Raw genomic sequence first — 71461 nt, 5'->3', positions numbered from 1 at the left:
TGCTGAACCTGCAAGAGAGTGGCCCCCAGGGCCTGGCTGGGTCAGGAAGGTGTGGTGGGCTCCCTGGGACCTTACCTGGGAGAGAGGCTGGGGGAATAGGGTGCCAGGTGGAGAGACAGCAAGTACAAAAGTTTGATGACCAGAAGGAAGCTGATGTTTTACAGGGTCTGGTGAATTTCTGGTTCCTGCCTGGCCATGAGTGTGGGAACTATAGATGGGGGAGGGTTTTGTTTCTTTTGTTTTGCTTCTTAACTCAGATTTTCTGTCTCTCTGGGCCCTGATAGGCTGCTCATTTGGAGATCTGATCCCAGGAGACAGCAGGTCAAAGACAATTTTAGTTTAGTTTAGTTTCAGGTGCTTGACGTTTTATTGAAGTCTAGTTGGTTTACATTCTTGTGTCAGTTTCAGGTGTGCAGCAAAGTGATTCAGTCATGTGTTTTTTTCAGATTAGTTTCCATTATACGCTATTGCCAGCTGTGAATGTGGTTCCCTGTGCTCTACAGTAGGTCCTTGTTGTTTATCGTCTACAGTGGCGTGTATCTGTTAATCCCAAACTCCTAATTTATCCCTCCCTCTTTCCCCCTTGGTAACCATAAATTTGTTTTCAATGTCCATTCATCTGTTTCTGTTTTGTAAATAAGTTGATTTGTATCATTTTTCAGAATTCCACATGTAAGTGATACGGTATATATTTGTCTTTCTCTGTCTGACTTCACTTTACATGAAAATCTCTAGGTCTATCCACACGGCTGCAAATAACATTATTTCATTCTTTTTTTGGGATGAGTAATATTCCATAGTATATACGGACCACATCTTTATCCATTCATCTGTCAACGGACGTTTAAGTTACTTCCGTGTCTGTGCTATTGCACATAGTGCTGCTGCTGTGAACACTGGGGTGCATATATCTTTATTTTGAATTAGAGTTTTCATTCAAGGGCAATTTTAATTTAATGTCGTTGTCCCCTTTACCTGGGATCGGGGGCAGGGAATATGAGTTTGCTTTGATGATTAAGAACACAGTGTGGACCAGTTGAAGAAGGCATGGAAAGGGCCAATGAGGCACTTTGTTCTGCAGTGGCAAGGATGGGATGACTCAGATCAGCTCATCAGGGTGACCACCCCTCTCAGGTGCCCTTAGTCATCAAATGTGGGGAAGGGGCTCAGAGTCTGGGACCAGTCCATCCTGTTTCTGACTTCCACCATTTGCTTATTCCTCATCTTGTTCCACTAAGGGTATGAGGCAGCAACACGTTAAAGGGAACAGGATAAAAAATAATAAGAGAAATCTGAAAGATAGGAAAACAAGAATAGAAAATGAGCTGAATTTGGTGCGAAAGTCGTCCACAGGATGCACTGTACCAAAAGGTCTATCCATTTCGTAGGTGGTGGGGCACTGGTTTGCTTCTGAAAGAGGTAAAGGCAGCCACCTGAGGACTGTCTCTGCTGTCTTAAAGGACATTCTCATCGTCAGTATGAGCAATCAGCAGCAAGTTTCATGGAGATTTTCTTACGAAATACCTCAAGGCTAGAAGGTTTCCCCAAAGCGCAGTTCAGGGAAAGCAGTTCTTCAGGATTCAAAGCAAATTAATGTCTGTGAGAGATATTTATAAATGGCTGGATATAATTAGTGTTTCAGCAGGGATTTATGTATCAGAGGATTAGGTCTTGCTAAGTCTGGTTTCTAAAGTCAGAAATACTGTTAAAAGCTGGGCTTCTCGACAAAGATTTCCCCTAACTGCCTTCAGGAACTGCCTAGTCCTCTGAAATGAAGCGATGGGGGCAATGTGCTTAGAACAGTGTCTGGCACATGGTCAATGTTTGTTTTAAGTCTGTTTGTTTTAAGTTGAAGTACGGTTGGTTTACAACGTGTGTTAATTTCTGCTGCACAGCAAGGTGATTCAGTTATATATATATACACACACACATATATATATGCACATTCTCCTAATCTTTTCCATATGGTTTATCACAGCATGTTGAATACAGTTCCTTGTACTCTACAGTGGGACCCTGGTGCTTACCCTTCCTATGTGATCGTCTGCATCTGCTCACCCTACACTCTCGCGGCATCCTTCTCCCACCTCCCTTCTCCTGGGCGACCACAAGTCTGTCCTCTGTGTGGGAGACTATTTCCGTCTCATAAATACGTTCATTTGTGTCATAGCTCAGCTTCCACACATAAAAGTGATGGAATGTGGCATTTGTCTTTCTCTGTCTGACCTACCTCGCTTAGCAGGATAAACTCTAGGTCCCTCCGTGCTGCTGCAAGTGGCGCTTTTTCACCCCTTCTTCTGGCCGAGCAGTGGTCCAGTGTGCATATGCCCCGCATCTTCTTCATCCATTCATCTGCTGATGGGCAGTTAGCTTGTCTCCTTGTCTTGTCTATTGTGAATAGTGCTGCTGTGAACTAAGGGGTACGTGTATCTTTTTGAATTACAGTTGGATTATAGTTTTCTCCTGTTAAGTTTGTTTCTGATGCTGTGGGGTGAGAGCTAGTGTGCTGAGATGAAGTCCATTTGCTATATAACAAGAAATTCCTTGCTAAAAAGAAGCCCATCTTAGGAGCATCGTGTGGAGGGTATGGTGCTGCCAGCAGGTAGATTATGGAGAGGTTTGCTGCAGAGCAAACATGGAACCTAAGACGTCCTAACATGTTTGAGGGTCAATAAAAAGTCATAGTTAAGAAAAAGGCAGGACTCTGACAGCAATGCGTAGAAAAAAGAGAACCAGGTGACTGAGTGACAAGCCGGTGCCTGCATGGCTGTACTTTTTCAGTGGTGAAGGCAAAGCTGCTTTCCTATGTGTTCCCAGCCCTGGTGTCCTGGAAAGTCACCTTCTAGTCACCCTGCAGATCAGGATAGAGGTACCGCTTAAGCCTGCCTGGTATTTGAGGGCTTTCACAGTATCATTTGAGAAAGGAACACTCTTCTTAGCTGTGCCATATATTCTAAATGACACCAGTCACTTCCTATCCTTGAAAAATCGGTTGCCACCTCAAGAGATCACAGAATGCTACTGCTGGAGACATCCCAGGGTCCTCCCCAATGTCCCTGCATCCTTATCTTACAAAGGAAAAAGGAGGCTGAGGCCCAGCCAGGGATAGTGAACTAACAGTAAATAAGACCGCTAGCCTGGAGGCTGACTCCCACCCAGTGCAGCCCACTCACAGATGGCGATAATCACTGAGTGAAATATTGCAAACTGCCTCAGTGTGCGTCAGTAGGGGATTGGTTAAATAAATAACAGTACATTCTTACAGCCAGATGTATGGATGGAAAAATTTTAATGCAGACCATTAAAAGGGAATGAGGTAGACAGACTTTTATTGATGTGTAAGGATGTCTGTGACATATTGATGAGAGAAAGAAGCTGTTTGCAAGCCTGCATTTTGTGTTTGTTATTGTACAACAAAATGTAACAGGTGATTCCCTTGATTTTAGATTATATTTACTTTCTTCTAAAGTTTTGTGCAGCATTCAACTTTTGTTTCTTTCAATATGTGGATTTGTTGTGATAAAAAAGATGCATACGTTCATTTTGAAAACAGCTAATTGCTCTTGTAAAATCAACGTTTAAAGTTACCAAGAAATACATGTTCATAGCAGAAAACTTGGAAAACTGTTTTAAAACTAGAAAGATCAAAGCCAATCCCATCCACTCCTACCATCCAGAGTATCACAGGTGATTGTTTGCTGTGTATCTTGCTGGGATTTATAAGAAGAATCACTTCTGAAAACTGCATACCATTCAATCTGATCTGCATACCAGAATTCACTCATTGGTTTTTCCAGATGTCGGATATTTAGTTCTAGTTTTTCCTCATAACACACATGGTGAAGGGCATCCTGGTGCATATATGCTCATTGTCTCTGCTATATTCTTAGCAGTTCTTAAATGTGGGTCTCCTCGTTTCTGGGATCTAAAAAGTACAGGTGTTGGTGCAACCTCAGTACCTATTTCCTTTTTAAAGTTATTGCTTTGAAAAGCAACCTATCCATTTACACTCCAGTTCAAAGTAAGGAGGAGTTTGATCCCAGTCTCATCGACATGGCAACTCTTTTAAAATTATGTACTAAACTAAGTGGGCTTCCCAGATGGCCCAGTGGTAAAGAACCCTCCTGCCAATGCAGGAGACGTGGGTTGAATCCCTGGGTCGGGAATATCCCCTAGAGGAGGAAATGGCAACCCACTCTAGTATTCTTGCCTGGAAAATCCCATGGACAGAGGAGCCTGGTGGGCTACAGTCCATAGGGTCGCAAAGAGACAGACCCCATTGAAACGACTGAATATGTACACACGCACACACTAAACTAATCATCTGAGCTACTAGAGGTCTGTAAATCAGGAGGCTGGTGCAAAGCTCTGAGGCACTGTGGGGATCATCTAAAATTAGCTTCATAACTTCTGCAACCCTTCCTTTACAAAGGCATCCCAATATTTCAGATGTCTTTGCACTCCAGTGCAAAGGCATCCGGAAGCACTGGAGGGAAAAGCCAAGTACTGTAACTTAGAGACCAAGGCAATTCTTCCTAAACCCATATGGTATTGGTGTGTGTGGTAAAAGGGAGGGTGGATTTAAGTAGTTTTAAAGTTTACCTAAAGGATGAGCTGATAAGAACTACCAAGAAATTTTTGAAAAATAGGAGAGGTGAAAGAAAACTTGTCTTCCCAGATATTAAGCTCTCAGCGTTGCATAAAAATAGAACTAAAGATAATGTAGGCCAGTGTTTATCTGATTTAAGGATGAAAGAAGGACTTAATAAACCCAAGATAATGAAGGGAAGCTACAAAAGAAAAGTAGATTTTAAAGTTATATAAATCAGAAAGCATCACGAGCAAAAATTTAATGTCTTTGGTAAGTTAGAGCACATATTTTTATCATATAGGAAGAAGAGTTAATATTCCTAGTTATTCATTCATTTAACGTGTACTGAATGCTTGCAACTGTTGGGCACTGTTATAAATGCTGGGAATTCTGTTAAGTATTAAATACTTTTATATTTCTGTAAAAAAAAAAAAAGATAAGACCCTAGTAGAAAAATAGGCACAAACATAAGCAATTTACAAAAGAAAAGATAGAAATAGCCAATAAGTATATTCAAAAAAAAAAAACCCCTACCTCCCTAATAGTCATGAGCAGGCAGATTAATTCAACAATGAGAAATAACTTTTCCTTCTAAAATAACTTAAACATTTTAGAATAGTTCAGCTGTGTTTTGGCCCATTGAAGGAAAAAGTAGCTGAAACATTTTGGAGGAAAAAAAAATTTTTTTGAAGTTTTTTTCATGTGGGCCATTTTAAAAGACTTTATTGAATTTGTCACATTACTTCTGTTTTATGTTTTGGTTTTTTGGCCACAAGGCATGTGGGATCTTAGCCTCCCGACCAGGAATGGAACCTGAAACCCCTGCATTGGAAAGTGAAGTCTTAACCACTGAACCGCCAAGAAAGTCCCAATAATTTGATAGTATTTTTTTTAATGATTAAAAAAATTCATGTAATTTGATCTAGAAATCCTAGGTCTTTATCCTAAGCAATGAATCTGAGACGCAGCCAAGTTTAAACTGACAAGGATGTTTATCATAGCCCTGTCATCACACACACATGCACACAGATACAAATGAGAATCAGTGTACAACCTTAGTAAATTAAGGTGCATCTATATTACATAGTCATAGAATATGACATATTACATAGAGCATTACATGGACATCAGAAACTTTGTTTTCTAAAAATATTTAATGACATATTACTAGGCATAAAAAGCAAGTTGTAATACACCGTGAATGTTTAAATTCTGTTTTTAAAAGTGCACAGTGTTCTTATATATGTGTGTATTTAAAGGACTGAACAGATGTGGAAAAAATTTGGAAAGATGCACAGCAACATGATGACTTTGGGGAAGAGCCTCTTATTCCTGTTTTACAACCAATATTCTATTTTAAAATTTTTGCTATGAGGAAGTAATGCTTTTGTAAATAGCAGCTGTTTTAGGATGTTAACATAAGATAAAAATTGCAACTAACATGATACATAGGCAGGTATACTGACTAGCATTATGATGATTTAAATTTTGAACTATATTTTTATTCTTGTCCGTATTCTCTAAATTTTATACAACAAATAAGTAACTTTTTTAGTCAGGAAGTAAACCACCACCACTATTATAAAATGCCTGAAAATTTTAGGTGACCCTTTCAGTTATTTTTGCATTTTGGTGCCCCCAAACTCAGGAAACAGGATAAACTTACTTCAAACCATGGTTAGTTATTTCCAAACTGTTCTCTTTGACCTCTAGACACTTTTTCTCATGAAATACTTCTAGATTTGAGCAATGGGTCCAATTGTTAATCTGAAAAAAAGTGCAAAACATTATCACTCTTTCACATGCATTTCTAGACGTTTTTGAATACTCTGTAATATATTTGTTGCACTGGAGGATAAAGGATAACATATGAACATAGTATTTGAAATTTTAACATGTTTAAAATTTTTAAATTCTTTTTAATTGGAGGATAATTGCTTTACAATATTGTGTTGGCTTCTGCCATACAACGATGTGAAGCAACCATAAATATACATATGTTCCCTCCCTCTTGAACCTTGCCCTTACCCTCCATCCCATTTCACCCCTCTAGGTTTGGCAGAGTTATAAACAGAGGACAAGCAGGTTGGAAACTGGTTTGACAATTTCTTATCCAGTTAAACAAGCATCTAACTCAACTCAAGAATTACATTTCTAGGTATTTACTCAAGAGAAATGAAAGCATATGTCCAGACATAGCTTGAGCACAAATCTTCACAGCAGTGGTGCTCATAAATCCCCAAACTGGAAACGACATCAACAAGAGACAAACTGGGGTGTATCCATATTTCACAACAGCAAAAAAAGAACCGAAAAAATTCAGCAGTACAACAACCTGATGAGTCTCCAAATATGGCACTGAGGAAAGAGAGGAGAAACACAAATGCGTGCTGTACAATTTCATTTTTGTAGAATTCTGGAAATGACAAAATAAGTCAGCAACAGAAAGTTGATCAGAGGTTGCCTGGGGCTGGGGTGCAGGGTGTGACTGCGCAATGCAGGAGGGAGCTTTCTGGGGCAAGGGATATGTTCTGTAACTTTTTTTTTTTTTTTTTTTAGACATTCTATATCTTGATTGTGGTGGTGATTACATTTGTTAAAACTCAACTGTCCATTACAACAGGTACGTTTTGCTGTCTGCAAATTTTACCTCTACAAAGTTGTTGTTTACACGAGTTTATTTTGTGCAAAGGGGCTTTCTGAGCGTGGGGTCCTGCAGGGGTCCCATGCACCCATAAAGCTGGCCCTGATTCTGTTTCCTGACTGTTTCAGATACCTTCACATTGTGTGTGTGTGTGTTATGATATATAAATGGGGCCTCCTTACAAATACTTTTTAAAATTCATTTTCTTTTTATTTATTTATTTTTACTTTACAATACTGTATTGGTTTTGCCATAAAATTCATTTTCTAACTCACTAATATGCTGGGATCATCTCCCCACTCCCATAACTCTAGCTGAACCTCCTTCCCCTGAGAGCCCGCCCTTTTGATAGCATTTAGGATGTTTTCTGTTTCGCACGAGTATCATCACCCAGCCCCCACACGGTATGAGCCTCTATGCACAGACATTTCTAGACCTTTTCCCAGCAACCCAGCCTCTCCCCGCACAGGACACCATCTCGTCAAATAAACCTGAAGATTATTTGCCTTTTGCATTTCTTTTCCCACTTTCTTTTTCTTGAGCTTTAAATAGAGTGAGACAGTCTCTATAATCAGCTTTCTTCAGCTCAGAGGCTTTTACCCCACCCTTCCCCCAGGGGCCCATGAGATCTGATCCCTTGCACCCAAATTATGCATAATTTGAAGGGTTTCAAAGGAAGTCCCCAGGCTAGAAATCAAGGCTCCAGTGGGGTTCCTAGGGTCAAGTGGTCCATGCCCCTGCCTTGGTAGGATTGTCACTGAACATTTGCTGCATTTCCCACAGGCTTATCACATCTGGGAAGGGTTCCCAGCCTCAGGATTTCCAGAATCTACAGCAAGACAGCCTTAGATCTTCATTGGAGAGGGACACAGCCACGTTTCAAAAGAGGGGAAGTCTCAGCCTATATTTTTACCATATACAGCTTTTTTTTTTCAGCTGTGCCCCTCAGCATTCGGGATCCTAACACCCCACCCAGGGATGGAGCCTGTGCCCCTGCATGGGGAGCACAGAGTCATAACTACTGGACCAACAGCAAAGTCCCAACTGTATACAGTTTGTTGCTGGCTTGCACTGGCAATAACCTCCTGGGCCTCCTACCACTGGTTTTGAGGATCTGCTGAGACAAACCGATGGGCTTAGAGAGTAGATGGGGGCTCACTGTTAGGTCAGTCAACATTTGTCTGCAGTGGTCAGGGCCATTTGAGATGGAAGTGACTGATGGCCTCTGACTAGCTTCATGGCCCCTGCAAAGCCTCCAGGTCCCACATTTCCACCTTTGCTAAACAGTGACGTTTCTGCACTAGGTGATCTTAAAGGCTCTCTGAGGTTTGCTCCAGGTCCCAAAATGTCAGGGTGCTTGCTCCTCCCCTCCAAAATGGGAGGCAATTTCCACAACATACAGGGACTTCCATCTGTCTTGCTGAGAAGTAAAGGGGGCTCCCATGGGAGCAACTGATCAGTGAAACCCAGTGTCTGATCTGGGCTGGATGGGCGGGTCAGGGTCCATCGGCCCAGAACACTCTGGAGAAAGGATCTCAGGCCCCATCTGGACTCAGGTCCCTAGAAGAACAATTGATCAGTGTTGATCACAGTAGTGGATCAGTGGTTCTGCCGGGGAAAGGGACATAAACACTGTCAGTCATAAGAAAAGCCAGACACTGGTGGTGATACAGATTTTGTTCAGTGATGACTGCTGCACTAGGAAGGGAGTCCAGTGTTGACTGGGTTCCACGTGGATTTGCTCAAGGGTACTGAGTGGTTCACAGAATGATTTTAGGGGTTCAAGGGGCTATAGCAGAATCTAGGAAGTGAAAAAATACCTGCAGCAAGTAAGAGGGTCAGTCAGCATCCTATGATTAGACTGGCTGTCTGAAAGCTGGCAGTTACAGTGTTGGGCTTCTACCTTCCCAGAGACAGGGACAGAGGCCTCCTCCTTCCTAAGATCACACCTGAAGGAATGGCCCTCGGTCCTTGAGAGAGACTGCCAGGTAGTGGGAGATACATGCACATCTCAAAGGGATGGAGAAAGGATTTACAATTGTAGCTTTTTAAAATAGATGCTCTGTGGAATGAACTTATGATTACCAAGGGAAAGGAGGGGGAGAAGAGATAGTTAGGAAGTTTGGGGTGTACACACCGCTGTATTTAAAATAGATACCAGTAAGGACCTACTGTATAGCACACGAACTCTGCTCAGTGCTATGTGGCAGCCTGGGTGGAAGGGGAGTTTGAGGCAGAATGGATACCTGTATATATATGGTTGAGTCCCTTCCCTATTCTCCTGAAATTATCTCAACATTGTTAATCGGTTATACTCCACTAGAAAATAAAAAGTTTAAATTAAAAAAAAATACTGTATGGAAGGGAAGGTTGTGGTCTATTCTCAGGTGTTGACTGGAGCCAACAGTAAATTATTTTCCAGACAGAAAGTCAAATTGGGGCTTGATCATCTAGAAAGTCATGCTAGAGCCTGCTCCAATATCCTAAGGCTTTTGGATGAGCAGTTCATGCTGAGAGTTTTTGAAGTTCTCAACACAGAGGATTTGCCTTCCTTCACCTTTTCTCTAGATTGTGTCCTTCAGATGGGAAGAGGCTCAGGTGGCTATAGGGGAATCAGTTTCCAGGGCCTGTGATGTCCCTCTGTACCCCTCCCAGTCCGGGTCCTTCCCATCCCCTTTCATAATTAATTTTCTTCTGCTTTACTAAAACCATGCAATCCCTCCTGTCCAGATCTTCTTGGGGGGCAAAAAAACCACTGAGGCAGCAGCAAAGGGCAATGTGAAATGCTTGTGCTGGTGGCAAGGAAGTAAATGACTCTAAAATAACACATCATCTTGCAAGTCGTGCGGTTTCTAGTTTTTATTTTCAACAGTATCTTAGAAATTAAGAAGTAATCTGATGCTAGGTGGCTTTGTGACATTTGGAATCTAATGTGGACACAGTTGACAAAAATTGAGCGGTGTCACTAAAAAATTTCCCTATAGTCCCATCCAGTCAATGCTCATATCTGTAAAAATGAAAAGTAGAATGATAATACCCTTCTTGTTTGAGCAATAAATAATATCCATCCAAGGATACATTAACTAAATGAGAGGGAAAAAAAATGTAAACACTCCATTAAGCAAGAGATGCATTTCTAATAACATTTAGCTCTTTGTGGCTAATAATTTAGTCAAAATTATTTTGTTATTTTGATTTGGGTGCTAATAATAATTGTGACCACAAAATCTAAGGGGAAACTTTTTATCAGAGCTTTATGACCACAGGAAATAGTAAAATTTTAATATTTTAATTTATATACATTTTTGTTTCAAAGAATGGTAGGGTGACTACTTAAAAGCAATGAAACTGTATGGAAAGAGTAGAGTTCAAGGAGAAAATAGGGAGATGTGAAAGTAATATTTAAGTGAAAGAATGGCTTACTCATATATTTTAAAGTTAGAAGGTGGCCCATAAACCATAATGGAAAAGAATAATTTGTAATTTTTTTAAATGTTGTGTTTTAAATGCAACATTAAAAAAATAATGTATATATATAGTATGCATAACTGAATCACTTTGCTGTACAGCAGAAATTAACACATTATAAATCAACTATACTTCAATTAAAAAAAATTAGATGGTGGTTGAACACTGAAAGGGAGGTAAATTTTTACCTCTACTCTCTCAGTTTTTCAGCTGGGCTCTGAAACAGATTAAGAGAAAAAAGTATACACTTTCACATACATGTTATTTGACCTGGGAGTCTTCATAAGGAATGAAGAACCCAAAAAGATGGTGGAACCATCTATATTATACATGCTTTTATGGTAGTTTGACCAAAGGGAGGTAATTATGGAAAAGGGGCTAAAATATACAGGATGTGAAGGAAGGTAAGAAATATTTTAACATGGTCTGTTCATATAGAATTTGTTTGGTCTCAGCTCCTTGTCCTTAAAGATAAGAATCTTGCTTTCCTTCTGGACTAGGAGGACCTCTTTCATATGGGAATTTCATCTCTCGAGTTTAAGAAAAAGAAGGAGAGTTGGATTTTTTTTTAATTTGTTGGTTTTCAAGTGCCTTTAACTCCACAAGTAATTCTTATGCCAAAATGGTATATTTGAGGGTGGCATATTCTGCCACCCTTCACCCTCCACGTTAATGATGACTAAAATGGAGAAGCAATCCACCGATGGATGTGAACAGGTAAGCAAAATGTGGTCCATCCAAATGATGGATTATTATCAGCCTTAAAATCAAAGGAGGTTCTGTTGCATGCTACAGCATAGATGAACCCTGGGGACCTTATAGTGACTGAAATAAGCTGGTCAGAAAAAGACCGATGCTGTATGGTACCCCTTACGTGAGGCATTTAGGGTAGTTAAAAATCATAGAGACACAAAGTAGAATGGTGGTTTCCAGGCGCTGGAGGAAGAGGGGGATGGAGAGTCATTGTTTAGTGGGTTTTAAGGGTCTCAGTTTTACAAGATGAAAAGAACTATGAAGAGGGAAGGTCATGATGGCTGTGTAATGTGATGAATATATTTAATACCGTGAAACTGTGCACTGAAAAATGCATAAGACAGTAAATTTTATGTTGAGTCTATTTTACCACAATTAAAAATTTGAAAAGGAAAAAGGATGATGGTGGATAGCAAAGTTCTTTTTCATTCGGTTCATTCAAAAGGACAGTTTTCTTTTAAAATGTCAGTGTTTAAAATGTGACATTGAAATGTGAATCACATCCTGCTTCATCAGGCTTTGGGTGCAGCATTTTAAATGACTTAAAAATGTGTGTGAGCCTGTGATGCAGTTTTCTTAAAAGCATTCCATGAGGCCAGGGGTAGAGAGTAAGGAGGGCGGGGACAGTTGCGGGAGGCGGGGGGGGGGGGGGGGGGGGGGGGGGAGGGGGGCCAGGAATTGGATGGCGAGCAAACTCCCACCCTCAGACTAAATCTGGCCTCGCACTTGTTTTTGTAAGGCCTGCATGCTAAGGATGGTTTTTACATCTTTAAGTGGTTGAAAAAACGTTAAAAAAAAAAAAAAGAATATTTCTTAATACGTGAAAATGATATGAAATTCAAATCTTAGCATCTAAAAACAGAGTTTGATTAGAGTACAACCGTACTCATTCATTTCCATCTTATCTATGGTTGCTTTCCTATTCCTTGGCAGAGTAGGATGGGAAATTAGAAACATCGGGCTGGCCTCAATAAGCACATCTGTAGACTTAGAGAATGAACTTATAGTTGCCAAGGGGAAGGATGGAGGAAGGAATAGTTAGGGAGTAGGGGATGGACATATACACACACTGCTGTATTTAAATTGGGTAACCAACAAGGGCCTACTGTATAGCACATGGAACTCTGCTCAGTGTTATCTGGCAGCCTGGATCGGAGGGGAGATTGGGGAAGAATGGGTGCAGGGATATGTATGGCTGAGTTCCTTGGCTGTTTACCCGAAACTATCACAACATTGTTAACCTGCTGTGAAAGTGAAAATGTTAGTTACTTAGTCATGTCTGACTCTTTGTGACCCCTGGACTGTAGCCCGCCAGGCTCCTCTGTCCATGGAATTCTCCAGGCAAAAGTACTGAAGTGGATAGCCATTCCCTTCTCTAGGGCATCTTCCCGACCCAGGGATGGAACCCAAGTGTCCTGCATTGCAGGCAGATTCTTTACCACTAAGCCAACAGGGCAGCCCTAATTGACTACACCCCAGTACAAAATAAAAATTTCAAAAATAAATAAATAAATTTTGGGGAAAACAAACAAACACATCTTTGGGGTTGAATGTGGGCTCCAGGCTCCTGATTTGAGAATGAAAGTGAAAGTGAAGTGATTTGAGAATATAAGAAGGAAGATCCAAAGTTTTAGACTCAGAAACTGGGACTCCCGTCTCCGCCTTGGCACTGATAGTGCGGCCCACAGGCCTGTCACTGAAGCATAATCTTCCTCATCTCCAAAGCAGGATGATGGTCCTGGACTTTGCAGGCCTCTCCCGAAGTAAGACCACCCCCAGTGGGAGGGTCACGCGGACGTGTGGAAGTCCTCAGGACTGCCCTTCCTTTCCCGACTGGGAAACTTGGCAGGATTTCCTAAAGACAGAGAAGTGAAGTTGGGACTGGCTGGTGTGGGTCTGGCAGGTTTGAGGCTCCGCGCACCACTCTGTTTCTGGAAGGAAGGGCTAGACTGGCATGGGCAAGATGCCAACTGGCCATCTCATTTTGCCCTGGCAGGGGTTGCCAAAGGCAACCGGCCCCACCCCCGCTCCCGCCCAAGGAAGCCTCTCAGACCAGAGACGCTCTAGGCCCCACTGACGGAGCCCCTGAGGAGGGGGCGGCTGCTGAGATGGCATGATAACCTCCTCACAGGCACACAGACTGCTTTCTGGTTTTCACGTGGGCGTTTTCCCCTTAGAGGAGCATTCGATGCCTTTGAATCGCCTCTTCCCTGCCGAGGGCGCTGTGCCCAGTGTGAGGCCATCAGGAAGGAAGGCTTGCAGCCCTGTCTCAGGGCCCAATCACGGGAACCTGGGAGGTTTGGGAGCAGAGCAAGGTCTTGGACCCCATGATCAGGTTTGAATTTATTCTGCTGCTCATCGTTGGTTGTTCCCCAAGCTTCTATTTCCCATCATAGAAAGGAGATCATAACAGTAGCTGCCCTATGGGCTGTTAGGATTAAATGCAATCATGTAGGTAAAATGCCTGCACAGACTTGCTTTCTAATTGTTTCGTCTTTTCATCTTGCTTAATTAAGAAGTAAGACACTGAGGGCCTTGGTGTTCCGTTGTCATTCTCACTCCATGCAGGGTTCTGTGCCCGAATGAGGAGTCTCCTTGCCCCTCAGATGGGGCCTGAGCTTACTAACGAGCAGAGACACCCCAGGGTGGGGCTGGGACCCTCAGAAGACCTAGGCAGTTCTGATGGCCAGGGGAAGGGGGACGGTGAGGGAGTGTGTGCTGGGGTAAGCGGAGCAGGAGGGAGTTTTCCATTGTTTTAAATTAGGGCAGAAATGAAGGATGATGGTGACAACCTTTTACAACTTAAGAAAAAAAAATAAACCTATTTGGGACACAGATGCTCAGGTTGCCATATAATCTATTTATAGAAACTCACATGAGAGAAACAAGCAAGAATTCTCAAACAGAGATGAACCAAAGACCTGCTGATGCTGTGTAAAAGCTGCCAGGGCAACTTTTCCAAGGGCCAGAAGCCAGGCTGGGCCTCTTTATTTGACCCCCTTCCCTGAGGCGGGAGAAACTGTGCCATGAGGGGCAGGAGGCTCAGGACCCATTTCAGGGATCTTCCTAGAATGAGGGAGCCAGGTGGTTTCCACTTTGCCTTAAGTGTACTGGGTTAGTGAGACCTACTCTTCTCACTGCGACTCACCCTAGTGTGTTTCCATTCTTCTTGACAGAATAACACTTTATCAAGAATCAAAAGAACAACATAAGCCCATGACACTAGGAAGGTGGATGGCAGGCCGTGGTAGCTCTCGCACTCAGTCATCCACTGACGTGGGTGACTCAGATTCGGCATCAGATGGGGATATTTAGAGGTGTCTGTGGACAAGGAAGCAAAGTGCAGGGGGCCTGAGAGGCACTCAGACAAAAGTAGAGGACGGCCCTCCCCTCCCTCCCTTCCTCAAACATTTATTGAGCAGCTGTTACATGCCAGACTGTTCTGAATACCCAGGATACGACAGCGAACCAAGTAGGCAAAAAAATCCTTGCCCACATGGAGCAGCCATTCCAGGCTCCCCCTTCTCTCTCTGTTATCCTCTCCTTGTGATGAATGTCTCATCATTCCAGGCAGGTGCCACGATCTTTCATTTAATGTTCAACAAATGGTTATTGGCACCAGGAACAACTGGAGAATCAGTACCAGGTGTTATCCATCTTGGCATCCCTGGAGACAAGCACAGAAAATGACCCATAGTGGACACTCATAAAATTTTATATATATATATATATAATTTATAATTTAAGGACATTCTGCTAGCATTTGGTTGGGGAGTGGGGCAGTGAAGATGGAAAAAAAAAATGTTCAAGCTTTTCCCCTGAGGAACTTATAATCTTGATGGACAAAATATGAAAAATAGAAGAAGGTGAAATAATACATAGACTGGAATGATTAAGTAAATGGATGGTGGGTGGTAGGGCCAGGTTTCTTCCTGTTGGAGAGGCAGATAACAGGTGAATAGAAGGAGGCTGGAAGGATTCGTGTGGTACTGGATTAGAGCTGGAGGCATCAGTATGAGCTTGTGTTTACCTTAATATGCACGCAGGTGGCTGAAGGCAGATGTGTTTATGGTTGACATATACACAGAGTTTAGTGCACACACTTGCATTTCCTGGCTCTGCCAGCTGAGTGGGTCTAGAGACATCTCTGCTCCAGGGGCAAAGAGTATACTCTACTTAACACCCAGTGCCTATCTTGGTTTCTAATATTACTTTCCAACAAGAGGAACCAGGGCTCCTTAGCGATATGGCTGATTCAAAGACTGGCACAGGGATTATACCAGCTAGAACCTGGAGCATCTTTTAGTGCCAGAAAGTGAGGAAGGGTTCAACAGACAAAGTAACACACCATGACGGGGTTGGTGAAGTGGTCCCAGAGCCAATGGCCAAAGATGACAAGTTGACCAACGAAATAAAGCCATGTTAGACTTCACAGTAAAACTCCCAGAGCACACACCAATATAAATACATGATTCAATAAATAAATAGAGGAAAACACTCAAACCTTCATGCAGAAAAATTCCACGTAATTTATGTGGATTTGGACAATTACTTCCTTTTCCTCAAGTGTGGGCTGTGCATAGCGACTTCCTTCCAAAGAGGACACGATGAAAAGGAGGGAAAGATCTTCACTTGGAGAAAGCTGACAAACACTGTTGCAGCCAGGTGATCAAGGTCAATATCAGCAGTGATAACGATCATGGTGAGAGATGGACCCTGGATGGCCTGGAATGCAAATGGCCCTTTACCTCTGCGGTCTTCTTCCCCAAAACCCATAACCCTACTCTAAGTATGAGGGGGAAGAAAAAAACACAGTTGAGGGTCATTTTGCAAAGCACAGGCCAGTACTCAAAACTGTCATCATTATCAAAAACAAGGACTAGGAAACTGAGAGTCAGGAGGATTCAAAGGAGACATGATGAGTCCATGTAATCTGGTATCCTTCATGGGGTCCTAGAGCAGAATAAGGACCTTAGGTAAAAATTAAAGAGACTTGAGTAGCATACAACTTTAGCTTCCCTGGTGGCTCGGACGGTAAAGAATCTGCCTGCATTGCAAGAGACCTGGATTCGATCCCTGGGTCGAAAAGATCCCCTGGAGGAGGAAATGGCTACCCACCCCACTATTCTTGCCTGGAGAATTCCATGGACAGAGGAGCTTGGCAGGTACAGTCCATGGGGTTGTAAAGAGTCAGACACAACCGAGTGACTAATGCTTTCACTTTTCTGTAGTTAATAATCATGTATCAATATCAGCTCATTAATTGTGACCCGTTTGCCATATTGATGTAGGGGGTTAATAACGGGGGAAGCTGAGGGTGGGGTGTGGAATTCTGTACTACAGTTTTCCTGTAAATCTAAACTATTCTAAAATTAAAAGTTAATTTTAAAAATAAAGTAAGAAAAGTGGGGAGAAGCCTCGCTTGCAATCTGAGCAGGGACAGGAAGAGCATGAGGATCAGGAAGAATCAGCACAGATGCTAAGTTTGAGTCGGCTCCGTCTTCCTGGGTGTGATAGATGCAGGCTGGGTCCTACCATCTCCTTTCCCACCCTCTGATGATGTTCTGTTCTCACCAGCCTCACATCCATCGCAGTCTCCCTTGTAACTGTCTCTGTGCAGCTTGTGATCCTCCTGAGGGCAGTGACCCCATCCTCCCTTGGTGCTAGGACACCCTACTGGGCCTGGCCCCAAGGGTGCCTGTGAAAATGTCATGAAATGAACATCCCTGAGCTTGTAGCCGTGGGACAGGACTCCAGACCCCATCCGCTCACACAGTGAGAAAGCAATGCTCTTTGTAGCTCTGCACCAGCCTGTCTCTGACATCAAGGAGAATGCCTCACCCCCACCTTTGCCCATCACCACATGTAACCAAGAAGAGGCAGGTCTTAGGCTCAGATTCAGCAAACCAATTCATCTGGCAAGAGTGAGAGCATTGCTTTATTTTAGAATTGCTTCAATTTGTAGCAAGTGATACTGGTTTTCCATTTAAAACAGCAATGACAAAGTTTCCTTTTAAATTTTAATACAGTTTCATAGAGAAAAGTTGCAAGAATAATACAAAGAATTCTTGGATGCCTTTCATCCAGATTCCCTTGGAGTTAATTTTTTACTGCTTTTCCCTCTTTCTATCTCTATATCTGTCTCTCTCTCCCTTACCCACTGCAACCACAGGTAATTTTTTTTTAACCTTTCAAAAATCGGTGTCCCTTTACTGCTAAATACTTTAATACTTCGGTTTGTATTTCCTAAATGCAAGAATATTTTCTTACATAACTGTAGTACATAATACTGATACATTATTATCTAATCTGCAGACTTCATTCCTATTTCACCATCTGTCTCAATAATGTCCCTCACAGCAAAAGAAAATCCCAGATCTTGCCTTGCATTCAATTGCTGTGTCTCTTTCTCCCCTTTAACCTGAAATAGTTTTTGTCTTTGTATTTTATGATAGTAGCATTTTTGAAAAGCACATGGTATTTCTTTATAAAGTTTAAAAAATATGACTCCATTTAAAAAAAAACTATTAAGTAAGTTCAGTTCAGTTCAGTCACTCAGTTGTGTCCAACTCTTTGTGACCCCATGAATCACAGCACACCAGACCTCCCTGTCCATCACCAACTCTGGGAGTTCACTCAAACTCACGTCCATCGAGTCGGTGATGCCATCCAGCCATCTCATCCTCTGTCGTCCCCTTTTCCTCCTGCCCCGAATCCCTCCCAGCATCAGGGTCTTTTCCAATGAGTCAACTCTTCACATGAGGTGGCCAAAGTATTAGAGTTTCAGCTTTAGCATCACTCCTTCCAAAGAAATCCCAGGATTGATCTCCTTCAGAATGGACTGGTTGGATCTCCTTGCAGTCCAAGGGTCTCTCAAGAGTCTTCTCCAACACCACAGTTCAAAAGCATCAGTTCTTCGGTGCTCAGCTTTCTTCACAGTCCAGCTCTCACATCCATACATGACCCCTGGAAAAACCATAGCCTTGACTAGATGGACCTTTGTTGGCAAAGTAATGTCTCTGCTTTTGAATATGCTATCTAGGTTGGTCATAACTTCCCTTCCAAGGAGTAAGCGTTTTTAATTTCATGGCTGCAGTCATCATCTGCAGTGATTTTGGAGCCCCCAAAAATAAAGTGTGACACTGTTTCCACTGTTTCCCCATCTATTTCCCATCAAGTGATGGGACCAGATGCTATGATCTTCATTTTCTGAATGCTGAATAAGCAGGATAACAAATTGTTCACAGGTAAAGCAAAAAAACAAAAACAAAACATGTAAACACACAGAAAACCGAAGTTTGAGAACTGTTGGTTTAAATCAACTTCGCTCTGCCCCAGGGTGCTTACGACTTGCGTGGTCAGGATTGGCTGGGCAAAGGGTGACGGATTAAATGTGGGACAAAGGCTGTTCTAGACTCTGGGCCAGAGCTCACCAGGGCAGGTGTGGGGGATGGGGTGCTGGGCTTTCTTCCAGGTACTGGGAAGAAGGCGTGCTGTCCTGTGGGTCCATTATGCCTGCAAATCCCACCTGTGTGGGTCACCAGAGAACAGTCCAGAAGGTCAGGAATGGAGAAGAAAGCCTGGCAAAGCAGCTGGAAGACTCACGTGTGGACAGGAGAGGAGGTGAGCTTCCTGGAACAAGAAGTGGGGATTTCAGCGTCTTTACTGGGCAGGCCTCCAGTGTCGATGCTGTGGCCATCAGGCCTACCATCCAGGAGGTTCCCCACAGCTGTCCCTGGCCTGACCTCCAGGGCAGGTGGCCTGGCAGCAGAAGGTCAGGATGGTCTTTTGTGACCCTGGATGCCATCAGAGCCTTCTTTAGGGATGGGTTGCTCTTGCAAGAGGATGAGTGTGGGCATGAGCTTGTGGTGGTCTTGTGGGGGCCAGACTTGGGACTGCTGTGTGCCTCTCATGCGCGAGGGTGAAAGCAGGGTGCAGCAACCTGCAGGAAGTCGGGGCATGCCGCAGAAGGGGCCACCAGGCCGGGGGAGAAGAGGGTGACCATCGTGGTCACGTGACAGAGGGTGTCACCGTGTTGAGGTTGTGCAGAAGAGTTGGGGGGTGGTTACTGATGCTTGGGTATTTTAGCATCTCACCCTCACCAGAGCCACCTCCACTTGCCTGGATGCCAGTCTGGGCAGTCTGAGAGAGGCCCAGGGGAGGGGTGGCCACATTCCAGAGGGGATTTGCTGAATGCTCGTGTGTTCTGGAGGGAGAGCGATGCTCGGGCTGAGGGGCCATGGGGGACAACATGTCCGTGAGTCTGGGGACGTGGCTCACGTTTCTCTCCCCACTGTGTGAGGATTAACGGAAGGCTGTGGGCCTGGCTCCGCTTAGCCGGGAGGGCAGGAGACCCCCAGGCAGAGAGGATGCTTGAGAACCTGTTGCCCAGAAGGAAACTGCATCTCAGGCAGCCACGGCCCTGGAGGGTGGCTCCCCTTCCTCTGCACTTGGGGGATGGCCAGGCTGGGTGCGGTGGGCGAGGGAACGGAAGCCAGGAAGGAGCATGTGCCTCTAGCCAGGATGGGCCGTGGTCCTCGGGAGGAGGGAAGTCCTTCCCCAAGAAAGGGTGCATCACCATCCTGCCTCAACCTCTACCCTACCCCCCTGGCTCTCCAACCTCGACCTTCCCATTTTCTTTCCTATTCCCCATACTGGTTGCTGTGCGGAGCTCTGCTGATAGGCTGCTCCCAGCTCGCAGCTGGGTGACCTTGAACTAGTTCCGTGACATCTCTGGCTTCATTTTTCTTACCTGGAAAAATAATGGAAATTAGGATATCTCACTACCCTGGGAGGGTCTGAGGATTAAGTGGGTCCATGTGTGTGAGGGGTTCAGGACAGCACCTGGCTCGGAGGAAACAGATTGGAGATGAAGGCAGCTTTGTGGGGGGCCTTGCAGTCAGCTCCGCTGTCTGCTCTGGATGGCGCTGCACCCTCCTATCTGCCCGTCTCATTACGCACTCTCTCTCTCTCCTGCCTTTGTCTCTCTCTCTTCTTTGTCTTCCTCTGTTGCTATTTCGGTCCTTCCTCGATGATGCCGCCGGCGAGGGGTGAGCCTCTTTTCATGTCAGGATGCAGAACCCCGCCAAACTGGTAAACAGCTGAAGGATGTGGTGGGAGATGAACTTTCCACTGAGGCTGCTTTGAACTCATCCCTTCCTTAATGGGTCTCCCCGGCTCCTCCCCACTTTGGAGACTCCATCCCATCTTCATGAAGCAATAGACAAGGGCTTGGGACCACGGCCAAGAGGCATCCGTGCCGACTCGCCGAACGGGGCGCCAGTCCCCTCTGCCCGTCTCCAGACCCTCCAAGAGGGTCTCAGAGAGGGGCGGAAGTGGAAACCACAGATGGGTCGATAGGGAGGGATGGGGAGCTGGGTGTTGGCTTGGCAGATGTGCCTCCAAGGTGAGGTTTGCAGTGGAAAAGGTCAGGAACCAGCAGGCAATGCCCTGACCAGGGCTGGGAAGCCTGAGCCTATGGTCCTGGGAGTGGTCTCAGAGCCTTGAAACCACATCGATGTGGCCCAGAGAGCAGGCAGAAGCTGGAGAGCCTGGTGGATAAACCAGCCCAAGGGCCCTTCTGGCTTCATCCCTGGGCTGACCCAGATCAGGAGGACATAAATGAACCTCGGGGAAGAAGGATAAGACACTCACCTAAGCATTCTGATAGGTAAGCACAGAAATGAGCCACTAAAGTGTGGACCTGACCACTTCAGGAGGCCACGTGGAGCCTGGCCACACCATGATGAGCTGGCAGCTGTGGAGAAAACTCAGAAGCATCCCGAGCCTCAGTTTTCTCAGCCCTAAGATGGGGATGACACTAATACCCCAGAGAGCTGCTGTGAGCATGAATGACTCAGTACCTGTAATACGCCCCGAACGGTGCCTGACTCAGAGTAAATACTCAGGGACAGAAGCTATTATCAATGTCACTGTCCTAGTCCATCATGGCTGGAGGCTGCTGTGCTGAGAAATCACCTCACGTGTGTTTATGACCACTCTCCAAATTGTAGAATCCTTGTCCAAATCGTAGAATCCTTCCCCAAATCGTAGAATCCTTCCCCATCCCTGAGTCCCAGCTGCCAGAGCTCCATGGCTACCTCTCAAACCCACCTCCACCTTGCAGCAGTCATCTTTCTAGAGCATCCATCTCATTAGGTCAGTTTCCTGCCTTAGAAACTCCTCAGGATCCCCCAGTGCCTCTAGAACAATGACCAAACTCCCGGGCAAGTGTCACAGACCCTCTGAGATGCCCTGCAGTGGCCGTTCCCGCTTACGCATTCCCTGCCCTCCCGCTTCAGCCAGCATGCACCACACATTGTCATTCTCTTCTCTGTCCAGCAAACTCCTATGCATCCTTCAATAGCCTACTCATTTGTTCCCTTTTTGTCATGCTATCCCCAACAAACTCTGGTTGTTCTGGTGGCCTCTGTACCTCTGTTCACACGGCCCTTGGTAGCAAAGTGCTGGAGTCCTGCATGAGGCAGAGGTTGGATGCTTAGGTAGCATGTGGGACACAACTTGATTACGGTCAATGCTACTTTTGAAAAATCCCTTGAAAAGTTAAAGAAGCAAAGTGCTTAGAAGTGTGTATAGAATGCCCTTTTTAAGTAAGGATGTGGGGCGGTGGGGGAAGCAAGAGGTATTCCTATTTGCTGATGTTTGAACCAGAGAAATAATAGCGTTTACTTGGGGCCTGGGTCGGGGAGAGGGTAGAAGGTGGGTAACAAGGTTTTAATGATATGCATTTTTATGTTGTTTGGAATTTTGAACCATGTGAATATATTTACTATTTAAAAGAAGGAAGGAAAAGTGAAAGGAAGGAAGGAAGAAGGGAGGAAAGAAGGAAGGGGAAAGAAAATACAAGCTCCCGCAGGAAGGTTCCTGCATTTCAGTCTTCTCTTGCTGCCTCCAGCCTAGATGGGGACAGGTTGGATCAACAGAGAAGCTTCGAGCTTTCGTTTCAGGCCCATCACGTATGAAAAATGTGGATCATTAGCAACCGAGATCCCATCCAGTGTGGCCAGAGGCCACACTCTGGGCATGATTTCAGGGTCTGAGAGAACAGAGTCCTGGCTCCCACACCTCTCCTTCCTCCTGGGTGCTTGTTCACTGAGGGATATGCTGGGTTCACTGTTCTTTTTCTTTCTCTTTTGCTGCTGAGTAGAGACATTTAAGTTCTTGTGGTTTTAAGTGTGCCCATGATGCGCCCCCACTGTGCAGTGTGGTGGTTTCACCTTGGGGCTTTGGAGTTAGGTAGAAAAGTCGTACTACTTGCCAAGCTGTGTGCCCTCTGGCTAATCACTTAACCTCTCTGGTCTGGGCCCCATTTTCTTTATTTATAAATTAGAGGGGATACTAACTTCTCAGAGAACTCTTATGAGGATTATAAGAAATAATACATGCTTGACATATAGTGAGTGCCACTCACTGTCGTCTTTGTCACCATCATCGTCACCGCCGCCCCACGCATGGGATATACTGATCCCTGTGTCTGTCTCCCTCAGGGAAGGCCTGGGTTTCACTCCTCTTTGTGTCCCGAGGCCAGCATAGAGTCTGTCGCCTATGGTGCCCAGACTGTGAGTTATCCCATCCCTAAGTTTAGCATCCGAGCACCCAGGAGGTAGCTCTGCTGCTGGTGGACAGACAGGCTGGTGTCTCCAGATCTCAGAGCTCAGCTGGTGCTCTGTGACCAGCAGTGTGGCTCCAGGGGGGTACAGGGACAGGTTTCTGTCGGAAGTGCCATGGTTAATGCTCAGACTCTGAAGTCATATGGCATGTACTGAAATTCTAGCACTGCCGCTTTTTGGCTGTGTGACTTGGACATTTTACTTAACCTCTCTGGGCCTCAGTTTTCTCACCTATGAAATAGAGTTGATGTGAGAATTGGTTATCTTCAGCCTCTTCTCTTCACAGGCTGGGCCACCCTCTACCTTGAAAGACACCCAGTTTCTTGCTCTGTCTTTGCTTATGCGATGCCTTCAACTTGGAATGTTCATCCGTCTCCACTCCCATAGCTAACTCCTACCCATCTTTTATGACCCAGCTCAGCATCACTTCCCCAGAAAGCCTTCCAGGATGGCCACCCTCCAGCAGGGACAGGGGCTCTCCTGGGCCCCATGCTTTCCCTGTGCCTCATTCTTTCCCTGCGCTCACAGAGCTGGAAAATTGCTGGAACACCTCCATTTCAGGTATAGCCCCTCCTCCAAATCAGTGTTTCTGAAATTGGGATTCAGCTCCCCATCCACTTAACATCTTTGTATTTCCTCTCCCAGATCCTTGAGGTATATACAGGGTAAGGTCTCTAAAGTGTGTGTGTGTGTTAGTCACTTAGTTGTGTCCGACTTCGTGCCTCCCCATGGACTGTAACCTGCCAGGCTCCTCTGTCCATGGGATTTCCCCAGTCAAGAATATTGGAGTGGGTTGCCATTCCCTTCTCCAAGGGATCTTCCCAGCCCAGGCATCGAACCTAAGTCTTCTGCACTGTGGATGGATTCCTTATGATCTGTGCTACCAGGGAAGCCTCGTCTCTAACGAGTGGAGGGTAACATGTGGAGGGCCTCCCTGGTGGCTCAGTGGTGAAGAACCTGTCTGCCAACACAGGAGATGTGAGTTCGATCCCTGGGTCAAGAAGATCCACTGGAGAAGAGAATGGCTACCCACTCCAGTATCCTTGCCTGGAGAATTCCATGGAATAGAAGATAGCACACTTGATTATGACGGTGACTCCCCTGCCAGGCTTCCCCTCCTTCTGGTCAGTGCGGATGTCATTCATCCTAGCCTCTTCAGTTCCAGGTCAAGGTCTGACTCTGTCAGGAATTGTCTGAGTGCCCTGGAGGCATAGAGATGGGGGAAGGGTCTTCCCTGGGAGGAGCTCCCCTCACCCAGCCCAGGAGCAGGAGGGCTTGTGGGTCACAACACCAGCCCTCAAAAAGTCCCTGCTATGTGTGACCTGGTGATCCCAGGCTGCCTGAAGCCTGGGAGAGAGCAAGGGAGACATGTCTCAGAGTTTCCCAATTTCTCTGAGACTGGTGTGTGTGTGTGTGTGTGTGTGTGTGTGTGTGTGTGTGTGTGTGTAAAGGAGGGGTCCGAGGATAAGGAGGTGGTCTTGGTGAGAAAAGAGGGAGAATGAGGAGATGGCACCCTCTCCTTGTCTGAGCCCCAAGGGACAAAGCCGGGGAGGGGTCGGGGCCAAAGTGTGAGTCGGCCACTAACTCTCTGAGTGACCCTGGACAAGTACCTTCCCCTGGGAGGGCTCAACATTCCCACCTGTGAAGTGAGAGTGAGACAAGCCTCCTCCAGCACCAATGCACTAAGACCCCATGAAGACCACGAGAGGGGTCTTCTCATCCCCTCCTCCTTCTTTCACAGAGACCTCTCGCCTCTACTGGCGAATCTACCCATTAGATTCATCTATTGCCAATAGGGAACATCTATTGCCAAGCTTCTAACCCTTGCCACCACTATGTGGTGCCTTCTGCTGCCGTGGACGCAGTCGAACTTTATAGCAAAGGCTCAGAGATGTTGAGTGACTTGCCAGAGGCCGCATAGCCAGGACAGTGTGGAGCTAGGATTTGAACCTTGGCTGTTTGCCAAAAAAAGCTTTCTACAAATTGACCTGGGAGTCTGACCCCGCCCACGCCAGCACTGGCTCCTCCCCTAGGAATCCCCCACCGCCCCAGAAGGGTTCGGAGGGCCTGAAGAGGGGGCCCTTCACAGCGGCAACCACATCCTGTGACGGTTGCCCTGGAGAGTGCCAGCTTTCTCTGCACCTCTGGGACAGGTGAACAGAAAACAGGCCTGCCCAGCCTCTCAGTGCAGGAGCCACCTACTGCTCTGTCCCCCGGCTCTGGGAGCGCTCAGAGAAAATCTGACCCCCAGCCTGAAGGCAGAGCTGGGCATTCACTGGTGCAGCTGGGCTAACACCTCAGCCTCTGAGCAGCCTGGGATCCATGCCTTTTCCAGGCAGGACTGAGATAAAATCTACTCGTCCTCCCCTGCCTCAGAAGCTTTTGGAAGCCAGATCAAAATTTGTCCCGCTGGGGGACAGTGTCCCCCTGGCCCCACTGATCCAGGGCTGGTTGGCAGATCAGGTAGGCGGGTGGTATTGAACTCACAGGCGTCTGTCCATCTCTTCCAGGAAAGCAGGCCCTATTTCTGCTGTACACCTAGCACTTTTCACGGTGCCGGGCCACAGTACATTTCCAATTTGCCCTGACATTTCCACCTCAATTAACAGAGCTGTCCCCACCCAACACACACACAACACACACACACACACGTACACACATACACACACAGCCTGAGTTCTGTGAGTTCAAGGACTTGTCACTGCACGCCCCAGTCTCATTCAGCAATGAGTTTAATCTTGGGATACTCAGAACAGGACACCAGAAGCTGGCTCTGAGCCCTCAAGCCTCTCCCTGGAGGCTGCCTGGACGCATTTACAGCTCCAGGAGTGACACTGATGACAACGTTCATCGGGGACGCTCCCATCAATCCAAGCAGACAGGTGGGAACCCAGGGCCTAGTGCAGCCTCTGGGCCCCTCCTGGAAGACGTCTCTGTGCTTCTGCCCCTACGGGGGCTGGGCCCCACTCTGGGCCCCTGGGGATAGAGGTGGGGCCTGGACAGGACCATCTTTGTAAACTGTAGGAGGCTCAGAATAAGGATCCGCTGTCCAGGGATGGTCACTGTAGAACAGGGCTGTGTCCCTGGTGGGCTCCAAGCATCTCTAGAGGCAGGGTTGGCCTCTAGCCCCAGCCCTGGTGGTTGGGGAGGGGCAGCCATCCTGATTGCTGTCAGTTGGCTGTGCCCAGGACGGCTGGACTCCTTGCTGGATGCAGGTACCAACCTGAGCTTAGCCTGGGTCAGCTGGTGCCCCACTCCCCAAGCCCCAGCACCCACCTGTCAGAGCAACACCAGCCCAACAGCTCCTGCACGTGAGGCTCCCCTGCCCCCAGCAGTACCCTTGAACCCTGAGTTGTCAGACACTCAGGCAACCAAAGCTCCAGACACACAAGAACTGGAAAGGGCCCCAGGAATCATCCAGCCTAGCCCCTCCACATGGCCTGCCAAGAAGTGGCCCAGACTCTGCTGTTGCTCACCCCCGAGGCAGAGAGCTCGCTGCCTCTCAGGGGTAGTGCCTGTGGTGCCCTGGGGCTGCTGTTTGGGGCCAGAGGAGGGCTGTGCTGGTAGGTTCTGTTGATGGATGGAAGCTGAGCCATAAGAGGTGTGGAGTTTCCTTTCCTGTCTCCAGGGGAGGACGATCAGCCCCTTGGGGATGATCGGGGAGGATGGAGGGGTGGGGCATGGAGCAGAGGGAGTATGCAGAGCAGGAGTCTGGAGAGAGGGAGCACACAGAGCTGAACCCTGGCTAGGCTGCTCCGATGTCATCATATTCTTCATCAGAGGAGAAGTCAGGCTGGGGAGCATGGGACCCTGTTTGAAAGGGAGGCTCAGGTCAGTGAGAGGCCCAGTCATTGCCCCTGGTGAGCAGGGACAGAGCTGAGCGGATCTGGACCCACCTCGTTCTCCCCCATGATGCTATATGAGATCATTTTATCATCTAGTTCATGATTATTGCCCTCGATAGAATGTCAGTCCTGAAGGCAGAGTCTTGTAGAGCAGGGCTGTGGTCCCCAAGTGCTGGGAGCCACTCTGTGACCACCATCTCCCCCATGGGGCCATCTGGCTGCTTCTGCCTGAATGCTTCCACTAATGGGGAGCTCACTTCCTATCAAGGTAGTCTCTTTGAATCTCTCTCCGTCCCACTTTCATTTTCTCTACCTCCTCAAATTCTTTTTTGTTTTTTGGTTTTTTTTTTTTTAAACTCACTACTTTTCTTCTTTTCCCCTTGAGCTGATGTATTCAGAGCTCCCCCATTAATCCACCCTCCAGTCCCTCTCCGTGCCCCCTCCCAGGATTCCTCCTCACCCCCGCCACTGGCACCTGGACATCCAAACTGCTCAGCAGAAAGGGGCTGGGGCGGCAGCTTGTAGTTCTGGTACCACTCGCCAGAGGAGGTGCTGGAGCTGTCATCAGCTGAGGGCCCTGCTGGAAAACCCCAGAGCCAGTCACCCTCTGCCAGGCTAGTTCACAAAGTGCCAGAGCTAGAAGGCCCTCAAGACTCGGTAAAGTCCTTAGCTTGACAACTGAAGAAACAAAGGCCCAGACAGGGCAAGAAACTTGTCCACGGTCACACAACAAGTGGCTGCTGAGCGGGGACTAGAATCCTGAACTCAGCCTGGCTCAGGGCTTTGAGCTTTACACTTCCTCCAGCCGGGTCCCATATAGGATAGGAAGCTGGAGGAGGTACACAGTCCTGGGCCTACCTTACCTGGAATAGTTGCCTGGGAGCCAGCCAGCTCCAAGTTGGGGGGCTGCTCCAAGAGGGGGTTCCTCTCTGTCGAAAACACTTGAGAGCTCCACAGAGGTCGCTTGCTGTTGGGGCTGTTACAATACATCTCCCCCGAAGATGTGCTGGAGCTGCTTTTGCTCCGTGGGGGAAGGTCCCGGGAGGGAGGTTGTGCAATGCAGTGTTCAGGGTTGGCAGGTGGAACTTCGGAGGCATGCACCTCTTCCAGTCCTGGGCCTGAAAAAGAGAATGGTGAGCAAGAAGATGCAGCGCAGCAAGAGGGCTTTAAGTTAGACCTGAGAAAGAACTTACTGCCAATGGGAATTGGTTAAAGTCAGGAAGGACCTGTTGAGGGAGATTGCACCGATGCTTCTCGAGGTGAGTGAGCTGCTAGGTCTGGAGGCAGTGCTGGAATCCTAGTCGCCTCCCTCCCTCCATGTCCCTCCCCAGGCTGACTCACCTTCCTCCAAGGGGGGCATCTGGAACCTGTTCTGCTGGGCCTCCTCCTCTGTGAAGCGGTGCCGCTGGGAATCTACAAGCAGAGGTGGCAGTGAGGAAGGAGGTGGGGAAGCCTCCACCTCCTTGTCCAGAGGAGCCCGGAGCAGAGGCTGGTGTTCTGTGGGATTCAGGAGGCTGAACAGGGCAGGAGAACCACCCTGACGTATGGAGGGGCTTAGTCTCTTTCATCAGATCCCAGGCTCACATTCTAATTTAGGCAGACCTTGAACCTCAATCTTAAACCAGCCCAGGGACAGGCTGCTTCTGGCCAGAAAGTGGAGCTTTCCCAGAGCAGAAGCCGAGGGTCTGGAATCAGCATCCTGGGCTGTGGTACCTCAATTGCAGAATCAGAGAGATGCAAATTCATAGCATCTTAAGGACCTGAGTGTCAGGAATCTGGGAGTCAGCTCTTTCAAACGTGTTACTTCTGACTTTTAGTCTCGGTGTCATATTAATAGCATTTTGGACTGCCGATCTTGGATCTTACATGACTGGGCTTAGAATCTCAGATTCTAAGGACACGCATCTCTGTGGCTCCCCAAGGCTGGTCCATGGCCCCTCAGACTGGAATCATCCACATTGCCCCTCCAGAGGCCCTGGTTCAGCTGGGGGTAGTCAGGGAGGCAAAGATGGCTGCTGTCCCCAGTGTCCATCCTGCCCACCACACAGTAATAGATCTCTGGCCTTCATCTGGACACTCAGCTGCCCAGGACAAGAGCTTTGTCTCCCTGCCTCTCTTGTAGCTGCTGGGTTTAAATTCTGGCAGGTGGAAAGTGAATGGGAGCCGTGTGGGTGTCCCTGGCATGCCGCTTTTTGCCTCCCCCATTCCCTCGGTCTAGAATGCAGACGTGGCAGTGAGCCATTCTGGACCATGAGGACAGGGCAACATCTTAGGGACTGCAGAGCAGCAAGAAAGGAGCCTGGGCCCCTCCAGCTTATCCAGATGATGTCATTTGGAGGCTGTGTCCCACACAACCAAACTCTCATCCTAGCTTATAAAGTAGGTCCCGGGTGGGGCTCAGGAAATTTTGATGAGCTCCCAAGGGATTCACGATAGCTGTGAGAGTCTCTGCTTTCCTCCGACCTCCTTGCATCACGTGGGCTCTGCCTGAGCACTGTTTTTCCTCCTCCTACATCCTCAGCAGGCAGAGAGCAGAGCTGGAGAAGCCAGCTAAGGGGTGCGAGCTGGGCTCATGGTGGAGGTGGGAGAGGAGGTGAGATTGAAGGAGCAGAATGGGACACAGAACGGGTGTGAGCGTGCGAGAAGCCATTTGAACTGGAGTCCCTCATATCGTACAGAGTTGCAGCCACATTTAGATGAATGTCGACGGACTGATTTTGAGACCCTGCATGGTCACAAACATCAGAGAAAAGGTAGTCCAAGGGGAAATGCCTTGAGATGTCTCCAGGGTCACAACACACTTGGAAAACGTCAGTGCAGGACCACTGAGAGTCGGTCCAGTGGTCACAACAAGGGAGGTGCCACCCTCGACGTGCAGGAGTCACTGGGGGGGAGCCTACTGCAGTTCCCCAGCCAGCTGGGCCCTCTCCCTGGAGCGGGCAGGTGGGCCCTCGGGAGTCGGGCCCAGGCACTCACTGTAGAAGGTGGTCAGGGCCACAGGAGGCTGGGTTCTGAAGTCATAGTGCTCATAGTCTGAGTCCGAGCTGGAATGCCAGTCTTCGGGGGGCGGGGCCTGGACCTGGATGGGCAGCTTGGGAACTGGGGAGAGAACAGAGTGGGGGCATGGCCGGGCAGAGCACAGAAAGGAGCAGAGAGAGGCGGCAGGCAGCATGGATGATGGGGACCGGAGATGGAGGGGCGGGAGAATGCCAGGCAGCCCACCTTGTGCAAGACTGTCAGGCCTGGGTAGTCTAAGCTCCCCCCATCCATTTCAAACACAGGGAACTAAATAACAGTTTTGTTTTTTGTTTTTTTAATTTAACAAACACATAGTAGTCACTACATGCCAGGCACTATTCCAACATTTACTAATATTGGGATGTCCAAAAAGTTCATCCGGGTTCTTCCATAAGATCTTACAGAGGGCTTCCCAGGTGGCTCAGTGGTAAAGAATTCGCCTGCCAATGCAGGAGATCTTATGGAAAAAAACTTTAATGAACTTTTTGGTCAACCCAGTATTATCTCATTTAGTGCTCATAATAACTCTGTGAGGCAGCTATGTTAGGGTCCCCATTTTACAGCTGGGGAAACTGAGGCACAGAGAGAGTCTCATATAGCCCAGAGAAGAGGCAGCGTGGCTCTTAATCTCTAGACCATGATATTCAGTGAGTGGCTGCTCTGGGCTCACCCTTGTGCTAGGTTCTGTGTTCACAGTCTCTTCTCAAATATATGGATCCTGTGTGCAAAGAATCTTTATAATATTTCTCTGACTTTTGTATTGGTTTTGTGTCATCGAACTCTTTCAAATAAAGGTGATTTAATACATTCATAACGCCATGGGATTAAACTCGAACTCCTTCACAAGACTTTCAAGAGATATACATCAGTATATCATTAAAGATGGATGACTGATTCCTTTTTTTGTTTGGAAAATATGAAATACAGTTATGTTCCAGGAAAACTTTGATGGGGCTCTGCAGACAGGCTGATTCTGGGCAGACTGTTAGAAGAGGTGATGATGTCACAAACCTACTGGCCAATTAGCAGAACAGAGCTCTCCTTGAGAACTAAGGTCCAAAATGCCTTGGCCCTGTTTTGGTCCAGAATTCAAAAGCCTAGAGCTCTAGAATGAGTGCACTGGAAGGTCATCTGCCCATTGAGGCCCAGACTGAGGCTAGACTTGTTCAAGATCCCATGAGCATGCGTGGGCTGGTCCAGGTCTCTTCTCCAGCTGGGGCACTGCTTTGACCTAAGCAGTACTGACCCTCCAGAAAGTATTCCCTTTTTGTCCTCCCCTGCCCTCCCCAACCCCAGGACAGGTGACATCCTACCTTCTTTGGCGATGGTGATGGGGACCTCTTGATAGTTTTCCATCCCTGCCGGGGTGGTGGTGGGTGAGTGCTGGTGGTTTACCACAGCAGGGAGGGCTGAAGGAGGGGAGGCAGAGATTCTACAAGTCACTTTTTGTGCCTTTCCAGTCTTCCTGGTTCTGTTCTGATAGAGACATTTCCCTCCTCACCTTCCCATATGCCCCTAAACACACACACATACAATGTGGTCCTCCCGTGGACCACTTCTGAAGGGCATGCTGGGAAAATCCTTCCCATCAGGAGATGCTTCTTGGGACCAGGGCTGGATGGCCATTGCTGGATCACCTTCACTCCTGCTGGCGACCCCCATGGCTCACGTTCCCCTGGGAAGACTGCACCTCAGGTCTGCTTGTTTTCATCCCTGAGCCTTTCCTGTGGCTCCCAGGACTCTGCACCTACCGTATTTTCCTTTAATTCTCAAGAGGATGATGGCTATGAAAACAAGTGAGATGAGAAGGAGAATTCCCAGAATGATGCAGGGGATGAGGAGCATTAGCTCTCGAGATTCCCAGTCCTTTGTTTTCACCATCACAGAAGATTCTGGAAGAAAGAACCCCAAATCAGGGAGAAAGAGGAACGGACATGGACTTTTCCCTGTCTATCTCACCTCTCCTTCCTCTGCACCTGACCCACTTCCCTTTTGGACCTCTCCTCTACCTCCCTTCTTTTTTTCCAATTTTCCCATCTGCTTTTAGGTGCCTGGTATATAGTGTGTGTTCAGTCATGTCTGACTCTTTGTGACCCCCTGGACTATAGCCCACCAGGCTCCTCTGTCCATGGGATTTTCCAGGCAAGAATACTGGAGTGGGTGGCTATCTCCTCCTCCAGGGGATCTTCCCAAGTGAAGTCACTCAGTTGGTCCGACTCATTGTGACCCCATAGACTGTAGCCAGACAGACTCCTCCGTCCATGAGTTTCTCCAGGCAAGAATACTGGAGTGGGTTACCATTTCCTTCTCCAGGGGATCTTCCAAACCCAGGGATCAAATCCAGGTCTCCTGTACTGCAGGCAGACTCTTTACTGTCTGAGCCACCAGGGGCTCCTGGGATCTTCCCAACCCAGAGATCAAACCCACACTTCCTGTGTCTCTAACACTGGCAGGCAGATTCTTTATCACTGCACCACCTGGGAAGCCCGTCTGGTATATGGTAGGTGCCTGAGAAATGCATACTGAATGAGTCATTGAATGAAACTTTCTCCTGGCCACCAGCCCAATAATCACTGCTCAATAATCACTGAGCAGCCACAATGTGCCAGGCACTAGACCTGGGGAGACAAATAGGACAGTAGTGTCACAGGCCTTGAGGGTCTCTGTCTAATGGGAAGATGGATGGACAAGCTGACTCAGTCCAGTTCAGTGAGATTCCTGGTGTGATGAAGGTATGGACAGGCGGGCATCCCTCCAAGCGACACTGATTCTCTGTGGGTTAGACCAGGGCTGGATTCCCAGAGAAGGTGGCTCTCAGCCTCTGCAGGCAGGGAACAGCATCAGGAGAGAGAGATCTCCTTCCCTTGGCCCAGATGCATCCCCCCTACTGGAGGTGCACTCCCTGAGGGAAGGGGTGAGGGCTAGAACTCCAGAACTTTCGGCCCTGAAGCCCTGGTGTGACTGTTTGCCTTCCCCTCCTTCCTGGCCCCACCCCTGCTGAAAATAATGCAGAGCAGAGAATGGATGGAGGCCACAGTGAAACCCTAACCGTCATCACCCCAGAGACCTGAAGCATCTCCTGCTCAGTGCAGAAGGCCTGGGGTGTGTGAACTGCAGGGCTGGAGGAAGGGGAGTGACAGTAACATGGGAGGCTGGGGGGATGAGCTCACCCAGGCCCCCTGACTGGCAGCAGGATCACCCCTCTCCCCGTCCTCACTTTCTCCCCTCCTCTTGAAAATGGAGCAGTTTGGGCCAGGCTGGGAACTGGATGTAGCAGCAGGAAGAAGGTGCAAGGCAAAGACTGGGCTGGGGGTCTGGGGGAGGCCTGTGAACATGAGCCAAGAGGGTCAGGGGCTGAAGGAGGGGCTGCTGGATCATGGGCTGGAGTGTGGTCCTTAGAGAATAGGTCTCCATAAATGCTTTGCTCCTCTGAGGGTAGAGTGGTCCCCTACCCCAACCTCAGGAATTAAAAGTGTGAGAGGGTATGTGTAGGGGTCCTCACCGGAGCTCACTCTAAAGCTTTTCATTCCCTCTCTGTACCCTTATCCATCGACAGGTTCTCTGGCAGAACTTGGTGGCCTTCTGCCCCCTCCCCAAGCTACCCATTGCCTCTGGAAAGGATCTGAAACAAGGAGACAGAAGCAGAGGGAGGAGTAAGCCTATAAATGAGGGCTGACCCCTGTGCTTATCCTGGGGCTGCCAAGGGGCTCCACTCCTGGACTAAGTCAATAAATAAGAATAACTGATGCCCAGACAGTGCTTACTGTGTACTGAGCCCTGTTGTGAAGTATGCTCTTCACCGGAGACTCACAGCAACAATGCTAAGTGAGAAGTACTGTGATTCTCATCCTCATTTTGTAGTCTAGGATCTGAGGCTCAGAGAGGTTAAGAACTGCCCAGCATCACACCGCTAGCAAGAGGTACAGCTGAGAGTTGGGCCCCAGAAGTCGACTCCCAAGATGGCTAAGCTACACACAACTGGAGGACAGCCCAAGTGTGGATTCGGAGTTCAGAGCCTCAGATGCAGGTTCCAGGCAACAGTGGCAGGCTGGCAACCCACCCTCTGAGCCTGAGCTGCTGCTTCTGTGTAAGGGTTGCAGGAAGACCTCCCCAGGGGGCTGCTGGGAGGATTAAAGGGTTGGGAAATAATAACTGTCAAGCCCTGGCCAGTGCCCAGCACATTATAAACACACTGGCTGCTACCCTCGGCGTCCCCACTCTCTGGCTGGTGTCAGATCAGCTCTGACTCTCTCCAGCTCTGTCCTCCTGCCCTACACGAGCTCACGGAGAGTGGGAAGAGGACTCCTGCCTATGGAATGTCAGGATTCAGGGAACTGTGGAGCTGACATGCAGAGGCAGATGAAATGAGCAGAGCACAGAACACCCAGAGAGCCCAGGGACAGTTGGGGAGTCAAGTTCATTGTCTGGAGAAGGGGGATGGGGGAGAGACCATTAGACCCCTCTCTCTCTCTCTCTCACACACACACACACACACACACCATGCATGCACGCAAATAAGGTTCTGGAAAATCTGCCCCCAAGGATACTCACCCACAGTGACTGGCTGACCACTTGCAGGGACTTCAGTAGTGGACAGATTGAGCAGACTCCGGGCACCTGTTAGAAAGCACCACTCATTCACTCAGCACGTGCACCCAAGCACCTGGGTGGCCGGGCTTTGTGCTAGAAAGTGGACAGGACAGACAAGTGGCCTGAAACTGGGGGCGTGTTCCCACTGGGGCCCATGGCTGAGTCCCACACCCCACAATAAAGAGGATCTGATGGATTAAATGCAAGGACGATTCTTTGGTTAAAATAAAGGGCTAATGAAAGAATTAGCCCTTCCTTCTGTATAATCTGCTAGAGAACCCAACTATTTCCCTTTTCCATCTTGTATTGAATTTGTTCTTCACACCTGCCTCAAGAAGTGGGAAGCTGACAGTCTCATCATTATCATAATCATTTGACTGGTAAGGGAGGGGGCTTACAACATTCCATAGTGGATACTGTCTGATTTCCTAGCTACTCTGTGAAGTGCCTGGTATCAACATCTGCATATTCATGAATGAAGCCTCCCAGCTGGTAATCAGCAGAGCCAGAATTCATAGCCTGGTGTCTGAACTCCACAGGGATGCTGACACTGTGTTTGTTCAAGTCTAACGCTTTTGCTTCTTCACATTTTAACACCTCGGAAATAGGGGTGGTAATATCAATCAATTCAATTGATGGCGTATCAAGAGTTTATTTTGGCAGCGTTTTTGTCCCCGGTGGTGCATAAAAGAATAACTGTGAAAGTGAAAGTTGTTCAGTCACGTCCAACTCTTTGCGACCCCATGGACTAGTCCATGGAATTCTCCAGATCAGAATACTGGAGTGGGTACCCATTCCCTTCACCAGGGGATCTTCCCAACCCAGGAATCAAACCTAGGTCTCCTGCATTGCAGGCAGGTTCTTTATCAGCTGAGCCACCAGGGATGCCCAAGAATATTGGAGTGGGTAGCCTGTCCCTTATCCAGTGGATCTTCCTGACTCAGGAATTGAACCGGGGTCTCCTGCATTGCAGGATTCTTTACCAACTGAGCTACCAGGGAAGCCCAATAACAGTGTGACTCATGATCAATGCCATCTTAGACTCGGTGAAACCCAATTCACAGAGCAGGTAGGAGGCTTTGCTGAAATACATACCAAGTCCCCAGGAACGCCTGGCATCTGATTAGAGCTCCAGACACTGTAGCCCTATTATTAGTGTCTTCTAATTTTTTTTACGGTGATCACCAGCCCTAGGATAGCAAATTGATTTTGTTTCCTGAGCCAACTCGTTACTAGGGAACACTGTTTCATATATAATAATGCCTTAATAAAGGTTGGATTCATGATTCTGGGGCTGTGTCAAGGATCTGGGGGAAAGAATACCTGATCAATATTGTGTACCCTGGGCACAGTAAGGGCCATGGTCCCTCTTATGCCAGTATTTGCCATTCTTGATCTAGCCCAAGCTCTAGCCCTTGGGCTACAAGTTCTTAGGTTGTGGATTCAGATGGAAGTCCTGAGGACCGGAGAGTGGAGTGGGGAGGAGGAGGAAGGGTACCTGAGCAGAGGACCCTGGCTGCCTGGGACTGTCTGCAGAGGTTGGAGTTGTTGAACCGCCAGAAGCATTTGGAGAGGGTGGACTCCCTTCCCTTGCATGAGTAGTACATCTTGCCCGACAAGGAGTGGGGCAGCCCCTTGGGCACCCGGGCCACGGTCCCACAGCCCAAGTCCTGGCAGAGCACGTTGGCCTCTGAGTCGTACCACTCACTGTCACACACTGTGTTCCAGACCCCTCGGAAGTACACCTCCACCTGCCCCTCGCAGGGGTCAGTGCCCCCGGTCAGGCGCCAGGACTGGTGCTCTGCAGGGGGTGGGGGGGTCAGAGTCAGGTCAGGATCCTTTGGGTGAAAACCCCCACCAGCCCTGACCTTGGATGCAGACTCCCCAGAGCCAAGGGGTCTCCAGATGCTCCCCCTTCTGCCTCTGCACACCCCTCTTGTCCGCCCTGTCTGCTCTGGCTGACCCTGTGCTATCTACATCTCTGCTGCTCAAAGCGTGGTTCAAGGACCGGCAGCTTCAGCATCACCCAGGACCCTGTTAGAAATGCAGACTCTCAAGCCCTGCCTCAGACCTACTGACTCAGAATGTACCTTGGACAAGATTGCTCCTCCCTCTCCAATCTTGGGCACAAGAAGAGAAGCCCTGGCTGGACCAGAACTTCCAGTCCTCATCGGGGGGTCGCTGACAGCCTCCTCAGGGCCTCCCTGCCTCCAGCTCCCCTTGCTGCACTGAGCCAGGTGACAAACTCTCACTTAGGAAGAGCCTCGTCTGATGTCACCCATTCCAGGAGGCGGGCAGGCTTCACCCTCCACCTCTGCGCTGTCTGCTGCCTCTTAACCCCACCTGGCTGCCTTTCTTAGGTCATGCGCCACTCTCTCTCCGGAATAATGTTTGCTTGGGCCTCACCTTCCCTTTGGACTGGGACCTCCCACGGGCAGGGTGGGTCTCTCCAGCACTCACGGAGGCCCAGCAGGCCTACAGTGAGTGCTGGATGACCCTGGATCAGCATCACCCACTCACCTGAACACACCACTCCAGCGTCCTCCTTGTGGCCACAGTACCCATTTCCGGGCAGCCCCGGGCAGTCCCACAGGTAGGTCTCCAACCCAGTGCAGTTCACTTGGTCCCAGTGGATGCGTCCTTGGCCAGGGGCGAAGTGCAAGCCGGGCAGGGCCTGGACGGCCCAGCCGCAGCCCAGCTGCCGGCACACCACGTGAGCATCCTCCAGGTCCCATGTGTCGTCACACACCGAACCCCACTGGCCGTGCTGCAGCATCTCCACGCGGCCCTCACATGGGCTGCCACCACCCACCAATTTCAAATCGCGTTTTTCTGGGGATGGGAGAATGGGTTTGGGGATGGGAGGAAAGAGGGAGAGGAAGGGACGGGGTGAGAGGATTGTCTGTAGGGACTGGGCAGGGGCGTGGTTCCCCGGGGTTGTAGACCCAGGGAGAGGGGCTTGAGAAGACTGTCTGTCAAGGCTGGGGACCTGGGTTTGGGGAGCCAGTGGTAGGGGCTAGTAGCCTGGTGGGCGGTACTAAGGAATCTCCTCTCTGGGCCTCGTGGGCAGGCTGAGGGGCAGACTAGTGGGTGGAGCTAGAGACCCGGTGGGCGGGGCCTGAAAAGCCTGGGGAGCCGAAGAGCTAAGAGATGCTGGGAACCTGGCCTGTTTATGTACTAGCGGGTAGGGGTGCTGCTGGCGCCTCCGGTGTGGGAACTGGTTGTATTTGCGTCGCTGGTGGGTGGGGTTTCAGTTCAGAGGGCGATGCTTGGGCCCAGGGGCCAGAACTGAGGACAGGATGGAGGGGGAGGGGCCGAAGGCCTGGGAGGTGGGACGGGCACGGGGCCTGGCGGCGGGTGCGGGTTAGTCCGCTCGTACCTGTACAGTTGACCTGGGCGGGCCACTCGTCGCTGCGGCAGTCTCGCTCCACCACCTTGCAGCTCAGCCATTCAGGGCCGCTGCACTGGACGGCAGGGGCCAGGGCCCCTGTGGTGGTGGGGGCCCAGCTGGCATTCCACGCGGCTCCCCAGGGCGGCGGCTCCGGGGTCTGCAGGACCGGCAGTTCCAGCCGGTGAGCCTGGCCACAGTCCAGCGAGCTGCACAGGGCGTGGGAGGCATCGAGCTCCCAGAGCGCCCCGCACACGGGCTGCCACGACTCCTGGAACCAGACCTCCACTGTCCCGTCGCAGCGGCTGCTCCCATTCACCAGACGGACCTGGAGTCGCTCCCCTAGAAGCGCCAGACATCAGCTGAGCCTCAGCAGATGCTGATGCTGCAGACCCCAGGGATGGAAGGGGGTGGAGAGGCGCGGACAGCGGCCAAGGGCTTCACCGCGGATCTGCTGCTTAACCTTGGACGGTCCCCTACCCGCTCTGGGCCTCAGCCTTCCTGTCTGCAAAATGGGAGCTGGGCTGGCTCCTCCCCTGACCCTTTGGTCCTCCTTACAATCAGGAAAGGGTAGGGCCGAAGGTGATTAGAGGTTAAGATGAGTTAACCCTGGGGTGTCCAGTCCCCACAAACTCTTCTCTCTTGCCTCCGCCTCCAGTCACCTTGTGTGAAAGGAGGTTGTGGGCTCAGAGACACCCCCATCCCTCCTCCCCTCCCCCACCCCCACTTCCTCCCAGTACTGTAGGGGCCATATTTCCCCTCCCAGGCTCTTCCACTGTTTTGAGAGTACTACCAAGGAGGATGGGATCATGACTCTGGAAACTTTAAGGATGGACATGGGGTTGATGATGGGGTTAAAGATGGGCCATTTCAGTGAGTGGCAGTTCCTCTTCCCCAGAGCCTGCCTCCTGCTTCTGCCCAGGGTTGCACAAAACTTTGCACAGAGTGGATCCTTAAACATCTGTTGAGTTAAACAGGCCCCATCTGGTGGAACCCCACTACCCCTACCAAGAGTCCTTTAGCTTGTTCTCAACAAATCCTCTTTAAATGCTCACTGAATACTTTGCCCACATGTGCATGATTTTTGATCAATAGCCTCTTAAAGATGGCAGCACTAAGATCTCAAAGTGAATCTAGTGGTGGAACTTCAGGCGTTGGGTCAGGAAGGAGAAGTGTTGTCTGAAGTTAGGGAACCTCCCTGGGACCATAAAAACCCATTTCCCTTTTCCATCACACCAGCAGACCACCTGCTTGGTCTCAGAAAGCTGCCTGTGAGCCCAGTAAGATCTTCCCTTACCTGGTTGCAAGGTCTGGCTCTCTGCCCTGGTGGTGTTGGGCTGGTCAGATGGGGTTGGAGATGGGTGACCTGAAATTAACCAGCAACAGCTGTGGTGGGTGAGTGAACTCCAGCCTGAGGAGGGCACACAGGTGAAGAGTAGGGGGGACTCTGGAGCCTGGAGTGTCTACATGGGGCCTCTGCTAAGACAGGGCCCTCAACCTTGGGTGCATTTACCTCCTTCAGGACATGAAAATTCTCAGCATCCCCCACTTCATCTATTATTGTGCACACGTGCTCAGAAATCAGAGGAGAGCAGAAAGAACAACTGTGGCTTTGGGGCCAGACCCACTCACTGCCTGAGTGAGCACAGAGGGGTTACTCACTGCTCTCGGCCAGAGTCCCAATTCGTTTACAATAACACTTAAGAAAGTATTGTAAGGCGAAAAGGAGACAATACCAGTAAAATATTTCACATATATCAGTAGCTCGAAAATGGGAGTTATTATTAGGAAAAACACTTCTGGTTTGGAAAATTTGTTTGAGAAATTCCTACCAGACTTTAGGGTAGTTGGCACATCCTGGACTGGGAGCCGTTGGACTATGAAGTACCTTCAGACACTGAGAAACTAACATTTGCCGAGGGCCAATTATATGCCAGGTCTTTGCATACAGTATTTCATTTTCCTTCAATAACACAATGAGGTAGGTATTAGCATCCACTTTTTAGAAATTAGAGAAGGGAAGCCCAGAAAATAGAAATCAGTTGTCTGTGCCAAACTGTGTCCGTTTATTCTTCCAGAGCCTCTGTCCACTTTGCCCTGAGAGGCTGACCTGTTTGGACTAAATCAGCATCTTGTAGGGCCCTTGGGCTTCTGTTGGGCTCAGCCAGTGGTGAACCCCTACAGAGAGACGAGGGAGGGGAGGAGTGAAGTCGTGGAGTTATCCTCCTGACTTCCTTCTCATGCAATCCCTTGGGTAGCCTGATCCTTCATCTGAAGGTCATTGCTTATCTCCAGGGGCTCACCTCTGCTTGACTTTCTCCTTCTGGATCTCATTGACTGCTCTGTGGTCTTGTCTCCTCTGGCTAAGGACGGTGACAGCTCAGCTGCTCCAAGCACCTGGTTATCACATTATTCTTTCCAAATAAGACCCCTTCAAACTCCTATTTTGAAGGTGCCACCTGTTTCCTGTTGGGATGCTGGCTGATACATGGCCTGAAGCCACCCAGCTAGCAAGTGGCAGAGCCAGGATATGAACTGTCTCCGAGGAATGGGCTCCATGCTGGGCATGGCTATTCTGGTTTGCAGAAGCGTAAAGGGGGGATATGGTTGGGACTGTGAGCTTACTAAGGAACTCCTCTGTGGTTCCAGATTCTCCTGTCCTTAGTTTGGAGCCTTCGATGTCTAGGCAGAAAGACATGTGCCCACTGCCAGGTCAAGGTAGGTAAGAGTCAGTGAGCCTCCTCCATCTCTTTCTGCTCTGTTGGGGCCAAATTAGAGATCCTGGATTCCAGATTCAACCACAGGATGGAGGAGGATGTTGACCCATCTTGAATTTTGTGTAAAAAGTGCAGCTTTTTAGTGTTAAGCCACTTAGCGACTCAGCAACAACTAAATGAAGAGTTTTGAGATGTATTTATTATCACAACCTAGCCCAGCCTGGCCTGAATGATACAAGAGCTGAAGATTCAGGCATGACTACTACACAATCTCAGCCTCATCTGAGACTATTCCATGGACTCACTCCTGGATGAGCATACAAGCCTGTGCACGCGCGCGCACACACACACACACACACGCGTGCGTACCTGCAGACACAGCTCCCCTACAAGCATCCAACCAGGCTACTCCATCACTCAGACAGAAAATAATCAGACCTTTAATTGCCTGTTCTCACCAACTCCCTGGTTGGCTGCCTAGCCTGACCTCCTGAGGGTGAAATGACTCAGAATTCAGAGCACAGACTCTGCGGCTAATATCACAGTCGGAGCAAGAATTCAGATGCCCTCAAGTCAGAACTGCAGAATCTCAGTTCCCGCAGCAATGGTCCCAGCACTCCAGTGTAATTGTTATTTCTGTGTGTGCTGGGGAAAGGGGGAGGGGACGGGGGAATTGGACGGCTGGCTGCAGTGCTTGAGTGTATGATTGTGGTGTGTGTGTGTATGTGTGTATGTGGTTGTGGCAGTATGTGTACCCTGATGTGTATGTCTTTGCATGTATATATGAGTGTGTATGAGGCTGTAACTATATGTGTGTGTTAGGGGGGCTCTAGCTCACTTCTGTGCACCTCTCTGTGGGTCTGAGAAAACATTTCTCATACATAAAGGCACACATGTTTTCAACTAGATCAGAAAACCCTGGAGGGCAGGGCCGAAGTCTGGGTCAGCCCCACATCCCCCAGGGTGCCCAACACAGTGTTTGTTGATTAACTGACTGAGTGAAACAGTGAGCAGGGGGTGTCAACTCCAAGGACAACTGTTGCGAAGGCAGTTTATTGATACCAGCGATACTCGATTTGTTTTCTGTGTCACAGGCATTTTCCTGTCCCTTTTCCCAACAAGTGAGGCTGACTTTTGTGTTTGGACTTCTGTGCTGCAGAAACAAAAGCAGACATTACCTCTCAGCCTCCTTCCATCCAGGCCTCAGTTCACAGAGGGCCCAATGCAGGATCCACACTTCCCAGACCTCATTTCTGCCTATGTTTCACATTTTTCCATAAATTTGATTCACATTTTTGCTGCAATAAATTCATTTGGAAAGGAACCTTTACCCTGTCTTAAGAATTCACTTTACAATGCAAAGATGCCTGAATGTAAAAATATTCATTACAGTTTTTTGAACAGCAAACAATTGGGAAAAGTGAATGCCCATGTGTTGGGAAAATTGCAGAATAAAGATGGTCCATTTACATCATGACATCTTATGCAGCCTTTGTAAAGAACGAAATAAACATATCATTTGGAAGGATTTCCATGGGGACTGGTATGATTATGTGAACATGGAGGGAAGTATGGAAGAACACAGACCAGGTTATGAAAATGGGTAAATTAGAAAGGTGAGTGGAAATTCCCTGGTGGTGCAGTGGTTAGGACTCAGCGCTTCCGCTGCCAAGGGCATGAGTTCAATCCCTGCTGGGGAAACTAAGATCCCACAAGCCAGGTGGCCCATGCATCAGAGGGCCCTGCACTTAGAAAAGTCTTGGACTTGCTCTAATGCTCTGTCGTCTCCATCTCAAAATCCTTAACAATTTTGAAGCATAAGGTACTGCATTTTCATATTGCAATCAGTCCTGCAAATTATGTTGCTGATCCTGCCAGAAAGGAGGGAGAGAAAAAAGAAAACAAGTGATGAAAGAAAGAGAAAAAAGGCTACACTTCAAAAAATCATGTATATAGATGATTGTACACAATTTTATATAGACTCCATCTATATGAGATTAGGTACAGAGGTAGGTACACAGAAAAATTAGAAAATATAGCAATATAAATGGGTATTTTGTATTGCTTGCCTAAAACAGAAAGGAACTATAAAAATAAGTACACTAAAAATAAAGCCACACTAGGGACTTCCCTGGTGGTCCAGAGGTTAATGCTCCATGCTTCCAAAGCAGAGTGTGTGGGTGTGATCGCTGGGCAGGGAACTAAGATCCCACATGCTGCACATGTGGCCAAAAAATAAAAATGAATAAAGATATATTCTCCCCCATAAATAAAAATAAAGCCACATTATAAATGTTGAAAGACACAGCGTCATCAATTAGAGACTCTGAGGAGATCAGCAAGAACGACGGAACACTGAAAATAAAATAATTGAAAACTTTTCTTGCTAAGTAGCTCAGTGTTATTTAATGCTCAGTTCATTTACCTCCTGAAACTCTCCTGTGTGTGTGTGTTAATTGCTCAGTCATGTCCAGCTCTTTGTGATCCCATGGACTATAGCCCATCAGGCTCTCTGTCCATGGGGATTCTCCAGGCAAGAATATTGGTGTAGGTTGCCATTCCCTTCTCCAGGGGATCTTCCCAACCCAGGGATCAAACCCAGGTCTCCTGCTTGGCAGGCAGATTCTTTACTCTCTGAGCCACCAGGGAAGCCTCAAATTCTCGTGTGTACCCAGAAAACGGTCTTGAGTTGAGCCCACATTCTGGAAACTTATGGACCAAGAGGGATAAGGAAAGGAGGGGAGGGTTTCCCAGCAAGAGAGGAAAGAAGTTGAGAGAGCTATCCCCGGCCCAGGAAGACGGCAGCTTTTTTAGGCTGGTCCCAAGCAGAGTGGGGCAGGACATTACCTGGGGTGGCAAGAAGAAGATGCCAGGGGAGGATGAAGTGAAGGAGACAGGGGACAGGGAAAATGAATGCACTGCAGAGCCACCTTTCCTGAAGCCTAAGAAAATGGGCCACTCCTCCCCTTCCTGGGTCGCCAGGCCCATGGGACTTCCCCTTGGCTTCTGGGAAATGAAAGACGCAGGGAGGGAGGAGGTACAGACACTGAAGGAAAGGGGGTGTTTTCCCAGCTGATGCCCCAGCTGGCCAGCCCAGTGTCAGAACAAGGCCTGCGGGGAGAGTTTCAGGTCCCTGTAGGGGCTGGGGGAACTCAGGCCTGGCCACACCCGCACACCCACGTAGGGGAGTGAGATAAACACCACCTACCATAGCTAAGGGAACCTGCAACCCCGGCCCCATCGATGTCTCAAGAAACAGGTAGGTGCATGGTAGATGCTCACTGAGTGGATGATGGATGGAGAGATGCTGTGCAGAAGCGAGAGAATGGTGGAGACGGGCTGTAAGACATATACGAGGACTTTCCTGGTGATTCAGTGATTAAGACTCCAAGCTCCCAATGCAGGGAGGCCAGGATCGATCCCTGGTCAGGGAGCTAGGTCTCACATGCTGCAACCTGGTGCAGCCAAATAAATAAATATATTTTTAAAAAATGAAGAAGAACCAGTGTGGGGAACATGGAAGGTGATATTTGCTGAAAGCATATCTTTCTTTCTTTAATATCAGTGTAAAGTGTTTGTGAGCACATGTGTCAACAGCCTTAAAAATAAAAAACAAAACAAGCCCTTCTGATCCAATAATTCCACTTCTGGGAAACTTTCCTAAAGAAATGATCAGGAATACAGTACCACATAGCAGTAAGCCTCCACTAGTCGAAAATTGGAAAGTTCTCAATTATTTTTTTTCCAGCTGAGCCCGTTTGTAACTATGTGACTCGGGCAAATCATTGACCTCACTGAGCCTCAGCGGCCCTTCTGTAAAACAGAAGCAACAAGCACTTACATGGCAGGCTTGCCATGAGGATTAAGGGAGATGATGCAGCCAGGGAGCTCAGTGCCTTGGAGCACCTTGAGCTGCTGCCCTATTAAGTAAAAGTCTGAGGCTATGTAGTTTCTAACAGTAAATATATCAACAACAACAAAAACCCAATCGGAGACCACTCATTTGTCTAGAAAGGGGAGATTGGTTAGGAAATCAGAACGTGTAGAAAATATTTGCAAAAAAAGTAACCAAGAGTTTTTTAGGACATGTTGCTAGGTTAAGTGATCAACTTAAGCAGGGAAAGGTCAAAGGCAGGAGGAGAAGGGGACGACAGAAGACAAGATGGTTAGATGGCATCACCAACTCAGTGGACATGAATTTGAGCAAGCTCCGGGAGATGCTGAAAGACAGGGAAGCCTGGCGTGCTCTAGTCCATGGGGTCACAGAGAGTCGGACACGACTAAGTGACTGAACAACAACAACCAGGATACACAGTTCCCCCAGTGCCCGCCCTGCCCTTGGCTTTAAGCTTCTGAAGGCCTTCCAGAACCCAAATTCAACTCTCCGTTCTAGCCTCTCATCACACCCTGGACTTTCCTCTGTGACCCCAGCCAACAGACAAGTCTGTACTTTGTGAGCAGTTTCATTGCCATAAGTCCTATGAGATTCTAAGTGTCCCATGTGTACCCCAAGGCCCACAGACCCCAGTGCAGCGTTCTCCCCAGCTGTTGCTCTGGGACACTGCTGGGGAAAGGGCAGAGTGTGCACCTCTCCAGGACTAGGACCAGGCCCCTGGGGCTGCAGAGCCCACAAGCTTTGGGAGCAGCGTGGGCCTGATGGCCTGGACATCACCGTGAACCATGTTCATGCAGACCCACTTTTGTTACCTGAGAAAGGTGATGAAGACTAGTTAACCCCAGGATGGCTTGCCTCCCAGGCTGGAGCTGGGGGCCCAGATATTCACAGAGGGCAGCGCTGGTTCAGAGAGTGGTCCAGAAACATCCAACTGAGCTCTGGCCCTGAGATTCACTGGGTGGGCACTGGACTGCCATTCCCAGTTTGCAGACAGACATTTGGGATGCAACCAGAAGGGCACCTAGTGTTCTACTTCCAACCTACACTGAGGAGAGTTGTTGCCCATCTCAAGGATCTCAAGTTCAAAGGACAGGGAATAGGGAAGGACGTTGTGGTTCTTCCCATTGCTCTGATGGGGAAAGTGAAGGCCCCAAGACATGCCGAGTACCCCCTACAATCTCCAGGCACAGCTCAGTGATACAGTTGACATTTATTCACTACTTTCATACACCAGTCCTTTTAAAAATACTTTAGATGAATTAACTGATTGAATTCTCATAGAAAGTCCACAAAGTAGGGAAACCAAGGAGCAAAAAATTTAGTAGTAATTTGCCCAAGTTGACACAGCTAGAAAATAGCAAAGCTAGGAGTCTAACCTATAGAATCGGACACGACAGCAACTGAGTGACTGAACAAGGATTCAAAACCAGGCTGACTGTTTCAAGAATCCACACTCTTAACCAGTCTACTCCACTGGACTGGAATCCAGCATCCTGCTTTCTGGTTCAGTGACCATGCCGAGGGTAAGGGGCAGAGATCTCTGACCACCCGGGTGGGCTTCCAAACTCCTCCCAACTCTACCATGCTCAGCCAGCCCTGAACTCAGACAGCCCACCCCCAAAGGTGATATATCCCGTTGTCTCCCACGTGTCTAGCGGTTAGGATTCCTGGTTTTGATCTAGGCGGTCTGGGTTTGACTCCCAGTGGTGGAGTACTACCCTTTTGGAGAAGGAAACAGCAACCCACTCCAGTATTCTTGCTTTGAAAATCCCGTGAACAGAGGAGCCTGGGCAGGCTGTGGTCTATGGCGTCACAAAAGAGCTAGAGACGACTGAACAACCAAGCAACAACGGAGGTGATACAACTCAGAACCCAGCCAAGCCTCAGGGACCAAGTCTTAGAAGGGCCCTGACTGTAAAGATGCGCAGAAGGGAGCAAACTGTCCTTTCCCAGGGCAGGAGCCTCTGGGATGGCTTTTGTCCCCTGGCCCCACGACAACGACGAGATGAGGTCTGGCAGCCCAGCCAAAAGCGTCCCCACCTCTTCTCCACTTGTTCTCCACACAGCCTGGCTCCAGAGCCCCCTGAACTCCCTTGCCTCGCTTCTGAGGCCAGAGGAGAACTGGTTGGAAATGAAGAGCCAGTCAATGCCTGATACCCCCAGGGAATTTAGAGGGAGGAGCCTGAGCTGAAGAGTGTGGAATTCCAGTGAATGGTTTTTTTGTTGTTTTTAGAGAAGTCCCTTGAGGTTGTTGATGGAGAGCAATTATTTTTGCTCTTTGTTTTTTAAGTTTAATGCTAGTTTTATTTACTAATAGCTAAGAAAAGCCGTGACAAACTTAGACAGCGTATTAAAGAGCAGACACATCACTTTGCCGACAAAGATCTGTATAGTCAAAGCTGTGGTTTTTCCAGTAGTCCTGTACCGATGTGAGAGTTGGACCATAAAGAAGGCTGAGCGCCTAAGAATTGACGCTTTTGAATTGTAGTGCTGGCAAGACTCTTGAGAGTCCCTTGGACTGCAAGAAGATCAAACTGGTCAATCCTAAAGGAAATCAGCCCTGAATATTCACTGGAAAGACTAACGCTGAAGTGAAGGGCCAATACTTTTGGCCACCTGATGCAAAGAGCTGACTCGTTGGAAAAGACCCTGATGGTAGGAAAGACTGAAGGCAAGAGGGGAAGGGGGCAACAGAGGATGAGATGGTTGGCTGGCATCACTGACTCAATGGACATGAGTTTGAGCAAACTCAGGGAGATAGTGAAGTACAAGGAAGCCTGACATGCTGCAGTCCATGGGGTCAAAGAGTTGGACATGACTTAGTGACTGACAACAAGGATCCATAGTGGAACAGTGAACCTCTAAAATTCTTTGTTTTCTTTTATAATCTTTATTTTAGGGACTTTCCTGGTAGGGCTTCCCAGGTAGCAAGTGGTAAAGAACCCACCTACCGATGCAGAAGACATAAGAGATGCGGGTTCAGTCCCTGGGTGGGGAAGATCCCCTGGAGGAGGGCATGGCAACCCACTCCAGTATTCTTGCCTGGAGAATCCCATGGGCAGAGGAGCCTTGCGGGCTACAGTCCATGGGGGTCGCAAAGAGGTGGACACAACTGTAGCATGCATGCACACACATATATGCATCTATTCTTTCTCAAATCCTTTTCCCATTTAAGTTATTAGAATATTAGTAGAGTTCGAGCACTACACAGTAGACCCTTGTTGATTATATGTTTTAATTTTTATCTTAAAATATGATTTTAACGTCTAAAATGTTATTTGTGTACGTATGTTTGATATCCAGTGTTGGACATTTGTTCTCAACATTTTCCTTTTATAATTAATATTGAGATGAATTGCACATTCTTAATTATTTATGTAGAATAAGTCCTAGAAAGGGAATTATTGAATCAAAGGTAATACCCATTTTTTAAGCTTTGTTACATGTTTCTTAATTGCTTTCCAGAAAGTTGCATCAGCTATCTCAGCAGCAGGATTTCAGAATGCATGTTTCCTGTACCTGCTTCAACATCAGGTATTTTCATTTCTCAAACGCCGTTACCTGAAACAGGTCACCCTCAGCTCCCATCTGGATGACTTAAAGCAGTCTCTTAGTGGTCCCCAGCCATCATACTCCCCACCCATATCAATTCTCCGTACTCTCCCCAGACTGATTCTCCTCACATTCCTTCTTAAATCCCACAGCCCACAGAATGAGACCTAAGTGTCCTCATGGCCCATGAGCGCCTTCATGTCCCTTTGGGGGGTTTCTTTAATCATCTCATCATCCCCTTCTATGCCCCGAACATACTGAACACGTTTCTGCTTTTAGAATTCATTCGTATTCTCTCTCCCTCTCTCTTTGTCTCTCCCCTTCCTTCTGCTTTCCAGTCTCTGCATATGCAACTTCCTCAGGTTGGAACACTCTTTCCCGGTTCTCTGGCCAACTGCCTCCTCTTCCATCTAAGCATTTGGGCTTCTTCTTTTTTCTTTTTTTTATTGGAGAATTTCTTTACAATGTTGTGAGGGTCTTTGCCATACATCAACAGGAAGTACTCAGTCATATATATATATATATATATATATATATGTATATCGCCTTTCTCTTGAGCCTCCCTCCCCCTCCATTCCACACCTCTAGGCCATCACAAGTGCTGGCCTGGGCTCCCTGTGTTATGCAGCAGCTTCCTGCTAGTTCTTGATTTTACACATGATAGTGTATATATATCAACGCTGCTGCTGCTGCTGCTGCTAAGTCGCATCAGTCGTGTCCGACTCTGTGCGACCCCACAGACGGCAGCCCACCAGGTCCCCCGTCCCTGGGATTCTCCAGGCAAGAACACTGGAGTGGGTTGCCATTTACTTCTCCAATGCATGAAAGAGAAAAGTGAAAGTGAATTCGCTCAGTCGTGTCCGACCCTTAGCGACCCAGTGGACTGCAGCCTACCAGGCTCCTCCATCCATGGGATTTTCCAGGCAAGAGTACTAGCTGCTTTCTCAATTTGTCTTACCCTCTCCTTCCCCACTAGCAGTGTGTTCATGTCAACCCTAAACTCGATGGAAGGCAATTGTTAAAACAACTGGAAAGAAAACCCAGAGAGGTTATAATTCCATTAAAATTAGAAAGAAGCATGGCTGGTTCACACAAGTAATGTATGACTTGATTCAGAGGGAAGAGCTGTGCCCCATCTCTGAAGGGACTTGGAGAGGTTCGGCTGAGTTTATCACAGAGACCGAGGCTGTCGTGGGGGCTCAGTTGGACAGTATGGCTCATGGCTTCCAGAGGTGACTGACATCCATGACTACAGTGAACAGACCAGGCAGCACCCACTGTGGCCTTTCTACACCCAGCAAGAGTGGGCTGAAATCCCATCCCCCCAACCCCCTGGAAAAAGACAAAGTCAGCAAATGGTATCTTAAATGTATTTAACTTATTTTACAAGATTTTTGTTTGTTCCTTCTCATTCTCTCTCCCTATACCTAGAAAGGGCTTAGGGACATAAGGAAAACTCAAGGCACAAGCTATGGATTGAATATTTGTGTCTTCCTAAAAATTAATATGTTGAAGCCCTAATTTCCACTGCGATCGTATGAGGAAGTGGGGCTTTGAGAGATAACTTGGGTGAGATGAGATTATGAGCGTGGGGCCCTCACGATGGGAAAAAAAATGTGAGAGACCTAAGATCTCTTTATCCTGTGAGAGTATAGCAAGAAGGCGGCCATCTGCAAGCCAGGAAGAGAACCCTTACCAGACACCGAAGCTGCTGGCACCTTGATCTTGGACTTCTTAGCCTCCAGAACCGTGCGAAACAAATGTTAGTTGTGTAAGCCACAAACATTTAAACCGCCCAGTCTGTGGTATTTTGCTGTAGCAGCCCAAGCTAAGGGAGCACATGATTGACAGAGCAAGGTGATGGCAAAGGTTTCAAGGGTCCCAGACCCGAAGGTCCTCAGTCACCCGGGTCAAAGAAATCAACCTTTTAAACTGTCTTTTGTCACCATATTGTACAACCCAGGATGCTCACCTGCCTTACATCCTCCCTTCATGCCAGACTGAATTCCCCCACTTTCCATCACCAAACCCAGGGGAGGTGAAGGACAGCAACTCACAATCTGCATTGAGAGGAAGCTCAAAGATTAGATCAAGTAACACCACCGGTTTGGGGCATGTTCAGTTCCTGGAACTCCTCTTTCTCTCATGCTCAAGAAAGTGAGGGCGTGTGAGCGACGTTATCCTGAAAGCTGAGAAATGAGTCTATTGCTGGTCTGCATTCAGTTCCATTAACATGTGCCGAACTCGGACCACGTGCAGGGCCTGGGGCAGGTATTAGGGAGGAGAGAGTGAATGGGATGATCCCAGCAGTGGCAGAATCCACTGCCTCGCTAGCGCTGATGCATCTGCTTCACAGTCAGCACTCTCGGGAAATTCTTTTTTCAGGTTCCAACACATTCATTGTCTTGTAGCAACACAGTTACTAGTAGCAAGTTACTAGTGGAACAGTTACTAATATAAGAACAGACATTCTATCATACATATGTATTTGATGTGAACACAAAAATGAACATAAAAACGTCCAACATCACGAATCATTGTGCTGTACTGTGCCCAGTCGCTCAGTCGTGTCCGACTCTTTCTGACCCCGTGGACTGTAGCCCTCCAGGTTCCTCTGTTCACGGGGATTCTCCAGGCCAGAATACTGGAGTGGGTTGTCATGCCCTCCTCCAGGGGATCTTCCCAACCCAGGGACTGAAGGCAGGTCTCCCACATTGCAGGCATATTCCTTACCAGTTGAGCTACCCGGAAAGCCCCATGAATCATTAAGGCAACGCAATCAGGTGCTGGTGAGCCACGTCTCCACAATTTTAAAACAGGCAATATTCAAAATACGGATCGTACCAACCATTCCTCCCCTGGTGAGGAATACAGGGGAACTGGAATTCTCCCATAGTGTCACTGGGAATGCAAACAGATACAGTCATTCATTTTATGAAACCACATGTTCATATAAAGAGTTTTACGTATATGTTCATAGTAAGCTTATCTGTAATAACCAAACAAGAAACAAACAGGAAGTTCCTTTTTCATGATTTAGAGTGGGGACCTTGGGAACCGACAGAATAGCGATCTGAACCCATCTCTGTCAATCACCAGCTGTGCAACCTTGGGAAAGTCTCTGGGCTCTGATAGATGGGTTTTAACTTGGGGCTGGGCATAATACATGGGCCACGTCGGATTGCTTTGAGAAGTGCATGGATGGCATATGTAACATGTTTGGGACTGATACAGCTGCCATTACATGCCCCTCTCTGAAGCTTTGATCCACTTTCTCCTGTTCAGTCCTGAATGGACATGGAAGAGCAGCTGGCCACTGACTATCTTTATGTTCATCCCAGGCATAAAGATGGATCTGAGGGTGCTTCAGTTTTCTCTGCAAAGGGACAATTCCAGTTCCCCCCAAACATTCTTCTTTCTTCCTGCCTCCTCATCTTTCTTAGGAAGCTTAGCAGAGCTGCCTCACACTCACAACTCACTATTCCCTTCCCCACCTCTACAAACATGTCATCCAGCATTCCTCGAGATGAGATAGGGACTGCAGTTTCCATGGTAACGAGTTCCTTTAAAAGCAAAGGCTCTCTGGTCTTGGCCACAAGGCTTGCTCAGGCTCCCTTGCCAAATGATACCTTCCCTGCATCTACCAGATGGTAAGATGGGACACCAAAGAGCACAGAGGATTGTGAAAAAAAAAAAATAAATAAATCCTGAGGTGTAACAAGGATATGGCTCCAAGTGAGCCCAGCAGGCCAGAGACACTGGCCTTTTACTAACTGCATCTTCTTGATCACCCATAAGAATTCAGACCATGGCAAGAGGCGGACATCCAGGTTCTTCCTCTAGATTTCAATTCAGTTGGTCTTGGATGGGGTCCTAGAATCTGGTTTGGGTAGAACCATCTACCAGGTTTTTGGCAGCAGAAATAGCACTGGATTGGAACTGAAGAAACTTGGGTTTGAAAACCAGTTTCTTCCTCACTATGAAAACCTTGGGCGAATCTCTTCATATGCCCAGCTTCCCTCACTCACCTCACAGGTAATAAAAACCTCACAGGACTGAAACAAGATCACATAAAACTCCAATACCTTGGCCCCGGTAAGTAGCCAATAAGGCCCTGCAGAATCAACAAGCATGATGTGTGAGTGTGATAGATGTGTGTGTGCATGTGTGCAATAAGTGGTAAAAGCAGAGTATAATAAAATACAAAGGGTGAGGGCTTCCCTGGCAGTCCAGTGGTTAAGAATCTGCCTTGCAATGCAAGGGACACTGGTTTGATCCCTGGTCCAGGAAGATCCCACATGCCGCAGAGCAACTAAGCCTGTGAGCCACAACTACTGAGGCCCTTGCTCCAAGAAGAGTCTTTGCTTCAAAACAAGAGAAACCATCACTATAAGAAGCCTGTGTACCACAATGAAGAGTAGCCCCCGCTCACCACAACTAAAGAAAGCCCGAGTGCAGCAACAAAGACCTACCACAGTCAAAAACTAAATTAATTAAATTAAAAAATCTTTTTTAAAAATTAAGCAAAAAAAACACATAGAATGATCACATTCTTATAACTATAATGCATAGAAAAAAAGGCCAATGAGGCCTCATAGAATTGAAGTTGCTGATGTCTTGACTCCAAAACGATACCTTTCTATTTATAGCTTAGAAAAATATTCGCTGACATGTTCACACGCAGACATACACAGGGATTTTTACCACAGCACTGCTTGTAATCAGAGAAAATTAAAAGTAATCTAACAGTTCAGGAGCAAGAAATCTTTAAAGAAACTGCGATATTTATAGCAGGAATTATTTCATTAAAAAAGTGAACTAGATCTATCATCTACCTACCTGGCTAGATCTTCGAAATGTATTCTGAGCAAGAGAAGTAAGCTGTAGAATAATATGTCCAATATGACACCATGTACAGAAAAATATGGTGGATGTACTATCTATTGAGTATTGATACATTTTTGTGTAATAAAAATATAAAACATGGAGGAGAAGGGACACACCACACTTTGGAGCATGAGTGTTCTGGGGAGGGAGGGATAAGAAAATATTTCAACTGCATCTGTGTGGTTTTTTCCTGATTAAAACAGATCTGAGAAAACATGGCAAAAAGGCCAGCACTTCTTCCGTCTGGGTGGTAGGAATGTCTAGGGGTCGTGGAAACACTGTCAGTGCATTTCTGTGTGTTTGCAATATTTCTCTCTAACAAAATGTCTGGAGGTGGTGGTTTAGTCGCTAAGTCATGTCCAACTCTTGTGACCCTATGGACTGTAGCCCACCAGGCTCCTCTGTCCATGGGATTCTCTAAGCAAGAATACTGGAGTAGGTTGCCATTTCTAGAAGGTTCTATAACAGGGTAATAACAACAGTTTTTATTACAGGTAGGTTTTTTTCTTTGTATTCCCGAAGTTGCTAAATTCTGTAATTTTACATTATACGTAATGTAATGATGAAAGTGAAAGCAACACTTTTTGAAAATGACAACATATGTGAAATAAAAGCTTTGTGAATTGCTTGAATCATATCAATGCCCCTGCCAATGAGTCTTGTGTGCTTACTCGGATATTTTTTAAATTCTTTTGTTTTCATCACGATGCTTACAGAAAAGTACTATTATTCCCACCTTACAAATGGGGAAATTTAGGGTCCAAGAGAGGTGGAGGAACTTTCCAGAACCAGGGCTCATAAGAGGCAAAGCAGGATTGGAACCCAGACAGAGGATTTCCTAGACTGCCTGCTCAGGAAGTTACTACAGGAGAGGCGACCTTTGAGCTAAGCCTTGATGGTCAACGGACATTTCTTTGGGGGCATATTTACTGAAACAAGAGCTTTATGTATGTTGTCACACAGAACCCACATGAAAACCCTGTGAGGAGGTGCTATTATGAGACCCATTTTACTGACAAAGAAGCTCAGAGGAACTATTACTAACCCAAGGTCGCAGAGCTTGGTGGTGACAGAGCCAGGGTAGAAATCCAAGTCTGTTCTCCAGAGTCACCCTTTCCACTGTGCCAGGCAGCATCGCAAGTGAGAGGAGGAGAGGGGCATTCTGGATAGGGGGGCACAGCACGTGCAAAGGCCCAGAGGCAGGATAGGGCCTGCCATGTTTAGCTAGATACTCAGGTATGTGAAATGAAAGAATAAAATCCCCCAGAGCCCAGCCCTCTGGGCAAAGTGCAGGGTTGGGTTTCAGTGGAAGCTGAAACTCTGCTGGGTCATGCAGGATTTTCCAGGGGGCCCGTCCCCACCCACCGGCTCATAGGAGTGACTCTGGGTCAAAGTTACCGAGAGCTGCTGGAGCAGCAGTTTCTGGGTAAATGAAGCTTGTGTGTGGGCAAGAGGTGAAAATCCCCCCAACTCTCAGGGGGTGATGCTGACACCTTCCTGAGATGGTCTATAGCCCCCTTAAGAGAAGGGCGCCCTTAATGTCAATATCTAGAAGCTGTTGGAAGTCACTGGCATCCTTCCTAGGAAGGCAACACAGTCCTTCTCAGCAGGAGGTACCTTGGGCTTGGAACAGAATGGGGACCAACCCTGGCTCAGCATGTGTCCATCAGCCCCACCCCTCCCACCATCACCCACCTCCACTCTCTAAACAAATCCAGACCCAAATCCAGGTTCAGAGGGGAAGCTGAGAAGACACGGGGGAATGTTCAGCCTGAATTTCCAAGGCCATCTTGTGCCATTTAGCAGCCGAAGGCCAGCAGCGGTCAATGGCCACGTGGCCAACCAGACCCATGAGTTCAAGTGCAGGAGATAAATTTGGGTTCCCTGGGTGGTGGTAGCGTGTGTCTTTACCTGCTTTTACAAACAGCACATGCTCTCTAATTACTTTCCGTTGGACCCACTGAAGTCTCAGTTTTCCAGATGAGAACTCAAACTGACTTGCTCAAGGTCACAGGCACTAAGAGATAGAACCAGAATTCAGCTTCTGGTCTCTCTAAATTCAAGCCCACGTCTGGGCTGTGGGGCCGTAGCATCACCCCACACGCCCCTTCATAAGTCTTGTCTAGGGAGCTTCCGAGGTGGCTCAAACCACTTTCACGTTCTTGCTTATCCCAAACCTTGGTCAGGAAGGTGCTCTTCCTCCCTTCCTTCCTTTCCTCTTTTCATGCCTCCTTCTCTTCTCCCTCCCTCCCTCCCTCCCTTCCAGCCAGGCTCTGCACCAGCCCCTCACCATAGTGGGGGACAAAGGTATATTCATAGTTGATTATGATCAAATAGAAGTGCTAATCCGAGCATCAGAACAAAGTGCTTTGCAAAGAATAGAGATGAGAGGCCATAACTTTGACAGGGACAGTTGAGAGGGGTCTCAGAGGATGAGTAGGAGTTCTCAAGGATGAGAATGTGATGGACAGCAGGAGATATCCAAGTCTTTGCCAAACAACCTGGCGGATCTAACATGTATCTTTCCAAAGGGTAAGCGGGCTTGGAGGCAAGAGCACGTGGGGCAGTGAACTTTCACTCTCCATGTCACCCTTTCTCCTCACCAGTAGCCTGGCACCACGGGGCTTCCTGCATTCTTCCTCGCAAAAGTGCTTGAGCCCTGACTTAAAAGCTGAGAAGACATTGTTGCTTTCTCAGCCCCTGAACCCCAATGATGGGTAACATCTCTGGCCGGTGTCTCTCCCCATGGTGTCAAAAGAAGCCTTAGGACTTCCCTGAGTGGTCCATTGGTTAAGAATCCTTCTGCTGATGCAAGGGACATGGGTACAACCCCTGGTCCAGGAAGATTCCACATATCACTGGCCAACTAAACCTGTGAGCCACAACTACTGAGCTGGCACTCTAAAGCCCTCGAGCTGCAACTACTGATGCTCACACACCCTAGAGCTCGTGCTCTGTAATAAGACAAACCACTGCAATAAGAAGCCCACGCACCACAACTAGAGAGTATCCCTGCTCACCACAACTAGAGAAAGCCTGTGCTCAGCAAAGAAGACTCAGTGATGCCAGAAATAAACAAATTAATGTAAAAGATAAAATAAAGAAGCCTTTTAACTGGGGCAAGCAGAGAGCCAGCTGAATGTCTAGTCAGTGCCAAAGTATGCTGGACCCTTGGGAAGTTTTGCAGAGGTTTAAGGTGGGCATCCCAGGCTCTAGCAACCAACACCCACTGCTTTTGTATAAGTGTCTGGCTCAGCGAACTGACCTCCCAACCTATTCCCAGCTGCATCCCACCCTCCTAATCCACTCCGCTGGCTGGCAACTCTGTTTCTAAACTCCAGAGTCCTGGGGAGCAGAGACGTCAAGCCATCTGTGCAGGGCCAGGGTCAGCACGGCAGAGCTGGAAGCCGATGGGCTTCCCAGGTGGTGCTGGTGGTAAAGAACCCACCTGCCAATGCAGGTAGACGTAAGAGACACGGGCTCGATCCCTGGGTTGGGAAGATCCCCTGAAGGAGGACACAGCAGTCCACTTCAGTATTCTTGCCTGAAGAATTCCACGGACAGAGGAGCCTGGCGGGCTGCAGTCCATGGGGTCACAAAGAGTCGGACATAACTGAAGCGACTTAGCACACAGTCACAGGCTTTGAAGTCGAATCTCATCTCTTCCTCTTAATACTAGGATCTGGATTTCTTTTCTTTTCTTAAAAAGAAACTTTATTGGCATACAGTATTGACTTCAAATGTGGTGTTAGTTTCAGGCATACAGCAAAGTGAATCAGTTTTACGTGTAAACGTAGCCACTCTTCTTAACCTCTAGTATCCTCCGCGATCTTTGTCCACAAAAGTGGTGACATTAACAGCCAGCTCCTGGCGATGCTGGGAGATTGAAAGAGAAAATGATTGTCATGGGGCCTGACTCTCCCTAACTAGTCGGCACTGCGCTTACACAGTCCTTTACTGCAATTCTGAAGCCCTCGGAAACCACTGGGTTTTTCATAACTCTGTGAGTGGCCTTCCTGACCTGAAATGATGCAGGGTTGTTTCATGGTCTTTATTTATTCTGTACGGTGTGAAAAAATCATATATTTTGCTGCAAAAATATTAATGTACTTGGTTACAGGGGCTACTCAGGCCCCTGCTGAGACATTATATAGCATATGCTAATACTTCACTTCAGAGAGCAAGAATTGGGATGCTGACATTCCGGTCATACTCATTTTCCCTCAGAGAGGTTCAGAAACTTGCCCAAGGTCACAGAGGAGGTGGTGGAGCTTGAGAGCAAATGCTGGTCTCTGAGACCCCAGAATTCACATGCTCACAGCCATTCTGATAAACATTCATCAGAACCAACACAGTGCCCCTCAGCGCACCCACCTCCATACTGATGAGACTAAACACCCACCACGCCCAGAGCCTCACACAGTCGCTCTTCGAGAATGAAACGCCATGTTGTGCGAGGGTGCTGGGTGAGATCTCTTTTAATGTGGCTATTCTAACATTTTTACAATAAGGATGACTAATGCTTACATTGTGTTTGACTTCTCAGCTGGAACTGGGTGGGAGTGACAAGGAGAGATGGTAGAATAGAGACTAGCCATTATTATGACCTTGGGTAAGTCCCTGTCCCATTTTGGGCCTCAGGGTCTCCACGGTGAAAATGGGTGAGTTGGGCAAGCTGGGGTCAGCCAGAGGGGTTTGGGTTCTGTTGCCTCCAATGGCCCCTGATTTGAGGCTGCCAAGCAGACAGTGCTTCAGAACACAGCTCCCACTGTCCCCACCACCTCCACCCAGCTGGTCCTTTCACCAGCTATGCAGTATTTCCTAAGCAGATGACCTTCAGATTCAAGATTAAAATGTATTGAATCCCATAGTAAGCAAAGGATTCCTTTTCCAGTTCTTCAGTCCTGGGGATTGCAAGTCTTATTGTCATGCTCCTCTATTTTAATGTCTAAGATTTTTTAACACAAGGAGAGCTGACTTAGGTTTGGATAGCAGGCTAGTGAATGACACAGTCGTTCTGAGGGACTCATCTGTTTATATGGATATAATCAACTTATTGAAGTAACGTTGGTTTGAGATATAGGAAACCTGGAGACTTTCAGGGTTTAAATAATCTTACTTAGATTTACATACAAAGTTGACTATAAAAAATATTTGTTAAATAACTGTATATACATAAGGACTTTCCCGATGGCTCAGGACTTTCCCTCATATACATAAGGACTTTCCCGATGGTAAAGAATCTACCTGTAATGCAAGAGCCACAGGAGATACTGGTTCAATCCCTGGGTCAGAAAGATCCCATGAAGAAGCAAATGGCAACCCACTCCAGTATGCTTGCCTGAAAAATCCCATGGACGGAGAAGCCTGGCTGCCTACAGTCCAAAGGGTCAAAAAGGGTCAAGCAGGACTGAGTGAGTAAGCACAAGGATGAATCATATCACATCCTTGTACACTTAAAACTCTCTGATTCCCCATTTCCTCTGGATTAATTCCAAGTCCCCACTGATGTGTTCCTTGACACTGCCAACCTTTCCATCTCCGGCTCCCCCTCCCTCTGTGATCTCCTCCAGCGTGTCAACCTCACTTCCGCCTCAGGGCCTTTGCACCTGCCATGCCCTCTGCCTGGAAGGCCCTACTCCCTGATCTCAGCAAGGCTGGCTCATTTCATCAGTCAGATCTCTGCTCACAGGCTCTCAGAGGCCTGTCCTAAATCTCCATTCCAGGCTCTCTATCTGCCTTCCTTGGTTCTACTTCCCCTATAGCACATATTCCTCTCTGAAATGATACTATTTTAAAAATGTTTTGGGGGAGTTCACCTCAAGGCAGGTGGGATCTTAGTTCCCTGATCAGGAATCGAACCTGCACTCCCTGCATTGGAAAGCCAAGTCTTAACCACTGGACTTCCAGGGAAGTCCCAATACTAATTTTCTAATGTGTTTATTTGTTTATCTATTTTCTACTCTAGAATATAAGCTCCTTAAAGTCTGGAGCTTTGTCCCACTTCCTCTGTGGCTGAAAACAGTGCCCGCTCATAATAGGAGCTCCACAAATGAATGGTAGGAAGCTGTAAAGGTGAAGGGAGGGTGGCCAGGGAGCAAGGCAGAGCCCACCGGGCACCACAAGGAGGCCGGCAAGATGGCGGCCGTCAGAGGCTCAGCCTGAGGGCTCTCACACATGGCCCCGTCAGCACCAGTCTTCCAGACACTGAGCCAACTGGTTCCCACCCACTGAGCCAGCAGAGAAAGCCATGTCAGCAATTATACCTGTGATAGAATGAAGGCTTTACAACATCACCATCAAGACACTATCATGATAATAACTGATTCAGACTGGAATCAGCCATAATATTATTATGAGTGGATAAAGATTTGAAGAGGACCAAAATATTTATATATTCTCAGAGACTCTGCCCATAAGAGACATATTCATTACAAAGGAGATGAGTGACTTTACCTGCAGACAGCACCTTAATCCAAGCAACCCAAGGGAGACCACTGGTAATGGGATGAGCTGATACTACATCCGAGAAGGACTCGGCTTCATTTTTGTGAAACTCCTGACAAAATAAGAACAACTAATCACGAGGGACCTTCAGACAAGCCCTGATGAGGAATATTTTATAGAAAAACTAGCCTGCACTCTTCAAAATGATCAATACCATGACAGAGAAAGAAAATCTGAGCAAATGCTCCAGAAAATCAGGAGAGTGAAACACAATACATTCCACAGAATTTTCTTTTGCCTCTAAAGCAAATTGCTTTGGAAAAAATCTCAGAAAGTTCTGTAGATTATTTTTGTAGTGATGTTAATCACCTGATTTTGAGAAATGCACTGTGGTTACATAAGCGAAGGCTCTTTTTTTTTTTTTTTTTTTTTTTTTAGGACATATTGACATATTTAAGAGAAGGGGCCATTATGTCTACAACTTGCTCTCAAGTGGTTTAAGAAAAAATGTGGTAGAAGAATAGAGAAAATTATAAAAAGTATTAACCAGTCAGGGAGTCTGAGTAAAGAGCACAAGGAAAATCTTTGTATTATTTTTGCAGCTTTGCAGGAAGTCTAAAATTGCACTGAAATAAATTTTAAAAAAAACAAAAAACCTAAAATACTGAGCTAGAAAGAAGGCTAGAAATTGAGGAGCCGTTGAGATGGTGGAGGCAAAGTGGCTGCAGGAAGCCAGCTCCCCGCCTCACAAGGCTGACCTCTTAGAGACCAGGGTCAGTTGTGTTCACCTTAAACCGTGTCAGCCCACAGCGCTCCCCTGACAGATCCACATCGAGGTGGGGGAACTGAGGACGCATGTGGGCCCTCTAAGTAATGTGTGGAAGGGACCCAGGGCACAGCCTGCAGAGCAAACTTCTCACCCCTGACAATGACCCTGGGTGCCTCACTCCCCACTTTGCACCTCACTTCCCTCCTCTGACAAATGGGTAGATGTCAGTGACTGGCAGCCCTCTGGCGATGAAGTCTTCCAACTCAGCTTGTTGTTGTTGTTCAATCACTAAGTCGTGTCTGCCTCTTTGCGACCCCATGGACTGCAGCACGTCAGGCTCCCCTGTCCTCCACCATCTCCCGGAGTTTGCTCAAACTCATGTTCATTGATTCGATGATGCCACCCAACCATCTCATTCTGATATTTCTAGAATCCCATCTGGAGAGTGCAGCATATCTCTCCAAGAAACTTGATTCATTTGGCAAGTATGTTTACTTTAGCCGAAGGAAAGACAGAAAGGTGGTCTCGCTGAGCAGAATGAGGAGTGAACGTTCTCCCCGTGCTGGACACGCTTCTCCACCTCTGCCCCGACTCCCCCACCCCAGCTCTGCTCCCAGGCACCCCTCCTGGAAGAGATGAACACAACAAGCCAAATACCGAAGTATAGAGAAAATCTTTCCTGAAGCCCTATTTCGGAAGAGGCAGCTGGTAGGGATGGGTTGGTCAGAGACCAGAAAGCCACTCTGGTCCCGGTTCAGTCAGCAACTGTCTGCATGGCTCCAGTTTTCCGAGCATCACTCCTGCAAGATGGCAGAGCCACGCATGGCTTTGCACACAGCTGAGGACACAGTGACTTCACCTTTGTGTTCTCCTCGGCTCAGGGCTCAGTAGGTGATTTTCAAATTGAAAGCGGGGCACTCAGATAAGACCCTCAGGACACCTTGAGAAGCTGTCAGCTCTGAGGAGCCCCTCATTCAGGACCCCACAGCCCAGGCCCCCAATCCTCCGCGCAGACTCCCTGAGCTGGGCTGGCCCTACCTGGAGAACCCAGCCTGGTTCAGGGTCACAGTGGAGTGGTCAGGGTGACCTGGAAACTTAGAGGCTGGAACTTCTAATGTGTTCTGCCATCTCTGATACACAGTGGAGATCTGGGGCATCCCCCTTGCAGGGGAAAAAAAGGGGGTCTCTTTTCCATTACACTACCCTAATCCAGCATTCCCCAAGGCCCCCACGGGCTCCTCCCCAGCCCATCTGCCCTGCCTCCCTGCCAGGGCTGGCCTCTTGGGGGCTGCTTCAGCTGCCGTTTTTAGGCAGAGGCAGTTTGGCCGCAAGAGTCTACAAAATGGTGGGCGGAAACCCGGGCTTCCCTCCGCTGTCCCCGAGAGCTCCCGCCTTGAGGCCCAGCTCCACGCCCTGGCCGTGGGGCTCTTTGGGGCCCCAGGGAGCCCTGAGTTTCCCTAGGTACTTCACAGCCAACATCTCATGCAGCCTCATCCCAACCCGGGGCTCCGGAGGTTGTCACTGATCCCGCTTTACAACTGGGGAAACCGAGGCTAGGTGGAAGCTCAGCTGGCCAGGAAATGGCTTCTGACACACAAGCCCCTTCTAGAGTTTCTTCACACTCATTCCATGACAGCCTAGCTGAGGTGAAAACTCTCCAGAGAATGGGAGACCTTTCCTAGAAAAATTGATGTGGATGGGTTCCCAAACCCTGCCATCTTCCAGGGCAGGGAAACATTACGGATTTGGAGGCCTAGGCAGCACAGTGGATAAGAATCCGCCTACCAGTGCAAGGGACACGGGCTCAATCCCTAGTCCAGGAAGATTCCACATGTCTCAGAGCAACTAAGCCCGTGCACCCCAACTACAGAGCCCTTGTGTTGCAACTCCTGAAGCCTGAGCACCTAGAGCTTGTGCTCCGCAATAAGAGAAGGCACCACAATGAGAAGCCTGCAAGAGTTGCCTCAACTCACCGCAACTGCAAGAGAAACCCCATGTAAAGCAAGAAAGACACCAATGCAGCCAAAAATAAATTAATAAATAGAATTTTTTAAAAAAGATCTGGCACCTAATAGTTAGCTGCGAGCCTTGTTAAAAACAAGGGGCCCCAAATGGGGTTGCTTATGCTAAGCCCCACATCACCAAGTCGAGACTGTATGGTTTCACCTGACCAGGGCTAGTTAAGTCATCTGCCTGTTAGACCCTGCCATTCCTAAAAGAAAGCAATTTTGTGATAACCAACAAAGACCTACTGTATAGCACAGGGAACTATACTCAACATTTTGCAATAACCTATAAGCGTAAATAATCTGGAAAACATAGATATATGTGTAGGCATAACTGAATCACTTTGCTGTATACCTAAAACTAACAGAGCATTGTAAACTCCGCTCAATGTTATGTGACAGCCTAGATAGGAGAGGGGTTTTGGGGAGAAAGGATACATGTATTTGCATGGCTGAGTCTCTTCACTGTTCACTTGAAACTACCACATCATTGTTAATCAGCCATACCTCAATACAAAATTTAAAGTTTAAAGTTCGAAAATAAAATAAAAATCCCCTTATATACCTGTCCTTTCTGTCAGAGCGCATGCTGCCGATTCTAACTGCTTTTTGCTCTTTAAAATTTTTACTGCATTAAAAGATTTTAATATGCCTCAGTTAATCTTTCAACCGACTCTTCGCTGTGCCATCCAGGAAAAGTCACTTCACCTCTCTGAGCCCCTGACACTTGATCAGTAAAGTGGCACTCATAATCAGACTTCACAGGGCTGTGAGGAGGGCAAGACAGGTGTATGATTTACAAAGCACTGCCCAGTTGGCCTGGCGCAGGCAAATGTACGGTCTGTGTGGGCCGTCTCTGTGCCAGTCTCTGTGCCTGGCATGCTCACTGCATCCTCTTGATACAGCAGTCTGGGTGAATCAACAGATAGAGAGCCTGCCACACAGCTCTTCTGGGCTCTGGGGCCCTACCCACCCAACAGGCCTTCGGCCTTGCTCTCCAGATTCTGCTGAAATGGTTCTTTTGCCTGAAATGCCTTTTTTTTCCCTTTAACTTTTTAATTTGAAATTATAGACTCACAAGAAGTTGCCAGAATAGCACAGAGAAATCCCAGATACAGAAGAACACAGAAAAATCCAGCTTCCCTGGATGGTGACCCACTCTAAAACTAGAGTAACTCACCAAAACCAGGAAGTAGATACCCACACAACACAAGGATCTGACCAGGTTTTGCAGGCATTCATTTTTTTTTTAATGTCAAAGAAAGTAAATAAAAATTTTTTTAAAGTGTCTTTGGGCCTAAGATATCTTTTGCCATCATATTTTGGTATGCAAAGCCTTCTTGTCCCCATGTTCAGCCCCTCTCTGGCAAGTTCAAGCTCTCCCTATTGTGATTTCCAGCTCCCGGAAACTGTGCAACCCAGTGATGGAGAACGTGGGTTTTGGAGATCTAAAACCCGTGTTTTAAACTCAGCATCATGGATTTAAATCCATGGAGTTAAGCTCAGCATCAGCCACAGACTGGGGCAAAGCACAGACCTTTCTGAGCCTCTATTTTCCCACCTATCAATATAAAATGGGAGCAAGCACCCCAAGTCAAGGGAGGACAGAATAATCATGGCTGGTGCTTGGAGAATGTAAGTCCCCTGCAATGGATGGTGGTTATGACTGTCATCAGATGGCACCTGTTGTCACATCTACCCTGGGCTGACCCTTGTATGTTTTACCACCGTTTCCTGTGGCTCAGCTGGTAAAGAATCTGCCTGCAATGCAGGAGACCTGGGTTTGATCACTAGGTTGGGATGATCCCCTGGAGAAGGGAAAGGCTACCCACTCCAGTATTCTGGCCTAGAGAATTCCAAGGACTTTGTAGGCCATGGGTTGCAAAGAGTCGGACACAACTGAGCCACTTTCACTTCAACATTTAACACGTTTAATGTCAAGCCTTCATATCTCAGTGCCAGCTCAGGGCCTGGCACACAGTGAGTGAGTGTGAAGTCACTCAGTCGTGTCCGACTCTTTGTGACCCCACGGACTGTAGCCCACCAGGCTCCTCTGTCCGTGAAATTTTTCAGGCGAGAGTACTGGACTGGGTTGCCATTTCCTTCTCCAGGGGATCTTCTTGACAGATGTTAAATAAATGCGGATAAATGGAGCCCTCTGCTATGCAAGCTCTCCTTTGGCTTATCGTCTCTCTCTGACATGGTGTCTCTTTAGCTTCACTTAGATCATTCCTGGCCTGGTGGGCAGGGTACATGCCCAGCAAGTCCGTGAAGGCGGAGCCTTGTGGTGGGAGGCAGCCCATTTGCTCTCATCCATCCCTTAAAGCCTTTTGGGGGCCCCAGGATCCATCCCTGAGGCCCCTTGGGGCCATCCCTGGACCCAGCATTAAGGCTGCAATCCTGGGAGGGTACAATATCTGGGAGAGATGCCTCATCCTTGGAGAGCAGCCAGGCGGGAGACAGGCCAGGCAGCCTTTCGCTGCGGAGAGAGCTCAGAGCTGCCAGTCAGGAGACCTCAGCTCAAGCCCTAGCAGGTCTTAGCCACAGACTTCGGACAGGGCTGAGCCTCGCTAAACCTCAGTTTCCTCACCTACATGATGGGGTCTTCATGTGGGTAAACGAGCTTATTGTACAAACGACATTATGTTAACCACTAAATCCTGTCCTTACATATATGAGATCTTTGTCCTGGCTGTGTAACATTTATAAGTTCACATTTAAGTGGTCACTGACATGGTATTAAATACCACAGGTCTGACCAGAAATGAATAACATTTTTCCATGATGTTTATTTTCACCATTATTACCATTCAGGTGATTGACAATGGTTTTAAGGCAGCGATATATAGGTTTTGTGTTTTTTTTAAGTAAATGTCTTTATACTTTTAAGCATCTATTAAGAATATTAAGCAAATGGTCAGGTAGAATGGCAGCTTTAGTAAACACCTAGAAGGGGCAGGAATGTGGACGGCCAGAAAATGCTGCTCTTCTGACACACCTCGCCCTGAACAGATGTGGGGAGGGGGGCAGTGATGAGGGTGGGATGGAAGAGTTGGAAGACCCTGAGACTGGGGAAAACAAGGGATCCGGGCATTCCAGCCCCACCAGGGTCTGCTCAGTGCAGGGCTGAGAACCCAGCATGGGATTTAGTTGTGGTCCATGCAGGGGGATGGCGGAGGCTGCATGCCAGGGTGTGTGTGCGATGAGTGGAGGGGGGAGGGGGTCTTTTCCTCCAGGCCCCTGTCCCAAAGCCTCAAATGGACCACCTGCTTCCTTGTCCCAGGGGGACGACTGATGCTTCAGCCTCAGAATCTGACAGCTGGGGTCCCAGCTTAATTCTCGAGCGTTTTTGTAAGAAATGAGGCTGACTCAGAGCAGGCTTCAATATATGTGAACTGAATGAGGGATGCTGTGGGTAGTGTTTCTCACTCCTTCTGGATCCCTCTGGAATCATCTATGTTAGGCTGACTACGCCAGCCCCAACGCCCTAGGAGCTGCCTTGTCTTGTGTTACCGCCCTGGTGACAGCCACGTTAACTGTCCTGACCAGGCATATGACCAGAGAACCAGACTAAGCTGGGAGAAATATGGAGGTGGCTGTCATATATTATTCATAGATGGATGAGTCCTCCCAGACAGGAAGAATATGGGAGATTAAAAAAAAATAAAGAATAGTAACCATTTGTTTAATTTAATCCAATCAAGTGGTAAAAGCCCATGAGTTAGGCTCCCCCATCGCTGGGATTCTCCAGGCAAGAACGCTGGAGTGGGTTGCTTAGGTTTGTGAAATTTGGATTGTGTGTGGAGAGCCCAGTCCAATCAGAGGGCATGAGCTATCCATCATCAGCACAAGAGAATGCTATCTCATATTTTGGCAAAACAATAAAAAAAGCTGTCCTCATCTCAGTCCTCTGATATAGAAACTCCAGCCTGCTTGGGATAAGTCAAGTTACCTGCAGTGGTACGACTATTTTCTCCTTGGTAAGTGGCTTTTAAGCCCAGGAAGATTAGAATTTAAAATACACAGGTAATGAAAAACATAAAAATCCATAGTATTTGTATCTTTTTGTCAAGTTTAAGTTGGGTCAGATTCTGCATGTTGGTGTATAAAATCCTGTATTTTAGTGTTTAAGAATTTTTGGCTACTAGAGTTTCTTGGAGAAGGCAATGGCACCCCACTCCAATACTCTTGCTGGAAAATCCCATGGACAGGGGAACCTGGTGGGCTGCAGTCCATGGGGTCGCTAAGAGTCAGACACGACTGAGCGACTTCACTTTCACTTTTCACTTTCATGCATTGGAGAAGAAAATAGCAACCCACTCCAGTGTTCTTGCCTGGAGAATCCCAGGGACAGGGAAGCCAGGTGGGCTGCTGTCTATGGGGTCGCACAGATTAGGACATGACTAAAGCGACTTAGCAGCAGCAGCAGCAGCAGCAGAGCTTCTCATGTCTGTGACTGAGCAATTGACTCTAGTTGAAATTTTAACCTAAAAAATTAAGAGAATTTGACAATGTCTGTAAACATGATCAAACTACTTAAGAGAATTTAATATTCACTTTGTTTATAACTTAGTTTTTTAGATTTATAAGAATTATTTTAAATCCTTGGTAATGCTGTGTTTCTTAAAGGTATTTGAGGCATTTATAAGACAATCAAGTACATTCAATTTATAAATGCACTGTCTGAAAGAACGCACGGCAACCCACTCCAGTTTTCTTGCCTGGAGAATCCCAAGGATGGAGGAACCTAGCAGGCTACAGTCCAGGGGGTTGCAAAAGCTGGACATAATTGAAGTGACTTACAAGTACCCACAAGTAAATGCAGTGTAGAATATCTAAGGCAGTGATCTCTAGTATAAATGTAATATATGCTCCATACATCATTTTAAATTTTCTGTCAGCCACATTTTTAAAAAGGAATAGGTAAGCTTAATTGTAACAGTAGTACTTTTACCTAACATATCTAAAATATTTTCATTTCAATGTGTAATTAATATAAAAATTATTAATGAGTTATTTTTACATTCTTTCTCTGAACACATCTCTAAACTCTGCTGTGTATCTTACATTCTTAACACATCTCCCTTCGGATGACCACATTCGGACGGCACCTTGTAGTGGCAGCTAAATTAGACATCACAGATCTAAGGGAATTAAATCAGCTACATTTGTAAGTGGTATTTATTATTTAAGGAGGCTTACTCTGTTCAACCTGACTTGCTGAAATATTAATCAGAGTCCTTGAGAGCCATTGTTTAAAAGCTATTGGACTTATAAAGAAAATGAGGTCTGTGTATTTACAAGGCAAGGAAATAATAGATTTTTTTTAAAAAAAATTGTTAATTTAAGAAGTTATTTTTTAAAGTGACCATATATAGCCTTTCCAAGTGCACAGCAGCAGCCCTTGAGGACCTCGCCAACCATAGTCCAGATGGAATTCGAGTCACTGGCTTCGGTTCGGCCCCGGCAGGAATGGCTAGATTCTTTGTTCCCGCGTCTCTCATAGTGTCAGATATGATGGTGCCCTTCAGGACTGTCTGTCCAAAGCTCCCCATTCCACACAAACTGAGGTCTAAAGCTGAGAAGCCCTACTACAAGGTGACTGAGAGGGAGGGTGACAGGGATCCATCGATGGTCTCCTGACTCCCCCACTCACCCCTCCCAAACTCCCCGGTCAGGGGTTTCTGGCTCCTTCTCTCCACCTCTCCACCCACCCCTGGCTGATCTGGAAATTGAGGCAGAACTGGAGGGTAGGTGGACCAATAGGTCTCTGGCCCAGGCCTCTAGGGAGCACCAAGGGAGAACTGGGAAGCATGGGTCTCTAGACCCTGGTCCCTGCCCTGGTCACTCATCAGGACAGACCAAGACCTGCTGAGAGGCCGGCCCAGAATCCAGGCCAGCCTAGCCAGAGAAACTGCTCTGCAAGGCCCAGGATGGAACCTGAAGCTGGGACTGCAAAGGGGAGAAGGACAGGGGAGGCCAACCCAACTCCAAAGAGCCATGATCAGGTCCACCACAACATGAGAGAGCCAGACTCCACGTGCCACACGTGGAGTAAGCTGGTAAGCTGCCCGGGCCACATGCAGCCATGGGGACAAAGCCCTGGAACTTCCTCATGGACCTCATCCTCCCAGCTCCCCTTCCTTCCTCCCTCTTCTCCGCTGCTTTTCTTTCTTTGCTTTTCTCAAGTTCCCTTCTGCCCGAGTGCCCCTATTGTCAGGCTGTATTTCCAAGAACTAGGATCTATACCTCTGGGCACCCTTAGGAGGGTTGAAGGGAGCAACATTTAATGCCATTTAATCACAGAGCAAGGAAACTATTCCCGCCTAAAGGGCTTTCTCCTGGAGGAGGAAATGGCAACCCACTCCAGTATTCTTGCCTGGGAAATCCCCTGGACAGAGGAACCTGGCAGGCTACAGTCCATGGGGTCACAAAGACTGATACTATGAACAAAAGGGCTCTCAGTCCCCTTGAACAGTCAAGACAAAAATCACAGTTTGGAGGCAGGATGTCTTTATCACCTCCGCATCTCCCCTTTAACGAAGAGGGCTGGCTTTGGGCTCAAGGGCCGTTACATTCTTTTAACTGTCTGCTAACAAGTCGTAAGAACTGGTTTTCACTGCCATATATTTTTATGCTTATCTTTTCCTTTTATTTGTGGCAAATGATGTCAGTTTTCCATGTGTAAATTGTGACATAAAGTTTCCTTTCAAAACTGAACTTGTATTAGTAACAAGTGAGTCAATTGAGCATAAACGCAGTTTTGAAAACACGAGGTAACAATCCTGAGAGTGGAGTGGGCCGGGCAGAGCCAAGGTGAAGTGTAGAGAACGGGCCCCAGGTGCCCTCCACTCCACCTTCCTCGGCTCTGCCCAGCCCGGGTTCCCACCTCCATTCAGACACCGTGCGAGGCCAGATCCCAGGGCCTGCAGGCCTTTCAGACCCGAAGCTGAAGCCAGCCACTCGTGAAAAACAGAGGATAGAGATGCAGAGTGAGGGGGCATCTGTCTGTCCAGCTCAGAGGCAGAAAGTGGCCGAGCTCCGGAAGCTCCTGGTAGAGTGAGAACAGGCAAGGCCTCTCTTCCGGCCACCCATACGATGCCAAAGTCATACCCATACCCACTCCAGAGCTAATCAGTTTTTCCTGAAGCAGTGTGAAGTCAGGAGGCTGGAAGTACATGCCTCTAGACAAGTGGAGGCAGAGAGAAGAGCCCTCCACAGCTCCCCAGATGCTCCAGGTTTCCCGACGGCGCCTTCCAGGGTCTCCCTCACATCAAACTGAAAGCACTTAGCATCCCCATCTCCTTACTCTCCAGACGTGAGGGCCCAGAGCAGCAGGACCTCTGCCACCTTGAACCCCACCCTCCGTGGGGGACCAACAAGCATCCGATGAGCATAGCCCAGTGCCCAAACCTTTCCGCCATCTCTTGCCTGGCCCAGGTCACTCCAGGGGGTGCCTTGGTCCCCATGAGGGCCTCAGGATCAGAAAGGAGCTGGCTCTCAAGAGACTTTCTGCTCATTTGTGCCCTAAACCAGGGGTCCCCAACCTGTGGGATCTAACGCCTGATGATCCGAGGTGGAATTGATGTAATAATAATAGAAATACAGTGCACAGTAAATAGAATGTGTTTGAATCATTCTGAAACCATCCCACCCCCACCTTGGTTGGTGGAAAATAAAAAATGTCTTTCACAAAACTGGTCCCTGCCACCCAACAGGTTGGGGAACACTGCCCTAAGCTACCCTCAATGGAGTCACCAGAGGCCAGCTGTCCCCTACATTGCTTGGCTTCCCCGAATTCTGTTACAGGACGACTCTACCATGCGTGGTACAAGCCTGGTGAACCCAGAGCCTCTGCTTTGGGGTTGAAAACACAACCATCAGTGAGCCTGCTTCTCTGGAAGGAAAATGGTTTCTTCCAGAAAGTTGGCCAGAAATCCTTAGCCTATGGATGAGAGGTGTCTCCTTCCTCAGACACTGGGAGCCCATTGATAAGAAGCTTGCATGCTGCCCACATTATTTGACCCACAGGGGTCCTCTTAGCACTGTCCAGGCATAGCCCCAGCCCCTCACGGGGGTGCCTATACCCTCCCTGGGCTCCGAATGCTGTTGGCACAGCTGGGACCATCCTGGTACCAGACTGTAGTCTTAGCTAGAAGGCTCCAGAAAGGCTCCATGAGCATGAGAAAACAGCCAGAAAGGGGGCCTGGAGGGCAGATTCCAGGCCCTCCCCGCAGGAACGGCAGGAGGTGAGGAGGGGGCTACCTGAGAGAGCTGCCGTCAGCAATCCAGCAACCACGAAGAAGAGCGCCATGTCTGCCACCATCTCCGACCGCTATGTGTGCCCGCCGGTGGGAAGCACCATCCCAGGGCCAGGAGGTGGACAGGCCGCTGAGGGCCCCTCGCAGCTGCTCTGCCCCTGGTTGCTCCTGTCTGTAACTCTTTCTCTGCAGAAGACGGCACCCTTTGCACGCATGCGGCCAAGCCCAGCCTGCGAGTGTCTCTCACGCCTCTGTGCTCTACTTGTGGTTTCAGTCTCCAGGAAGCCAGGCTGGTAATATAGGTGAGGAGAGCCCAGCTGCCTCTACTGCGAGGGCACCAAGCCTGGCTAAACCCTAAGAGTCTCAGAGTGAGACACACACACACGCGCGCACACACACACACACACACACAGGGGCTCAAGGGTCTCCTGAGGAAGAGGGGAGCAGAGCGGGGCAAGCCTCAGTTCTGGAGATCTGGTACATAGTAAGTAGATGCTCCATCAATACATGTTGGAAAAGTGAAGGAGCGACCCAGTTCGATCCTAGTCTGTGAGCTCTGGCTCTCATGGGATTGAATCCCATGCTTTCCCTTGCTCTCAGGTGCCATGATGAATGGGAAGGAGAGTGTAGCTTTGCACTTTTAAGAGGGAGAGACTCCGCCTCGGCTTGAACATCGTAAATCAGAACAGTCCTGAGAGATGGTTTTCCCCCACCTCCTTCTGCAGCTGGAGCCACCCCCAGAGACGGCACGGAAGGCTCCAGTTCTCCCTATACCCCTGGGTCCCGTTTATTCCTCTGTGGGAGGCAGGCGCGGGAGCTGGGCCCAGAAGGATAAGCAGGTTTTCAATAGGCAGCGTTGCGTGGAAGCTGCTGGGCCTTGAGGAGGGGCAGGAGCGGAAAGGCAGGGGGTCTTTCCAGGGGCCGAGGCGGGCCCCCCAGGCTCCTTGGGAAGTGCTGAGTTGTCCAGTTGGGTTGCAAAGAAAGTTCCAAAAGAGGCAGG

The 71461-nt window shown here is 48.0% G+C and overlaps 1 protein-coding gene across 6 annotated transcripts; it reads right to left on the bottom strand.

The window, feature by feature from the left end:
- Positions 25801-70694, bottom strand: CD6 (CD6 molecule). Of its 6 annotated transcripts, none has more exons than XM_018043500.1 (13): positions 70466-70694; positions 39225-39293; positions 37919-38269; positions 37060-37371; positions 36038-36340; positions 34501-34566; positions 31701-31841; positions 31263-31358; positions 29908-30030; positions 28273-28344; positions 27795-28049; positions 27392-27511; positions 25801-26896 (listed from the first exon to the last, which is right to left on the bottom strand). In XM_018043500.1, exons 1-13 carry the CDS (start codon positions 70524-70526, stop codon positions 26832-26834), a joined length of 2034 nt encoding a protein of 677 aa, XP_017898989.1. In that variant the 5' UTR covers positions 70527-70694; the 3' UTR covers positions 25801-26831. The 6 variants fall into 6 exon arrangements, with proteins under 6 accessions (XP_017898989.1, XP_017898991.1, XP_017898990.1 ...); XM_018043502.1 differs by having other exon boundaries at positions 27407-27511; XM_018043501.1 differs by having other exon boundaries at positions 27392-27508.

This window comes from Capra hircus, chromosome 29 (assembly GCF_001704415.2).
Source record: "Capra hircus breed San Clemente chromosome 29, ASM170441v1, whole genome shotgun sequence".
Classification (NCBI taxonomy): domain Eukaryota; kingdom Metazoa; phylum Chordata; class Mammalia; order Artiodactyla; family Bovidae; genus Capra; species Capra hircus.
The sequence above is the reverse complement of the archived record's forward strand: the minus strand, read 5'-3'. Positions and strand labels throughout refer to the sequence as shown.

Coding starts and splice junctions, on each gene's coding strand:
- CD6 (XM_018043500.1), bottom strand. CDS start 70,526: ATGGTGGCAGACATGGCGCTCTTCTTCGTGGTTGCTGGATTGCTGACG. Junction 38,270..39,224: donor GAGCCAGACCTTGCAACCAG/GTAAGGGAAGAT, acceptor TGGCGCTTCTAG/GGGAGCGACTCCAGGTCCGT. Junction 37,372..37,918: donor CGCCCAGGTCAACTGTACAG/GTACGAGCGGAC, acceptor TCCCATCCCCAG/AAAAACGCGATTTGAAATTG.